Source organism: Danio aesculapii, chromosome 24 (genome assembly GCF_903798145.1).
Source record: "Danio aesculapii chromosome 24, fDanAes4.1, whole genome shotgun sequence".
In the NCBI taxonomy this organism is placed as follows: domain Eukaryota; kingdom Metazoa; phylum Chordata; class Actinopteri; order Cypriniformes; family Danionidae; genus Danio; species Danio aesculapii.
Genome location: NC_079458.1, coordinates 40,036,861 through 40,108,949, shown reverse-complemented (window position 1 = coordinate 40,108,949; position 72,089 = coordinate 40,036,861). Strand labels below are relative to the sequence as shown.

The window sequence follows — 72,089 nt, the reverse complement described above, 5'->3', positions numbered from 1 at the left end:
ATCCCTTTAAAACCACCTGATAGAGAGTAAATAGTGAATACAGTTTCATTTTTGGGTGAACTATCACTTTAAAGGTCCCGTGAAGCGCTTTGAAATGTGCATTTTTATTAAACTACCGTTTAGTTTGACGTAATCTGAATTGAAACACAGAGAGGGTGGGACATATTGTAGCCCCTCCCCCCCTTTAAAAAAAACCGCCAATCATGTTTTGTTTCATCACCGCTCTGCCAGTGAGAGAGGTAGAGCTCAAGCGCATGAAATGAAAAGCAAATGAGAAGCGTCTTGAAGGGGGCGGGGCATGTCAGACACTAGAGAGCATTTGATTGGTCAGGAGACTTGATGAGAAACTGAAATATGAGGCGCCGTGAATAAAACCGTTGATCCATTTAGGCAGAAGTGACAAACTACGAGACTTGCATGTTTATATCAGTTTTATATCTTCCAAACAGAAAATTGTCATTGTTTTAGAGCACACTAGCTTATAGATATCTCAAAAACTAATAATACTGATACTAACCTCAAAAAATAATAATAATAATAATAATAAAAATATTTGTAAAAAATTAAAATAATAATAAATTTTATATATATATATATTTAATGGGAGCTTTAACATCACTGATTTGAGGGAAAAGCGCATACTATTTAATATAGTTGTTTTAAAGTTTCATCTTAAAATGCAGGTGGGACTTTTATTTTAGGACATCACATAAGAGCTTATATTTAGAGATGGAGAGAAGGCCTGATGTCGGTGTAATGACAGTGCATTGCTACAGCTGTAGACTCTGCTCGTCTACAGTGTTGAATTTCGTAATGGAATGTGAACTGCTCATCCAGATCCGTCCTCTCCTCCCTGCCTTTAAAAGAGGCCAAAGAAACAAGAGGATACATCTTTATTCGTCGTGAGCACAAAACTACTTGGGGTCATCCAGTGTGACTGGTAAAGCAGTGCTGGGACTTTATTATCTGTACCAATCCACTCCAAAAACAGAGTTAGAAGTGTGAAACGGAGCATGGAACAGGTTTTTTTTTGATAGTCAGAGCAGCTGGAGTGCAAAATGGAAAACCTGGAGTGGAGTTTATATGATAGAATTTGAATATACAGTAGTCAACGTATGAAGTGAATCGGTATCTTTCATTTAAGCGGTCCTAAAACTTTTAAAATGACACACATTCTTGTCTTAGGACAATTTTGAACAAAAAGTATTGATCCAAATATTGACTACTGTACAACATCAATCATACAATTGGTTTTAGTTGTTTTTATGTTACTTGACTCAAAGATGCATTGGAATAAACGACTATGTTTACATTGACAAGTAATCGAATTACTTGCCTTAATCTGAATAAGACAATAATATGATTAAGGTGTTTACATGAGTTAATTTTCGAATAGTGTCAAACAGCCGCATGTGTATAGACTAGGGATGCCCAAACTCTGTCCTGGAGGACCGGTGTCCTGCATAGTTTAGCTCCAACTTCCTTCAACACACTTGCCTGGAAGTTTTTGTATACCTAGAAAGAGCTCGATTAGCTGGTTTAGGTGTGTAAATTGGTGTCGGAACTAAAATATGCAGGACACTGGCCCTCCTGGACTGAGTTTGGGCACCCCTGGTATAGACTATCCTGTTGTTAAATGCGGTGAAAACCCTATACGGCGGTAATAGTTTAGGCACTTACATGTCTGTACTGCACTTCAATAATATGACTGAAATAAGAATAGCCACATGTCTTAATTTGATTTCTGTTTAGTTCGATTATTAACTTAATCGGATTAATTAAAAATCGCTGTTTACATGCTTGACTCTTAATCAGAGTATTGTCTTAATCGCATTAATATCGGACCATTGGTGTCCATGTAAACATACTCAATGTTGTTCAACATATGCCACCTATAGGTAGATTTAAAGTAAAAGCATGTACTTTCAAATGTTTTTCCTTTTCATTTGTGTTTTGTGTACAAGTTGACAGCATAACAGCGCTTATATACGCTGTAAAAATGGCTGAAAATGCTGTATTTTGCATGCCAGGCCATTAGTTGCTCAAACATATCCGATCATTGTTTTGTTTTTTTGGGTTGTCAAGTGCTCTTGCCACCTATAGACTGCACATGACATCACACTTTTAATAGTTTATGCAGAAAACATGAGTCATTTTTTAACATTTAAACCCAAAGCTTGTATTTTCAGGTGCTGTCATAGATAAAACCTTTTTAAAACCCTGCTTAAACATCCTAAATCCAACTTTAACATTAATTCCAGTTCCAATTGACACTGAAATTCCAGTTCAGTGATAAATACTACTATTTACAGTCTTGCTCTTCATTCGTTGAATTCCATATATTGATTACAGATATGATGCCATCAATTATAAATAAGAGTTAGGCTATCTAATGTATAATGAATAATCTAACAGTTTTTTTCCTCGCCGTTGTCGCCACTGGCTTGCATAGTTCGGGACTTGTAGAGCTGCGCATCGATGGATTACTCTTCAGTGCTTGGACTCTCAGCAGTGAATATTAAACCACACTGAACTGAACTTAAACTCTGAAAACATATGACACTGTTTCAATTCACTATAATCTTCTGTGTGAAGCTGCTTTTACAATCTACATTGTAAAAGCGCTCTAGAAATTAAGATGAATTTAATATATTATAGATCATCATCATAACTCCACACATATCATCATAACAAGCGCATTATCTACTCAGAACTAATGTCCAACTCTTTTTGAATAACACACACTGCTAGAAAACAAATAAATGTACTAATCTATCAAAGAATATATGTAATTTTATAGTATTTGAGCCACATCACACACATAACATGGTGGAAGAGTCATGTCTGTGTTTACCAGACCCTAAGGCCCTGTTATTGTTTATAAAGTCTAATAATAATACTTAACGACAACCCAACAACAGCTAACAACGTGAAAAGCACGGTGGAGGATGCCGAAAATGTGGCTTGTGGATTTGCCACGTTTACCTTCGGCTGTCCTGAAGTTTCTGCCTCACCGAGGAGGGGCGGAAAAGAGACGGAACACAAAATGCCTAGCAACCATTATCTCCCCGGCGCGAGCCCTGCTGCCGTTTCCCGAGAGACCAGAGCGGACTCATCCATTCCTTCAGTTCACAAGCACAAACTTGCAATAAAACTAGCAGAAACAGTCATAAACTACATATAAAGCTGCTAAAGCGTTTGCTTTGATGATGCGAGACTCAACTAGGCTCGTTAAAACTACGCGTTCGACGCAAAGCCGAACCGACAGTTCGTTAACTTACTCAAATTACCTCAACAACTACCTGAACGCCTTCGTAGGCCATCCTTAAAGAGATAAACAAACTTTATGACGCAACAGGTTGTTGTCGAAGTAGGACAAACAAACAACAACACACAACGAAAAGTATGTGAGACGACAGAAAACACTATTTCGATGGTTGCTCGAAGCGTGGCAGAAACAGCGATCAAAGTGCACGCGAGATGTGATGCTCCGCGCGACAGCAGCGCGTTAGCTTAACGCTAGCTAACAGACGCACACTTTCAACCCCATCACCACACGCAACAAGTATTACACAGCTCTAAAAAGTTACTAAAGACGAACACAAAGTTGCGTGCACCGAAATAGCCCGATGTCTGAAGGAAACAGCGCTGTTTAAGGCAGGTTTGGGCTGTGCGCGTGAGCATCAGGTCTCGCGCAACGAGGAAGCTGAAGTTTGGGAAAAAAAGTGTCCTTTTACTCCGCATTAACTTTCCCACTGACTCCAACACAACAAACACATCAAATAAACACTTAATTACACAACATCAGGCCCGAAAGAGAGTTTAAAGCGGAGTAGAGTAACTTACGTTTGACTTTGTTGGGGTTGGGTTGCTTTCGCCGAGACATGATGATGATGATGGTGATGATGAGAGAGAAAGGAAAAAAAAGAAAAGAAAGAAGCTGCAAAAGTTGTTCCGGAGAGGAATCAAAATGGCGTTTGCAAAAGATGTGCAAAGTTCGTCAACTTTGCGTTTGAGTTGCCCACTCTCCCAGATTCCCCCACGCCGAGATGCTTTAGGGAGGAGAGAGGAAAACGCTTATTTCGTTTTCCTCCCACTGCGTCTCTCTCTCTCTCTCTCTCTTCTAAAGCTGATAAGTAAGGCGCAGGGTCACGTGTTGCTCTTCTAGTCTCCAAGGGGACGCGCGTTACTGAAGCTGCAGCCGCGCGCAAGCATCCCGAACACAACTCACAAACACCCTGAAAACTGTTAGTAAAGTGCATCTTTTCTGCACTGACTTTATGTCACGTGGCCACCGAGAGTGCTCTTTCCAAAAGTAAAGGCTGAACATGCATGCAGGCCCAATTGATGTCAAAATGAAGTTAGACATGTGCATATAAATAAATAAATAAATAAAAGTTGTTTCACTAAATTATTAATTAAATATTAATATCACATATTGAATGCAAAATTTCATGCACGCCCAATGAATGTAAAATAAAGTTAGACGTGTAAATAAATAAATAAACAAATATATAATAAATAAATATTAAACTTAATAAACGTTGACTTTAAAAGACTCACAATATTATTAATCAAATATTAACATCACATATTAAAATAAGGTTAGATGGGTATAAATAAATAAATGATGATTAATCTTAATTAATGTTGTCACACTAAATTATTAAACATTAATATCACATATTGAATGCAAAATTTTCATGCACACCTAATAAATGTAAAATGAAGTTAGACATGACTAAATAAATAATTAAATAAATAAATAAATAAATAATCTTAGGAAGGCTCGCTAAATTACTAATCAAATATTAACATTCATTCATTGATTCATTCCTTTTCTTTTTGGCTTAGTCCCTTTATTAAACCGCCAACTTGTTGAGCAGTTTTTCACGCAGCGGATGCAACCCATAACTGGGAAACATCCATACACACTCGTTCACACACATACAGTACAACATGGACAATTTAGCTTACCCATTTCACCTATAGCATATGTGTTTGGTCTGTGGGGGGAAACCGGAGTACCCAGAGGAAACCCACGCAAACATGGGGAGAACATGCAAACTCCACACAGAAATGCCAACTGACCCAGCTGAGGCTTGAACCAGCGACCTTGTTGCTGCGAGGCGAACGTGCCTCTGCGCCACCGTGTCGCCTTCAAACATTAATATCACATATTAAAAGTAAAATTTGCATACAGGTCCAATGAATGTAAAATGAAGTTAGATATGTAAATAAATAAATAAATAAATAAATAAATATTAATCTTAATTAATATTGACCTAATAACCCACACTAAATTATTAATCAAATATTAATATCACATATTAAAGGCAAAAGTTTGCATGCAGGCCCAATTAATGTAAAATAAGGTTATAATAAATAAATATTCATATTAATTAACGCTGGCACACTAAATTATTAATAAAATATTTGCATCACATATTAAAGTTTGAATAAAATATGGACAAAAGAAAAGTTGTAAGTGCCATGTGCTCTCTGTTTTTTTATTTGTTGTTGTTGTAAATAAACCAGAGATTATGAGTACATTTGATAAGAAAATACTTTTTTGGTCGTTCTGCAAAACTCCAGGTTTTGAATGCAGTTTTTATGCAAATTTGAGTAATTGTTTTTTTTTTATTCAATGTAAAGTAAACCAAATATGAGATATTTTAAAACAAACAAAAAAAAAGACTATAAAAGACTATAAAAGACTATAAAAGATTTTACTGACTTAAAAGACAAATAAATAATGCTTAAATGGTTTATTATTATGAGGATGATGATGATGAAAATTTACACAATTTAACAATGCTTACATTATCCATTAGAAACTCACAAATACAACGAATTAAATACCAACAATAATAAAATAAATAAAATATAACAATAAATATATTTGTTTTACTTTTATACTTCTTTTATACATGACAAACAATTGTATTTAAATCGCACAAATAAAATACTGCAAAACAATGCACAAAAAATAATTACTTTAAAGCATAAACATGACATTAAAGCCGCTAATACACACACAGAAATAAATGATTAATTGGATTTACTAAATTTAATGTATACCCCACATAGCAAAATCTCTCTGGCCCACATAATCAGCTTTCTCTTGGCCCACATGCCGCAGTGAATTATGGGACATAACTGGACCAAGCCTAGCTTCCAGACAAGGGACAAACATGGATCATATCTCGGCCAAGTCTCAGCCAAGTTAATAACCCGTCACTGGGTCTGAACTGGGACAAATGTGGCCAATGTTTGGCCATTGTCTGGAAACCAGACTTGGTGTGTCACAACTGCAATGAAATTGATAAACCCATGAAACATTGCACGCTAGTAATGGTTAACCGTCTTTCGGATGAGATGTTAAACTGAGATCCTGACTCTCTGTGGGCATTAAAAATCCCATGGCACTTCTTGTAAATAGTAGGGGTGTAACTCCAGTGTTCTGGCATAATTCCCTTCATCAGGCCTTACGATCATGGCCTCCCAATCATCCCCATCCACCGAATTGGCTCTATCACTGTCTCTCCACTCCCCCTATAGCAGGTGTGTGGTGAGCGCACTGGCACTGTTGTCCTGTGGCTGCTGTTGCATCATCCAAGTGGATGCTGCACACTGGTGGTGGTGTGGAGAGACCCCCCTCATGACTGAAAAGCGCTTTGGATGTATGGCCATACACAATAAATGCGCAACATAAGTACACATTCCTTACTTACTTAATAATAATATAATTTGTAAAATAATAATTTAGTTAAAATATTTGTAATGTAGGATAAATTCAGTTCTTTTGCAACATACAGGAAGCAATAGATTGATAATCCAAATAGTTAAATCTTGATTGTTTCCTGGATTAAAATGAAGTCTTTAGAAGATGCAAACAGGAAGATGGAAATAACTTTGTGTATTAAACAATTTTTTTACTCAAGAAAAAATAATTAAATGTATTTTAAATGTGGGTCGGCAGCACGGTGGCACAGTGGGTAGCACGATCGCCTCACAGCAAGAAGGTCGCTGTTTTGAGCTTCCGCCGGGTCAGTTGGCATTTCTGTGTGGAGTTTGCACGTTCTCCCTGCATTGGCGTGGGTTTCCTCCGGGTGCTCCGGTTTCCCCCACAGTCCTAACACAAGCGCTATTAGGTGACTTGAATAAGCTAAATTGGCCATAGTGTATATGTGTGTAAAAGAGTGTGTATGGGTGTTTCCCAGTGTTAGGTTGCGGCTGGAAGGGCTTCCGCTGCGTAAAACTTTCGCTGGATAAGCTGGCGGTTCATTCCGCTGTGGCGACCCCTGATTAATAAAGGGACTAAGCTGAAAAGAGAATGAATGAATGAATGAATGTGGGACAAGATAGGCCAATTATTTGGCCCACATATAAATTTTTATCATCTGGTCCAAATAATACAGGTCTTATTTGTGCCGCCTTAAAAACGATGCCACCTCTGCCAAACCCAGACCATGTTTGGCCCGTACGCTGTATGCCAGTGCCAGATGTATGCCAGCTGTGCCAGCTTCATGCCAAATCTGGGCCAGAATTCTTTGCTATCTGGGAAGTGGTTGTAAACAATTTATAAGGGCTGAATTTAAACCAACAAATTAAGTTAATCATTTTCGGCTTAGTCCTTTTTGTAACCTGTAGTTGCCACAGAGGAAGGAACCGACAACTAATCCAGCACATGTTTTACGCAGCGGATGCCCTTCCAGCTGCAACCCATCACTGGGAAACATCCACACACACATACACTACGGACAATTTAGCCTGCCCAATTCACCTATACCACGTCTTTGGACTGTGGGGGAAACCGGAGCACCCGGAGGAAACCCACGCGAACACGGGGAGAACATGCAAACTCCACACAGAAATACCAGCTGACCCATCCGAGGCTCAAACCAGCGACCTTCTTGCTGTGAAGCGATCGTGCCATCCACTGCGCCACCGCGTCGCCCCAATTTAACATATATATCTACTACATTTAACTAATTGGATTAAGTTCAGCCCATATAAATAGTTTGCAACCACTTACCTTAAAAACATTTAGTAAATCTAATGAATAATGTTTGAGTGTAATAAGTAAATGAATAAAATCTTTAAAATGAAGCAGTTTGAGAGATCATTCTCAGTCTGGCATGCTGACAAGTAAAAATATGATTCGTCTTCAGATGATGAACTTGAGTTAAATGATGAGGATTGATCAAGCGTAAGGGTTTTGTCTGTTGTCTGTGGTTAAAGCTGCAAATTCCACCTGGTGCTGATAGCAGGACATTAGAGCCTCCCTTCCTCCAGCTCAGGCTGATTAGACTGGACAAACCTGCCCCCACCGAGAGCCGCCAGCAGACGCTGTTTTCCACTGCATGCTGGGTATTAGAACTGAAACACTCACTACATTATCAGTCAGTCTGAGCAATCAGCACACAAACATCACGTATCAGCTGGCTTTATTAGTGTATGAATATATATTACAGATGAAATACATACTACTGCGTGTTTTAAAAATTGCATACTACTGCTGTATGCATTTAGTAACAAACATACAACAGCATGTATTAAAAGTCGAATACTTACAACTACATGGATTAAAATGACAATGACTGTATTTAAGTTACAAACATAAAACAAATTAAACATTACATCAATACAACTGCATGCTTTTAAAAAAATTATACATTGGATTTACTCAATTTTTAAGGGAAGTGGTTGCAAACAATTTATATGGGCTAAATTTAAACAAACCAATTCAATATGGTAATGTTCACTTCATTTGTTTGTTTAAATTCAGCCCATACAAATTGTTTGCAACCACTTACCTTAAAAAATTGAGTAAATCCAATGAATAATATTTATGTGTACATATGACTGCGTGTTACAAGTTACAAACATACAGCTGCATGTTTTAAAAATTACATGCATATCCCAGCAGGCACAGGACATCAACATGATGTCAGATTGACATTGTACCCCAACGGTACGGGAGCATTGCATTTTGTTTTGAAATGAAAATCTGGTTGACGCCAGAATCGTCAGGCCGACATCAACGTCCAACCTAAAATCAACATCTGATGATGTTACAGCTTGACGTTGTGTTGAAGTTACCACCATGAAGTCTATCAGATGTTGGATTTTGGTTGCCATATCTGACCAATAAATGTCAGTATTTGACGTCAATGGTTTAAAATATTGGCTTGACGCTGGATTTTGGCCACTTTCCAACACAACCTAAAAATCAACCAAATATCAACGTCATTTGACGTCGTTATTGGATGTCAAAATTATATTGTCCTTAGATGCTGGCTTGATATTGAATTTTGGTCACTCGACCTAAATCTAACCTAATATTAACGTCTTATGATTTTGTGCGCCAGCTGAGATGATTGCATGTGTTAAAAATGACATAAATACAACTTAATACTATATTAAGACTTAATACAACTTATTACAAATTACATACAACTGCATGTATTAAAGTTACACACATACAACTGCATGTATTGAACATTAAATACATTCGACTGTCTGTTTTAAAAGTTACATATGACTGTATGTGTTAAAGTTACAAACATACAACAGCATGTCTTAAAAATGACATACTATCGTGTTTATTAAAAATTTCAGAAATACAACTGCATGTATTAAAATTACATTAACATACAGCTGAAGTCAGAATTATTAGCCCTCCTCTTAAATTTGATTTCTTTTATATCTGCAATTGTTCAATAGAAAGCAAATTCAGCACATTTCTAAACACAATAGTTTTAATAACTCATTTCTAATAACTAATTTATTTTATCTTTGTCATGATGACAGTAAATAATATTAGACTAGATATTCATCAAGATACTAGTATTCAGCTTAAAGTGACATTTAAAAGCTTAACAAGGGTAATTAGGCAAGTTAATGTAAATAGGCATATCATTGTATAACAGTGGTTTGTTCTGTAGACAATCGAAAGAAAAATTATTTCTTAAGGCAGCTAAAAATATTGTTATTAAAATGGTGTAAACGATTAAAAAAAGCTGAAAATGTAACAAATAAGACTTTCTCTAGAAGAAAAAATATTCTCAGAAATACTGTGAAAATTTCCTTGCTCCATTAAATGTGATTTGAGATTAAATATTATTAAAAAGAATGAATATTTCACAGGAGGGTGAATAATTTTGCCCTCAACTGTACATAAGACTGCATGTTTCAAAAATTACATAAATACAACTGCATGTTTTAAAAATTACTTGAGTAAGTTGAGTTTTACTGTGATTCAGCTACACGTCTGGACATACAGTGGATTGAAATATCGTGACTTGCAGGACTACAGTGCTACACTGCAAAAAAAAAAAAAAAGCTTTTAGAGTTTTTGTCTTGCTTCTAGTCCAAATATCTAAAAACTCTTAAATCAAGAAGTATTTTATAGATGAGAAAACAATATTGTCTTGCTTTATGAAACAAAATGGCGAAGTTTTTGAGTCTTTCCTTACAACATAATAAGCCTAATTATTAAGGATTATTTATTAATTATTGATTATTTACTAATTATTAAGGATAATTATTAGCAACATAATTCCTAAGCATAATAATCTTGTTTTTCCTTTTGAAATAGCATTATTTTGCTCGCCCCATGTTTATTACAAGGTTTTTGTAGCGTAAAATACAACATCAACACAGACAATAGATCACTTTAAACTATTAAAAATATTCATAAAAGTCACTTTGTCAAACTTTTCAAAGTTAAAAAGTTGCAGGAGGAAATACCATGCTCCCATAATGCAATTCAAGGCATAAATATATGGGGAAAACTAAAAGATGAATCACAAAATACAAGAAAACTGCTAATTTACAAACATTTTGTTCAGCGTAGGAACAAAAATACTCTGGAAATCAAATGCAGTATTTCCCAAAACTCTTCGGCAAATCTTTCTTTGTGTTCAACAGAAGAAAGCAACTCAAACCGGTTTGGAGGATGTCAGAATCTTAATTTCAGTGTGTGTGAACTGTCCCTTTTAGGGGCTTTGAGGAGTTTCTATGTTCTATTCAAGTCAATGAATAACAGGTTTGAGCAGTTTATCATTTCCTCCCTAAGTTTGCTTCAAGTGTGTTCAAGCGATGCATTTTTATTACAGAGCACCACCAAAAAGAAGTCAAATAAAGTCAACTATTAAAGTATTACAGTCTGTTTCATCCACAGCTTGCTATTCCTGAAAGCTCTACAAATCTAGTGCACAAAGTAAGACAAGATGCAGTGAGACCTCCATCTCCAAACTAGCCGAAACTTGAGAGTGATGTTATTTATTGACCGTTACCTAGGCTTCCGAATGCAACCCTGTTACTAGGGAACAACCTTTCACGGCAACAAAAGGTTTCCTTTATCCTCTGTGAGCGAAGCTGAAAGAAGACCTCAGCAGCGCAGAGCAGAGCCATCCCACACTGCACTCCATCACAGCACTTTATCATCCCTACACAGTCAACATGATGGAGGAATTCATACAGTTTGATGACCAAATAAAACTCTAGGTAAATTGATTTAAAAAACTGGGTCATTTTAAATGGTGTAAATGAATGAATTCTCATGCGATGGTTCACCCGAAATATACTTAATATTTTTCTCTCCATCATGTGGTTTTAAACCTTTGTGATTTCTGTTTTCTATCAAACACTACTCATTCATTCTCCTTTCAGCTTAGTTCCTTTATTAATCTGGGGTCACCACAGTGGAATGAACTGCCAACATATCCAACATGTGTTTTGTGCAGCGGATGCTCTTCCAGCTGCAACCCAGAACTGGGAAACACCCATACACACTCATTCACACACATACACTACGGACAATTTAGTTCATGAATTCACCTATAGCGCATGTGCTTGGACTGTGGGGGAAACCGGAGCACCCGGAGGAAACCCACGCCAACACGGGGAGAACATGCAAACTCCACACAAAAATGCCAACTGACTCAAACCAGTGACCTTCTTGCTGTGAGGCAACAGTGCTAACCACTAAGCCACCGTGTTGTCTGAATAGTTAATAATTAAGGATAATTTTGCACGATTGGCCACAGTTTTACACCAGTAATCATCTGAAATCAACATTGCCCCACAGAAAAATCCATCTTAAACCAGCTTTGGCTGATTGGCTGGTTTTAGCTGGTCAACCAGCCTGGTTTTAGAGGGGTTTTGGCCATTTCCAGGCTGGTTTCCAGCTATTTCCAGCCTGGTCTTAGCTGGTCAGGCTGGGAGATGACCAGCTAAAACCAGCTTGACCAGCTTAGACAGGCTGGGAGCCCAGCCAAAACCAGCTATGTCCAGCTTAAACCAGGCTGGTCAAGCTGGTTTTAACTGGATTTAGCTGGTCATTTTCCAGTCTGACCAGCTAAGACCAGGCTGGAAATGGCTGGAAACCAGCCTGGAAATGGCCAAAACCCCTCTAAAACCAGGCTGGTCAACCAGCTAAAACCAGCCAACCAGCCTAGGCTGGTTTAAGCTGGATTTTTCAGCAGGGTGGCTATTGGTATGTCAAAATTAGGGCATTTATTTTAAAATAAGCACACGCTCGTGCACTGCATGAGTTGCTTCAGCAGGCTCCAGCATCAAAGATACGGGTGGTTGGAGAAGAAGTGAAAAAACAGGTTTTCAATGGTGATGGATGACACTTGGCCAACAGGCGTTTGTTGTGCTGCTCCTTCATGTTGCTGTATTTGGTTGCTGTGGGCCCAAATAATTAGCTCAGTTATCTGTTTATTAATAAACAACATTAGAGATGAATGGCATCGTGCACTCGAATAAACCTTTCAGGTTGCCAAAAGAACAGTTCAGCGATTTTTTAAAAATTTTTAAGCACCTTTTTTTGCAAGGGAAACTGACTGTATGTGTATTTAACAGCCACCTGAGATTTATCTTCCTTGTAAATATACATATAAAATGAATATGCTCCAATTATAACAGTATGAAGCTTTACAGAAGTAAACTGGTGTTTATATAAGTTATTAAGGTGATAATTAACCTAAAACTGAATATTTAACCACCCTTAAGTGGTTCCAAATCATTGTGAATCATTCATCCATTCATTTCCCTTCAGCTTAGTCTCTGATTTATCCACAGCAGAATGAACCACCAACTATTCCGGCATTTGTTTTACACAGCAGATGCCCTTCCAGCTGCAACCAAGAACTAGGAAACACCCATACACATTCATTCACACACATACACTACGGCCAATTTAGTTCATCAATTCATTTATAGCACATGGGTTTGGACTGTGAAACCGGAGCACCCGGAGGAAACCCACGCCAACACGAGGAGAACATGCAAACTCCACACAGAAAAGGACTGGAAGTAGCAACCTTCTTGCTGTGAGGCGACAGTGCTAACCACTGAGCCATCGTGCCACCCTTGATCGCTAATCAAAAAATGCTAATCTTCTTTTGTTGTGAGTAGAAGAAAGAAACTCAAGCAGGTTTGGAGTAAGTGAAGAGTGAATAAATGATGACAGAACTTACATTTTTGGGTGAACTATGCTTTTAATGGAGCAAACTATTGCGTTACACTGCTAATAAAACCTATTTGGGGCCTGCTAATGTTGTTTGCTAATCCTAGATTCACTGCTAGGCTACTTTAGCTTGTCTTTTGCTTTCAAAAACCGAAACATTCACTTCCTGAATCACTGAAGCACCAGAATGTGATGTATACAGGCTAACCCAGAATGATTATGCAATATTTTTTCGATGGAAGTTCTGTCATAAGCCAAAACGAGTAAAGTAAATAAAACATTTTGAGCTCATCAAACAGGAGAAGACTCAGCCTTCAACCAGATCTGCCTGTAAATTTTACATGTCTGCATTAGCACTGCATGTCCGTCCATTAGCACGCTTAGCACGTGACAAATGTATATGTTAGCATTAAAACTAGCAGATTTTGGAGCTCGTGTTGTTTGCAGTTTGACTTTCAGGCTGTTTTTATGGCATAAATGTTTGCAGCTTTCTTCAAATTATCTTCTTTAGTGCTCAATAGAAGAAATAAACTCTTTAGGGTTTATTATAACCACTCGAGGGTGAATAAATAATGAGTACATTGTCGTTTTGGGTGAACCATCCCTTTAAATAGCTAAACTTTTGACAAACGTTTCACTTTTTCGTTCAGTTTAATTGCATTAAAAGTGTTTACTGTACGTACTCGGGGCTTTATTGTGTTTAAAGCAATACAAAAATGAAACGTGGTTATTAAAGGGACACCATGAGGATGTAGTTTAGCCCTCAACAGAAGTAGAAAGATGTGACTGAACAGCGGAAATTAGATTATAAACAGCAGACAGTGAGAAGAGTTCATGGCGCCACCTATTGGAGATAGTCGGGATTGCGCGGCTCAATTTTACTGTTTTACTTTCCTCCGTTTTTGTTCCATCACACAGAAGCATAATAAAGCTAATAAATAATAAAGCATAATACATAATTATAATAAATAATCACATAAAGCAAACAGCACAGCGTTACATCTTTGAAAACTAAGGGAAGTTCTTGAGGCCATGTGATTTTATATATTTGTTATTTATTGTTATCTGGTGATCATGAGTTTAATAATCTTGTCATATTGACATAATAAAAGTAGTTTTCTGACTATTACTTTTTCTGCTTATTATTTATTTATTTATTTATTTAATTATTTAATAACTTAATTATTAATTTTTGCTATATTTTTCTTCTTCTTCTTATTATTATTAATCATATAAAAGAGGACAAAAATAAAAGAAACAAAACAAACACAAACAGGTATACTGTATAAAGGAAAATAACTTAAAATAAAATACATAAAATAATTAAGTACCAACATCAGGGAAGTTAAATAAATTATATTTCATACATCACACATCTCAAAACACCCTTAAAGGCCCTGCGTTATTACATATTCTTTTCATGCCTGTTTTCTTGTGATCATGAATTTAATATTTTTCTCATCTCGACACAACAAAACTTGTTTTCTCATGATTACTTTTTCCTGCTTATCATGTATTTAAAATGTATATCATTTATTAACTTTATTATTATTATTAAGCCTGCAAAACAGCACCAAGACAAAAGAGAAAAAGAACAAACACAGATACATAAGAGAAAGTTACAAATACAGCAAAACAGAATAAAATAAAATAATAAAGTTCCAACATGAGAGAAATTAAATAAATTATAATTTTATAATATGACATAAGTTATATAACATTAATAATTTAACATTATTTATGTTGTGATCTCATATTAGAAAGGATTTTAAAGTATATTTTAAGATCAGCAACATGTTCTGTACTGCAAAAATGTGCTGTAATTACTGTAAAACGTGACAAAAGTGAAAAGAGAATGTGAGATTAAGATAAAACTCATCTGGAAATTGAATACAAAAAAGTCCGTAACACATCCTTATGGACATCTATATCTTATTTATTTTATTTATGTGTGGTGATTTTGACTGTGTAAATAATAATAATAGCCTTCTTTATTGAAGTTTTAATATTTCGTCCTTATTTGTTTTCATAAAGCTATTTTACAGTAGAAAGATTTGCCCTTGACCCACAGGACAAAATGTAAATATTTAAAAACATATTAATAATAATAATAATAATAATGATGATAATAATAATAATATTAATAATAATGATGATAATAATAATAATAATAATAATAATAATAATAATGATAATAATAATAATGATGATGATGATGATGATGATAATAATAACAACAATAATAATAATATTAATAATAATAACAATAATACTAATAATAATAATAACAACAACAACAATAATAATAATAATAATGATGATGATGATGATGATGATGATGATGATGATGATAATAATAACAATAATAATAATAATAACAATAATAATAATAATAATAATAATAATAATAATAATAATAATAATAATAATGATAATAATAATATAAGTATATTTATTTTAAATATTAAATTTAATACATTTCATACAAAGTCAAACATTTTTTTGTAAACAAACTTCCATTCTGTTCGCAAAGACTTCAAAATTGTTATTATATTTAAAAAAATGCAAATTTTTAAATATTTTGGTTTGGCTTGTCGAACAAAAAAAAAAAAACAAACACTTTATTTTAAATAAATCCTGCACGTTTCAATAATGATCTGCACTGAAAAAGCAAAAAAAAAACTTCTAAATTAAATAAAAAAAGAAGAATTTTCATCAAATAAATATTAAAATGCCATATTTTTTTACACTATTGACCATTTTGAGGGATGTAAACAAGAACAATGGTCCTAACGTATTTTCTGTTTTACATTTTTAATTTCCAAAGACCATTTCATTGTGGTGAAATGTGGCATTTCCAGCTTGTTATCAAACTGTTCCATAACTTTAACAAGAGGCAAATCAGTCATACCTTAATGTTAAAACAGCTATCATAACACTATTTATCAATATCTGGACATTTTTAGATTCTCTGAAGCTGCAGAAAATGTGAAACAGGAAATATGTTGCGACCGTTATTTTATTTACATCCCTCAAAATTGTCGATAGCTTCTGAGAATTCTAAACACATATTGATAAATGTTGATAGATAATCCTATAGCAGGTGTTTAAACGTAAAGTTTTTATGGAATTGCCTCTTTTTATAGTTATGAAATAGTTTGATAACAAGCAGGACATTTTCATGGGCCAATGACAAGACCACATTGAAATGGTCTAAATGTTTAAATAATTAAAATCTGGGATGAAGCCAAAACAACAAAACTCTAAAGTCACCTGAAAGCAGCAAAAATCCCGAATGCATGCTGAAATTCCCTTACTTTCCTAAATGAAACAAACAACAATAGTGTTCAAACGAGGAACAACCCAATTTGAAGAACTTAGAAGATCACAATGAGAGAATAAATTAGTGCTCTGTCTAAAAGATCACCAAAAGCTAAGCGTCGCATTCACACAGATGATCTGGAAACCATCTTGATTTATTCCATGTACCATTAGATTAAAATGACCCTGTGGAAGGGAAACAAAGAGTTAAACATCAGACTAAAACCATTTGTAATAAACAAAAACCTAAATGCTGAAAATAGACCCAAACCTTTAGAGGAAGGTCTACTTTTGATTTGATTAACCTCTCCATGGTGATCATTTCTGGAGAAATTGATAACAAACATATTATTTAATTACTATAATATTGTCAAACTGCATACTTTACACAGATGAGGGCTAAATGATTAGTCCTAATATGAAATATTACACATTTTTCAAAGTGATATTTGATGGAGCAAGGAAATTTTCATACAGTATTACCTATAATATTTTTTCTTCTGGAGAAAGCCTTGTTTGTTTTATTTCGACTAGAATAAAAGCAGTTTTTAAGTTTTTAAAACCATTTTAAGGTCAATATTATTAGCCCAATTAAACAATATTTATTTCTGATTGTCTACAGAACAAACCATTGTTATACAATGACTTGCCTAATTAATCTAGCTTGCTTAACGTAATGAACCTACACTGATAGACTTTGCCGCAATTTTAGTTATTTACTGCAAAAACTCCCAGTAAAATACCACATACATACTTTACAGTTCACTACTATAATATGCACTGCATTGTGGGTCATTTCAAAGCTTTTACAGTACCTTACTGCATATTAGGAATGTGCGGTAATCTACTGTAATCAAAGTAATTAAGTACTGCTACTGTAACTGAAGACAAAAATGAGACAGTTGATAAAAAATATTAATTAGCATTAATTATTCATTCATTTTCTTTCCGGCTTAGTCCCTTTATTCATCACCACAGCGGAATGAACCGCCAACTTATCCAGCATATGTTTTTACGCAGCGGATGCCCTTCCAGTTGCAACCGATCACCGGGAAACATTCATACACACTCATACACTATGGGCAATTTTTTCCGCCAACGCGGGGAGAACATGCAAACTCCACACAGAAACGCCAACTGACCCAGCTGAGGCTCGAACCAGCGTCCTTCTTGCTGTGAGGTGATCATGCTACCCACTGCGCCACCGTGCAGCCCTTAATTAGCATCTTGTATTATAAAATGTATTTAAAATAGATTGATTGTAGCATTTGGTATACCTCTCTACACTTCTTCAACCAAGTAGACCTGACAGCAGAATAGAACCTAAATAAAACATCAAGGTTAAATAGTGAATTACTGTTGATATTGTATGTAAATAATTATACTCTATATTAACCCCCTTAATTATTGATTTATTTATCTTTTTTTTATTGTGACTGTTTTTATGTTGTGTATGTTGTATGATGTTTGGAGGTCTTGTTTTAATGCTGAGAAACATCCAATAATAATAATAATAATAATAATAATAATAATAATAATAATAATAATAATAATAATAATAATAAAATAGATTGATGAATTACTCTTGTAAATCAATTATAATGGATATAATAACAATGAATGATACAAATACTGATCTCGTCACCTGTTTGGACTTTATTAAATTCAATGATAAATACTAAAAGGGCGACATGGTGGCTCAGTGGTTAGCACAGTCACCTCACAGCAAGAAGGTCGCTGGTTCGAGTCCTGGCTGACCAGTTGGCATTTCTATGTGGAGTTTGCATGTTCCTCCCTGCGCTCGCGTGGGTTTCCTCCCAGTGCTCCGGTTTCCCCCACAGTCCAAACCTATGCACTATAGGGGAATTGAATATAGATATTGGCCGCGTATGTGTGTGTGAATGAGTGTTTATGGGTGTTTTCCAGTGCTGGGTTGCAGCTGGAAGGGCATCCACTGTGTAAAACATATGCTGGAATAGTTGGCGGTTCATTCCACTGTGGTGACCCTTGATGAATAAAGGGTCTAAGGCAAAGGAAAATTATTGAATGAATAAACAAATACTAAAACTAATGTTTTTTGAACTGCTAGTGTAAAATGTAAGTAAATTACAGTAAAAGTACTGTTAAAATTGTCATACTGTAAAATTAAAATATGGTAAACGGCATTTTACCATAAAAGAAGTTGCGGTAAGGATATTTTAATGTAAAAACATGAAATTGCATCCCTGCTACTGTAAAACACATTTACAGGTAAGTTACTGTAAAGGGGAAGTTGCGGTAACTTCAAAAATAACCACAAAAATACAATAAAATATCTAGCAGTGTAGTGAAGCCTTTAAATGTCATGTAATGGCTCTTAATTCTGACTTTATATATATATATATATATATATATATATATATATATATATATATATATATATATATATATATATATATATATATATATATATTTATATTTATATTTATATATTTATATATGACTCTCTATATTATAAAAATGACCCAATGCAAACTCTGTTTACCTCCTCTCCTGCTTCCACAAAATGTAAAGCGTGGGAACTGAGGAAGACAGAGAGGCTCATCCACACCCCAGACGTGCAATCCATTCAGAAACAGCTTAAAAGAGGAGTAAAACTCTGCGACAGACTGCCCTGGAATGAAAACACACAATGTTAATCATTTCCTGTGGAATCTACAGTAACAATTACAGCAAAAATACTGTATTTAGACATGCAGCACCATTTATATTGCTGTATATGTATTTACAGTACTGCTTATTTTTACTGTAAAATATACAGTCATTTTCACAATGCAACTTTAAAACACAGTAACATACCGCATAACTGTCCTACAGTAAAATACAGTTCATATTAAACGCAGGGGCGTAGCAACTGGGGGGACAAGGGGGATACGTCCCCCTCACTTTTAGAGACAGACCATATAGAAACAGGTGATTAATAATTATATGAATGGATGATCTCATACAGCCCCCCCCCCCCTCCCCACACTTTTAAAATGTCCGCTATGCCCCTGTGTCATTTGCTAAAATCGTTAACAGTGGAGTCACTACTTTACATGACTTGAGTAACCTGTAATATTACTGTGGCAAGATGAACACTCACTCAGAATAAAGGCTATTTTGACTGTTGTGGGATCTGTGAGTTTGTTCGGACAGGGCAGGAATGACACACCGACGTCCTGTAACGGGTCTGAAATAACCAAATGATAAAATTAAGGATAAACAGTTGAAGTCAGAATTATTAACCCCTATATTTGACCCAATTTCTGTTTAACAGAAAGATTTTTTTCAACACATTTCTAAACATAATAGTTTTAATAACCCATTTCTAATAACCGATTTATTTTATCTTTGCCATGATGACAGAGGTCATATCATTTGACTAGATATTTTTTACTAGAATTTAGCTTAAAGTGACATTTAAAGGCTTAACTCGGTTCATTAGATTAAAGTTAGGGTAATTAGGCAAGTCATTGTATTACAGTGGTTTGTTCTGTAGACAATCAATAAAAATATAGCTTAAGGGGGCTAATAATATTGACCTTAAAATTGATTTAAAAAAAATTATAGGAAATAGCGTGAAAAATGAATTGCTGTTAATCATCATTTGGGAAATATTTGAAAAAAAAATTTTTAATTCACAGGAGGGCCAATAATTGTGACTTAAACTGCAATACGTGTTAAAATAAAACAGGGTGTAAATAAGTTATTGTAATGATTGACACCTGTCAATCAATCAACTGAAAACATTCAGAATTTCTTGTTGGGTTCAGAACATTTTTTTTTATTTAAAAGGAGGTTAAAAAAGGTCAATTATGTTCATCATGGCTGTTTTGTTTGGTCAAAAATATGATCATATTCTGATAAAAATATCAAGTAATATTCTGAAATATTGTTACAATATAAAATACGTTTTTAACATATTTTAAAAGGTCAGGGCTGAATGTTCAGCATCATTTCTCCAGTCAGTGTCATGTGATTATTCAGAAATCATCATTCTAATATTGTTTTTTAACCACACTATATTTTAAACAAGAGACTGATGAAAACATTCAGAATTTTATGTTGGGGTCGGAACACTTTTATCTTATTAAAAAAGACTATTATAGTCATCAAGGCTATTTAATTTGCTCAAAAATAACTGTAACATTCTGAAATATTATTACAATATAAAATACATGTTTTCTATTTTAACATATTTTTAAAAGGTCAGGGCTGAACGTTCAGCATCATTTCTCCAGTCAGTGTCACGTGATTATTCAGAAATCATCATTCTAATATTGTTTTTTAACCACACTATATTTTAAACAAGAGACTGATGAAAACATTCAGAATTTTATGTTGGGGTCGGAACACTTTTATCTTATTAAAAAAGACTATTATAGTCATCAAGGCTATTTAATTTGCTCAAAAATAACTGTAACATTCTGAAATATTATTACAATATAAAATACATGTTTTCTATTTTAACATATTTTTAAAAGGTCAGGGCTGAATGTTCAGCATCATTTCTCCAATTAGTGTCATCATTCTGATATGTTAAATTTGCTGCTCAATAATATATATCAGAAAAACACTATACTAAACATACTATAGTAAAGTACTTGAATTAACCTAATATTGCTATGGTAAAGCAGGAACTATTCATTTTCATTTGGCTTAGTCTCTTTATTAATCACAGCGGAATGAACCACCAACTATTCCAGCATATGTTTTACACAGCGGATGTGCTTCCAGCTGCAACCCAGTACTGGGAAAGACCCATACACACTCACAGTCACACACACACTCATACACATCCAAATTACTTAATCCAATTCACCTATAGCGCATGTGTTTGGACTGTGGGGGAAACCGGAGCACCCGGAGGAAACCCACGCCAACACGGGGAGAACATGCAAACAACACACTGAAACGCCAACTGACCCAGCCGAGACTCGAACCAGCGACCTTCTTGCTGTGAGGCAACAGTGCTAACCACTGCAACACAGCAACTACAGTAATATAAACAAATGACCCAATACTGTAGTTTTCTACAACTACAGGGTATATTACACTACAATACACAGCAGTTTACTATAGTTAATATGCAGGAACATCCATTAACAGAGATGTAAATGTAATATAATACAATATGCAATATAAACTACATTATAATGTAATATAGTTCATGTAATATGACTATAATATATAATATATAATATAATGTAAACAAAAACAATGTAATATACTGTAATATACACATTAAAATACACGTTACAATGATTCTAAAGCAGTACAATCTTTACTTTAAATTACTACAGTATTTTTTCATGTGGGTTAAAAGACCTCAGAACAGGAAGTGAAGACATTAACAGCAATTAAGTGAAGCCAAATCTTTAGCGACATTACCAACTTCTTTACTTGTATCACGTGAATACAATTCAGCTGAATCAAATGTCTCTTACAGACCGCAACATTTTTACCGGTGTATTTTTCGTCACTTCTCACCGCAGCTCCTGTAGGTCACCGTGAGTTTGTTGGAGTTGCAGATTGTATGAAGCGGCCATTGGGGATCCTGAGAGTAAACCCGATCCGTCTGAAGCAAACCCAGAATCAGAAACAGCATGTAGAAATAGATCTTCATAGCTTCGCTTCTGCTGAATTTTGGGTGGGAAACGTGGAAGAGAGCAGCTCAACCTCTCATTTGGGTCATCAGATAATGTCAGCTTGTCACTGGCTTTCACTTCCCTGCAGTTTCAAACAATGCTTCATTAATACACTTCATCAAACCCACAAGAAAAAAAACATTCACTAAAACTTCCAGCTTCTCTTTTCATTTCAGTCCTGTCTATTATACATTTTAACCCTTTATAGGGCACTCACTGGAAATACTCTGGGGTGTTAAAGGGGGTTATTACAAGACTTTTGTATTTTTATGGCGTTAAAAAAGCAACACAGGCTCATTAGAAATATGTGATTCAGTCTACACACACTTAAACATACATTTGACTGCAGTTTGTAGGTAAAATGAACACTAGGGGACAGTGTGAACACTAGGGGGCAGTGTGAGTCCAACAGCTTTTAATAATTTTCACACTAATGATATTTACAGGGACATATTACTAATGAATAAAGGATTATTTTGGTGTAGTTTTTTTGCACGGCATCAAATAAATACCACAAAACTATTTAACGCTGTTTATGATTTGTAAAGAAAATCTTTCACCTATTTATCTCCATATGGTGGCTCCATACCTGCCAACACTCCCGTTTTTTCCCGGGAGTCTCTTGTATTTCAGTCCCATCTCCCGTATTGTTCTGTCTCCCGGAAATTCACCCACACACCACCCCCCCTTCTTCTCAGCTTTTTGGTACAGTCCCCATGCGCACCGAACCCAACGCGCAGCCATCTTCATACCTGCTCCCCGATCTTCAGTCCGCACGCACTCCCCCCCACCCTCTCCCTCGCTCTTCACTTAGCACGCACCCCTGGATAAAATCTCCCGGATGTTAGCATCTGAATGTTGGCAGGTATGGGTGGCTCAGTGGTTAGCACTGTTGTCACACAGCAAGAAGGTCACTGGTTCGAGTCCCAGTTGGTATTTCTGTGTGGAGTTTGCATGTTCTCCCCATGTTGGCATGGTTTTTTTTGGGTGCTCTGGTTAGCGGTTCATTCCACTGTGGTGACCCTTGATAAATAAGGGATTAAGCCGAAGGAACATGAATGAAGGAATCTCCATATGGACACTTTTCTGGTGTGGTCAGTTTGCTTGTCACCTTGTACAGTGTTGTACTTGTGCTGAAGAGTGCTCGGGTTCGAGTCTGGTGAGGCAAAGTTACAAAAAAAGAGGCAAAATGTAAGGCAAGGCAAGGCAAGTTTATCTATATAGCACATTTCATACACAGTGGCAATTCAAAGTGCTTTACATAAACAGGAATAAAAGAAACAAGCATAGGAGAAATAAAAACAAATAATAAAAATGCTAAAAAAAAATAAAATGTACAACAAAAAGTACTTTAAGTAATTTATTTCTGATTCAAAAAAATATAGACAGTGCCCCCTAGTGGATTTGTCATCTGAAACGTGAAGCAAAACCAATGCTATTAGAATTATTAGCCTCCCTGAATTATTAGCCCCCCTGAATTATTAGCCCTCTTGTTTATTTTTTCCCCAGTTTCTGTTTAATGGAGAGAAGATTTTTTTTCAACACATTTCTAATCATAATAGTTTTAATAACTCATCTCTAATAACTGATTTATTTCATCTTTGCCATGATGACAGTAAGTAATATTTTATTAGATATTCTTCAAGACACTTCTATACAGCTTAAAGTGACATTTAAAGGCTTAACTAGGTTAATTAGGTTAACTAGGCAAGTTAGAGTAATTAGGCAAGTTATTGTATATTGATGGTTTGTTCTGTAGACTATCAAAAAAAAAAAAAATAGCTTAAAGGGGCTCATAATATTGACCCTAAAATGGATTTAAAAAAATTTAAAAACTGCTTTTATTCTAGCCGAAATAAAACAAAAAAAACTTTCTCCGGAAGAAAAAATATTATCAGACATACTGTGAAAATTTCCTTGCTCTGTTAAACATCATTTTTGGGGAAAAAATAAAATAAAATTCAAAGGGGGGCAAATAATTATGACTTCAACTGTGTGTGTCTCTCTCTCTCTATATATATTTATATATGGGGGAAATACATATCAAAATATAAAATATGCCTGCTTTTGTTAAAACTCCAAGTTTTAACTGGTAACGTTAATAATTTTGGCCAACAGTTGTCTGATACATGAATTACATATGAAGCATCACAAGGTCATATATAATTTTTTTTCTTATATAACATAATAATTGAAACCAAATTTGATCTAAAAATGCATTGAGCATAAATCTCATCATTGCTGGGACTGTTCAATTCACTTCATATCTTTTCCTAATTAGGGGTTGTTATCAGATATGAATGTTATACACACATCTATCAATGGGCTGTGGTCATCAGGAATCAGAGGGTCACAGATCTGTATGTCAGAATGACCTGATCTCGGGATGCTCTTGGTTCACGAAGGTCTTTGTTTTTCCAGTAAAAGAGGAAGTCCTGAGCCTTTATTAATCAGCATGAAGCTCCTGATGAGCACATCTGCCTGGAGCTTCCTCAGCAGACCATCTACTCTGACACACAGACCGTGAGTTCAGCACTTTTAATGACTCCTTAAAGCTTTCAAATGCATTTCTGAAGAGTTTAATGGTGTTTTTTCCCACAATTCCTGACCTATAACTTGTGTTCTTTTCTCCTACCGTGCCTCAGCTTTTCTAAAAACATTTATTAAATGAAAGTCTGTAGAATTCGGCTGTACAGGGATGCACAATATTTAATTTGAACATCAATATTGCCATGTTCAATTGTCACATCGTAGAATCTAAGATGGCAAGTTGGGATTAGAAGGAACTGTATTTCAGATCACACATGATTTGTAGAATCATTGCTAAGTTTAACAGAGTAAAATACTTTCATTTAGATATATTTCGAAGGCCTGTGACTGTACAATTTCAAGTGGATTTAAACCGTTTGGGCACAAGAAGTTATAAAGTAGTCTGTGTAGTATTTTTAAAAATTGCATTATTACACAATAAAGATTTTGCAGTGTTATTTTATCTTTGATTATTGAACTTCTGTTCCTAAATCCTGCTAGATCAGGCATGGGCAAACTCGATCCTCGAGGGCCGGTGTCCCTGCAGAGTTTTGCTCCAACACTAATCAAACACACCTGAACACCCTAATTAGTGTCTTCAAGATCACTAGAAAGCTACAAGCAGGTGTGTTTGATTAGGGTTGGTGCAAAACTATGCAGGGACACCGGCCCTCCAGGATCGAGTTTGCCCAACCCTGTGCTAGACTCTCCAGAAAGCACTGTTTATTTCATTAGTATCTTTGCTCTATTGTAGTGTTTCCCAACCCTGTTCCTGAAGGCACACCAACAGTACACATTTTCAACCTCTTCCTAATCAAACACACCAGAAATCAACTCATTAGAATGGTAGAAGATACTTCAAAGCCTGAAATGAATGGGTTAGATAAGGGAGACATCCAAAATATGTACTGTTGGTGTGCCTGCAGGAACAGGGTTGGAAACACTGCTCTATTGTACGCATCTGTGCTTGTCATTCGTTCATAATATTTTATGCACATGCACTGCCCTATACATTCAACCCAGTTGATGTAACTATTATTTCCAAATAGAGAATGAAATTATATTCATGTCACAATATATACAATAGTCAACATTTGAAATGGATCAAAACCTTTCATTATAATAGTCCTGAAGCTATTGAAGAACGCCAATTCTTGTCTTAGGACGAAGTTTTCGATCCATTTTAAGTGTTGACTACTACAGTGGTTTTAAAGTTGGGGTTGGGAAGGGAGTCGCTTGGTGATTTCCAAAAGTCAAATAAATGTTATTAAATTAAAAGAATTACCATATTGTATCTTTATAACTTACAGAAGATAAAAATAGTAGTTTTTAATAGTAAAAAACAACATTTAAATGAAAAGCCATCAGCATTTTCAATTATTTTTTTCATAGGATTGGTGTATTTACGTTGGATTAACAGCCCAGCAATAGCGTCAGCTTCAGCAGATTGATTTTACAGCACCAGGTTAAACTTTCTGACACCTTTAAGGCAATCAAATACATTAAAAATAAATACAGGCCACAACTGAACACTGAGAATGATCTTTGAGCGTCGGCCTCCAAATTAAATCAAGAATAGACTTGTGCTGAAAACACTGTGTCCACCAGCCTCATTAGGTGAGGTTAATATTAAATTAAACACATTATTAAATGACTATAAAAATGATATGGTTGTTAGACTGTAGCACTTTTTTGGTGTTGTCAATATGCTCGTGTTTATATAGGGCTACTGTTTGTATATTTATAACCCCCTCTGAGAATTTTGGTGGTCACGAGTCACTGGCATTGTTATTTTAGGAGTCGCGGGCTGAAAAGTTTGGGAACTCCTGGACTACTACATTGCAGAAATCTAAATATTAAAATCTCAGTTTATATGATATCATGCGGTCCTATATGGCTGTAGTTTTCTAACATGATCTGTCCTTCAGGTTTTCGTGAAGATCTTGTGAACATCATGTCACTTTCAACCCAACCTGCTTGGCGCTGGGGAGCCCGTGCTTTCATTGACAAGTCAAACTCACTTGAGTCCAACCCACCGCCGCATGAAACTTTCACAACTGTTTTGCCAAGGGGACCCAATGATGAAGGTAAAGTCTTCCCTGGGTTGTTTGTTTGCATTTGCATGTAGAAAGCGAGAGGTCTGGATGCAGAGTTGGTGCAGTTGCAAGATGAGCTGCATGCAATGCTTTTTAATCCACACACCTAACCCCACCCCTCACAGTGATGTCACCAGCTCCATTGAGTGCACTACGTCTGACGCTGCAAGTCTGATATATGCAGTTTCAGCTCGCAAATTCAAGTCTGCATCCACACTGTAAAACTTATATAATCAGTTAGTCCTGACAGCATATTTTTTAGTTCATTCTAACTTATTAAACTAAGTTAATCATCTTCTAACTTAATGTTATGAGTTACACAAGCTGTTTTAAGTCCGATTAACATAATATAAGTTCAGTGGACTCATAAGGTTAATTTGATTCAGCTTAAACAAATTAAGGCAAGCATGATTTTTAGTGCAGATACTATTGTGTAGAACAGTGTTTCCCAACCCTGTTCCTGGAGACACACCAACAGTTCATGTTTTGGATGTCTCCCTCATCTGACCCATTAACTTCAGATTTTGGAGTCTCTTCTAATGCAGAGTTTCCCAACCCTGTTCCTGAAGGCACGCCAACAGTACACATTTTCATCCTCTCCCTAATCAAACACACCAGAAACAACTCATCAGAACATTAGAAGAGACTCCAAAATGAGTTAATGGGTCAGATGAGGCAGACATCCAAAACATGAACTGTTGGTGTGCCTCCAGGAACAGGGTTGGGAAACACTGGTGTAGAAAGGCCAAAAAACCAACAGTCTGTTTTCTTTTTTAGCAATAAGAGCCGCACGTCTCTCAGTATTGAGCATCGACATGCGTGTGACCGAGAACAAAAACATCCACCACACGGACACATACAAGGGCTCAAACCTCATTGTACGCAGAAATACAGAGTTCACCATTATCCTCAAACTGGACCGGGCCTTCAATGAACAGCAGCACCAAGTGGAGTTGGAGTTCCTGATTGGTGAGCTTCTGGGTCAAATAATAAGATTAAGAAAACATCATAAAATGTCTGTAATAAATGCGTTTCTTACTTAAAACTTTTGCCTCATTTCCAGGACAAATATCTAATTTTTTTTTTTAAATCAAGAAGCATTTATAATGTATAATGTACAAGTATAATGGCAACGCAGTGGCGCAGTAGGTAGTGCTGTCGCCTCACAGCAAGAAGGTCGCTAGTTCGAGCCTAGGCTGGGTCAGTTGACTTTTCTGTGTGGAGTTTGCATGTTCTCCCTGCATTCGCGTTGGTTTCCCCCGGGTGCTCCGGTTTCCCCCACAGTCCAAAGACATGCGGTACAGGTGAACTGGGAAGGCTAAATTGTCCGTAGTGTATGAGTGTGAACGAGTGTGTATGGATGTTTCCCAGAGATGGGTTGTGGCTGGAAGGGTATCCGGTGCGTAAAACATATGCTGGATAAGTTGGCGGTTCATTTCACTGTGGGGACCCCTGATTAATAAAGGGACTAAGCCGAAAAGAAAATGAATGAATGAATATCAAAATGAATGGGGGCAGCCATGGCTGAATGGTTAGAAGATAAACGTGTAATTCAAAGGTGGCAGGTTCGAGTCTCAGTACCAGCAGGGATTGCTGGTGGGAATATCCACCTCAATAGTAAAGCTGAGGTGATTCCTTCGAGCAAGGCACAGAACCCTGACTGCTTTACGGGTGTTTGGTAACGGGTATAAGTCACTTTGGATAAAAGCATCTACTAAATGCATGAATGTAATGTGATTTTTTTCCTTAAAACAACTAAACAAGTCTGCCGATGGGGTGAGCAAAATGATCTTATTTTCGCTTTGACGTAAGATTACTTTGCTTAGCTTGTCGGAAGATTAATTTCCTTGTTTTTGCTTATACATTACTGGATATGAGATATTGCCATAATCTAGAAGAGGTCAAATAGGCTGTTTTGTAAGGGTGACAGTCCCCACGATACGTTATTATAATGATACTTGTGCCATGATACAATATTATATATGATAATCCTGCTATTTATTACCCTTTTCAACTTGAACCCAAATGAAAACTTTAGCATCATGTATTTTAACTAAACAGATGCATTTCTCCATTTGTTTATATCACTTCTGTTTTATTGCTGAAGTGCAAAAGTGGGATAGCCAAGCTGAAAAACTGACCAACACTTTCATGGAAACTTGTCATGAATGTTGTATGCACTGCCATCTTTATTTTACTAACTTACTGCATATTGAATGCTCAGCAGAAAAAAAGCTCAAGTTCAACAGCACCTCCTAGTGGACTGTAAAGACATTGCCACCCCTACTATTTTTTTTATGCTACAGGGAGTTCACCCGACGAAAACAAGGGCACCTACATCATAGTGTCCATCGGAAAAGAGAAACTAGACAGTAGCTGGAAGAGTCGCGTGGTGGCAATACATGGCAATAATGTTATGGTGGGCATAACACCAGATGCCAAATGCATCATTGGCCGCTTCCGCACTTTTGCGGTAGTTGTGAGCGCTTTGGGGAAAGAGCGCACTCAGAGGAACCCTGACACAGATTTCTATGTGCTGTTCAATCCTTGGAACTCTGGTAAGTACACACTACACAACAAAGTTTAAAGGAGTAGTTCACCCAAAAAAGGAAATTAATTGCTCAAATAATGTCATTTCAATGCCCCATTCATCTTCAGAACACAAATTAAGATATTTTAGAGGAAATCTGAGAGCTTCCTCAACTCCCTCAAGGGTCCCGACTCATTCAAAGAGTATAAAAGGAACAAAAAACATTGTCAAAACTTTCCATGGGACTTTAGGGGTTCAACTGTAATCATATGAAGCTTTTTTGTGCACTACGAAACAAATACAATCAACTTCAGCTTGCATCCATACACCACTGCAATGACTCAAATCACCTATTAATAAAGTCATCTGGAATGGCAAAGAAAGCGTTCTTGCAGGACTCCCAGAGTTCATCAAGATCCTTTGGATTCATCTTCAATGCCTCCTCCATCTTACCCCAGACATGCTCAATAAGATTTATATCTGGTGACTGGGCTGGCCGATCCTGGAGCACCTTCTTTGCTTTCAGGAGCTTTGATGTGGTGGCTGAATTTGAAGAATTTGCCCTCTCCTGTGGTTTGTAATGTAATGGGCAGCACGAATGTCTTGATACCTCAGGCTGTTGATGTTGCCATCCACTCTGCAGATCTCTCGCACGCCCCCATACTGAATGTAACCCCAAACCATGATTTTTCCTTCACCAAATTTGACTGATTTCTGTGAGAATCTTGAGTTCATGCGGGTTCCAGTAGGTCTTCTGCAGTATTTGTGATGATTGGGATGCAGTTCAACAGATGATTCATCAGAGAAAATCCACCTTCTGCCACCTTTCCAAATGATCAACTAGAAGTCAACTTATTATTTGTTGCTCTTACAACTGCGATCAACGACAAGACTTTTGTCAGGAAGTGAAAAGGTTGAGAGAGCTCTCGGATTTAATCTAAAATATCTTCATTTGTAATCTGAAGATGAGCAAAGGATTGGTACTACTGTACATGCGGGTGATAATTTAATAACAGAAGCTTCATTTTTGGTTGAACTAACCCACTAATATTATATATAAGTCACCTTTATCTTACTATATATGATGACAAATGTGTCTACCCAGAGGATGAAGTGTACATGGATAAAGAGGATGACAGACAGGAGTATGTGATGAATGAAGTGGGGACCATCTACAATGGAGTACACAACAACATCACCACTCGTTCATGGAACTTTGGCCAGGTTGGCATTGTTTTGCAGATTTTTCTTCATCTCTAGTACATTTTCTTCCATAGTATACCTTAAACCAGGGATGTCCAGATCTGTTCATGGAGGGCCAATATTTTTGCAGAGTGAACGTTTCTTGGGGGGTTTCACAATAGGCAGACTGACAATGGCTTTCAAGTCATCAAGCTCCATTGAAGGCATCATGCAATATGGCAATATGAAACATCCTTGAACGGCAGATTTTGTTTTGTGTCCTCTGATTGTATTTTGAAAGAAAACTCCAAAGAATTCACTGTTGGTCCAGAATGGTTAATGCCGTTAAAGTCAGCATAGTCACATTGTTTTCTTGCAAAACAGTAGGAGTTGCTGTCACACCAGTTTATATTGTATTTAATTATGGAGGTATATTATGTCACATTTCAAACACATTTCAAAAGGTAGAGAGAAATGAAGGGGTGGGATGTGAGGATCAGGATTGAGACACACTGTAATAGGCACACTTGAAACTTGCAAGTTGGGGCTAAACTCTCCAGGATGGAGTTTGGACACTGTAGGGGTACAAACCTAAGACCTTGACTTTCAGTTACCGGGGTTAACACTTAAGACCTTGATTTGTGGTTACTGATGTTTTGAAGCTAAGCCATAGGTCTCAAACCTAATTTCTGGGGGGCTGCAGCTCTGCATAGTTTTGCTCCAACTATGATTAAAACACATCTGAACCAACTAAACTAGGTGTTTAATGGCCAATTTCCACTGACTGGTACAGTACGGGTTGGTAAGGGTCACCAGGCTTGTGTTTCAACTGCCTAAAGGGTACCAAGGGCGTGGTGTACAACAGAAAGTTTCAGTCAACGTCATTCTTGCTCAAGGAAATGTCAAAGTAAAGCTGTACGGGTCGCTCGCATATAATATGAGAAGCACTTCTCACAAAACAGATGCTTCATACACATAAATACTTGTGTTTAAATGTTCATTACTAACCTTTCTGTGAACAGGATTTGATCATTCGCTCCTTCGTTTCTACGTGTTTCTCCTTTGTTGCTTCTGAAAGGATCTGATGTCAGAGTCACTTCAATAATCACACGCATGTTATTATCATCAGCTCCAGAAGTTAGTTTTTTCAAATATAGACGCTCACACGAGCATTTGCGAGCTTCTTGAAAAAAGTAAAACCGCTCGTACTTTTAGACGGCCTCATAAAACAAAAACAGGACACGGCAGATTTTGTTCTTCTTGGCTTTGTGGCTGTTCATCATGACGATGACAAGGTTTGTCTGAGCTCGGGTCAACCATGGCTTGTTATTATATGCATATAGTATTACGATGTAATGTCTCGGCTGTGTATTTAAAAATGGCGGTTTCTTTGTTTTCATTCTCCTGCTTGTGTATGTGCGAGTGACGCTTCTCTGTAAACTAATAGCGTTCAGCTGCGCATCTAGCTCCACCGTTTGGTACCTTTTGTCGTGCTAGGCACCTTTGGCAAAAGGTGGCCAAAAAGTGGTACGGTACAGTTTGCTTTTAGTTACCTTTTGACAGTCAAAATGACCATAAAAGCGTCCCGAACCGAACTGTACCATACCGTACCACTCAGTGGAAACGGGCCATAGGACTACTAGGAACTATTAAGCAGCTGGTTGGAGCTAAACTTGAGGAAACTTGAGGAACTGAGTTTGAGACCACTGAGATAAGTCATCTAATATCATAATTACAGCAAGTTTCATCCCCCACTGTATTAAACATTTTGTGTGGCTTCCTGTAGTTTGAAGAGGGGGTTCTGGATGCCTGTCTTACAGTAATGGATGCTGGGAAAGTGCCGCTGTTGTTCCGTGGAAATGCCACTGAAGTAGTTCGGCAAGCATCAGCTCTGGTATGATTTGATAATAGCAATCACATTATGGATAATTATTGTTTATTTACTACTTTTGGTGGTTTATTTTCAGATAAATTCCCAAGGGGATGATGGCGTCCTGGTTGGTAGCTGGAGTGGTGATTACTCCAGTGGCACAGCACCCACCGCCTGGACTGGAAGTCCTGAAATTCTGCTCAAATATGCCAGTGAAGGCTGTGTGCCTGTGTGCTTTGCTCAGTGCTGGGTGTTTGCAGGCACGCTCAATACTTGTGAGTATAGCAAACCTGCATTCTTTAGGCCATCCATTTGAGAACTTTTTCTTAGTGCTAATATAAAGCATTAAGAAACAAACACTTCTAGTCTGAAGCAATAGGGTATATAAACAGCTAGTGTTTTCAGCCAACAACAAACTTCCGGTGAAAGCCTAATGTGACTATTTTCAATTTCATGAGGATCCTTTTACAGCATTGATGTTCTAATGTAAATAAAAATACAATCAGTTAAATAGACTTAAGCATTCATTTAGTTGTTCAAATGTAGAACTAGATGAATGAGCGTCTAAATCAAGCGGCAACCTGCCGCTCTCCCTCGGGAAGCCAATACGGAAGTAACTAAAACTACAATTCATCGACTCGCCTTGGGGGGCTGGCTCCAAGAAGTCCAGGTCATTTCTGACTGCAATGGGAAATTGGCCATTTTTACAGCTGATAAAAACATGCTTACAGCCTGGTACAAAAGATGCCTTTGGTGCAAATAGCCATGATTAACCTTCATGACAACTGTGAGGGGGTGAATTTTTTTTATAACTCATCCGTTTCGTTTTTATTAAGTTATAATAAGTTTGCATAATTAAGGGCGTGGCCACTTGAGTGACAGCTAGGTCTCGCTGCTAGCTGTCTTGTCACCTCAGCTGATTACGGCTAATTAGCCGATGAATTCGGCATATACATCGCATTTTTGTGTTGGTTAATGCTTCTTTACACAGTCAGCTGCCTTTTGGGATTATTTCCTACAATTATCAGATGATATGGGATGCTGTGTGCACTTAATTGTGCTCACAAACCATTCACGTGGCCTCAGTTTCCCTGGTGAGTGAAGTTATATACTTATATACCATCTCTATAAATGTATTTGTTTTTATTTAAGATCATTTATCATTAATATTTTTCTTTAGAGCTGTAATGCCCTCTAGAATCTGACAGATTGATTAGCTGTAGGCTCTAGAACAGTCATCTGAAGCGTTATCATAGCGTTATGCCTGGAGTTCATCAATAGTCTTGCATTTACTAACACAGACTATATTTGAAGTGTTTGGACGTATTTCGGGTTTTCCTCCTGTTGAAAAACGTCATAAGAACAATGGTTAGTGGCTCAATGTATTACTACAGTGTTTTTAAAAGTCTAAAGACTTTATTGATATAGTGTACAACCAAGCACAAGTGGTCAGAACACAAACGAGTCGCAGGTAATAGAGTATTAAGTGTTTCTCAAAAAGTAAAGTCTGTCTGCCAGGTCCAAGCAAAATGCCTGCAGGTGTCTGTAGCTCCGCTCACTCTCCGCCTCTTTGCCCTTGTTTGGTATCCCGCCGTCGGTGCGATGACGCACGAACAAAATGGCAACAGTTGGCCGCGCCTACTTGTAGCTTCATTTGCGCTCTTCAGAAACCTATGGGTGACGTCACGGATACTACGTCCATATATTTAACAGTCTATGGTCTAAATGCAAGCATTGTCAGTAGCAGCAGGCTATTGCAGAAACTCTATTGAAAATGCTGTAGTAAAATACATTTCCAAAATAAAAAGACATGGCACAAAAAATGGAATTGAATTCAGTCCTTTCCGAGACCCACGTTATATCGTATATCAATCAGGCAGTGAAGATCACTGATATTTAAAATTTAGATCTTAAACCTCGTTGACTTTGTAATAGCGCGACAGTTCGCTGGAAGTGCTTGGTTTGGCTGACTGACAATTAAAAGTCTGTGTGCAATATACCCCATTTAACACCACATTTGACCTTATTTCTTCCAATGTCCCTTCCAGTTGTGCGCTGCCTTGGGATCCCTGGACGGGTCGTCACCAACTACTGCTCTGCTCATGACAACACAGGCAACCTGAAGACAGACATTGTGCTCGATGAGGACGGGAGAATGGACAAAACCCGAACAAGAGATTCAGTCTGGTAAGATTCTCCAAACAAGGCGGTCTGAAAATAAAAAATAAATGCATTACTTAATATAACACTTCTATCTAAAGATGTTTCAGGTGTTGCGGCAATTGACTTGATTTACTCTAACGCTGATGAGAGTTAACTGAAATGCTGGTTGGCAACACAGTTTAGTTGCAATGCTTTGTTTTTATAGGAACTACCATTGCTGGAATGAGGTGTTCATGAAGAGGCTTGATCTGCCTGATCAATACTCCGGCTGGCAGGTGGTCGACTGCACTCCTCAGGAGACCAGTGATGGTATCATCCCTACCATGACATTTGCCATTTATTGTGTGGTTTATTTATAAACTAATTTCGAGAGGATGACGTGCTTATGATCAACACGGCTGGCACCTCATTAGCTCCGTAATCTGCCCTATAAGATGATTACGGAAGTTTTTCACTCCAGTTATCTTCGTCTTGAAGCTTCCACCCCTACTTCCCACCCTTTTTTCCAATAGGGCGACACGGTGGCCCAGTGGCTGTTGCCTCACAGCAAGAACACCGCTGGTCCAACCTCCTATCGGGCCAGTTGGCGTTTCTGTGCAGAGTTTCTATGTACTCCCCGTGTACGCGTGGGTTTCCCCCGGGTTCCTCGGTTTCCTCCCACCGTCCAAAAACATACACCATAGCCAATCGACTAAACCAAATTATCACCCAAGACAACCTTAGTTCACACTTCAGGGTGACAGCAGGGGAGTTCTCGAGACCTACCTGAGCTCGAACTCCCCTCTCGCCCTTCTAACAGGAGGGAGCCCCGGGCTCGAGGATATTACGAGCTCAGGGCTCTCTCCCGGGACAGCATGCCAATTACGCTTTATTGATTATCAGCTAAGTGTGAACTCCTGAAACGTATCTTAAGGTGCATCTAAAATGTTCTCCTTCTGTGATTCAGGTCTTTTCAGATGTGGCCCAACTTCCGTCAATGCAATCAAAGAGGGAGAGCTCAGCTATCCATTTGATGCAAGGTTCGTCTTTGCAGAGGTAAGAAGAAACATGTTTAATGCCTTGACCTTAATATACAAGATATTGAAATCATATCTACATGCATGGACATAAATCTTTCTCTCCTCAGCTGAACAGTGATGTGATTTACCATAAGTCTAATAAGTATGGAAAAACAAAGATTATCCATGTGGACACTTCGTATGTGGGAAAGCAGCTTGTGACCAAAAAGCATGACAGTAACGACTATATAGACATCACTTCCAGCTATAAATACTCAGAAGGTAAACTTCGTACAGTCTACAGAATTAAAAAAGCAATGTGACATTAGATTAAGAGAGCAGATATTAATGTAGCATTGTGTTTTAAAAGATCTGCCTTCTCTACATCAGTGTTTCTCAACCTTGTTCCTGGAGGACCCCTAAAACTGCATGTTTTGGATGTCTCCTTTGTCTGTTACACCCATTACACTGGTGACCCGGATGTTAGTATACCTGCCTCCCATAAAAAGCTATAAAAGTTGATTTGAATCCCACCTAGAGCAGAGCTAGGAAACTGAAGTGGTTACAACATGTACATTGAACAACAATGGTTTGATTGATGCTACTGAAAATCTTTAACACTCCAACTCTCCTGACTCTAGCAAGCCTCAAGGAACGTCAGGTCATGCAGATGGCAGAGCGTCGTGGCGTTCCTAGCAGGGAATATCTGACAATCCCTGAAGCAGGAGTGGAAATCGAGATCCAGACTAACACCATCAAAATAGGTGACGACTTCAGACTAACGATGAACATTAAGAACAAGACCAGCAAAGCCTGCACCGTCATTGCCACTGTTACCGGCTGTGTGGTGTTCTACACGGGCATTACCAGCTCAGATTTTAAGCTTGAGAGCAAAAAGGCATCTGTGCAAGCCTCAAAAAGTAAGTCAGACACAACTAGTTCAGAAATACTGCACAAACCTTAACATTAGAAACTAATGGATCATCGTATCTTTACAGCTGAAGCTGTAACAATAGATATCAAAGCTGTGGATTATGCACCTCACCTGGTGGAACAGGCCAACCTTCTGTTTGTTGTGTATGGTATCGTTGAGGAAACTGAAACATCCCTTACTACTATGAGAGTTATTAATCTCCAACTTCCTGAACTCACAATAAAGGTAAATATAACATTCTTAACCCTTTATAGGGCTCTCATTGAAATGCTGATTGTAAAAAAGCCCCACAGAATTACTGGGGGTTATTGCAAGACTTCATTCATTTTCTTTTCAGCTTAGTCCCTTTAATAATCAGGGTTCGCCACAGCGGAATGAACCGCCAACTTATCCAGTATATCTTTTATGCAGAGGATGCCCTTCCAGCTGCAACCCATCACTGGGAAACATCCATACACACCCATTCACACACTTACACTACGGACAATTTAGCCAACCCAATTCACCTGCACCGCATGTCTTTGTGGGGGAAACCGGAGCACCCGGAGGAAACCCACACCATCACGGGGAGAACATGCAAACTCCACATATAAATGCCAACTGACCCAGCCGAGGCTTGAACCAGCGACCTTCTTGCTGTGAGGCAATCGTGCTATCCACTGCGCCACCATGATGCCCCTAGTATATAAATAAATTATATTATAATTAATGTTAGTGAAGTTACCACAATAAATAATAACTTAAACATTAGAAAAAAGAAACTTTTGTGTACTGCTTAAAGGGATAGCTCCCCCAAAATGGTCAATTATGTCATCATTTACTTGTTTCCCAACCTGCTGAATTTCTTTCTTCCTTTTAACACACACAAAGATAATTTGAAGAACGTTGGAAACCTGTAATTCTGACTACTGAAATCAATAATTTCCAGCTTTCTACAAAGTATCTTCTTTGGTGTTCAACAGAATAAAGAAACATATAATGGTTTGCAACCACTTGAGTGAGAGTAAATAGTGAGTAACTTTTGACTTTACCATCTCTTTATTGACACAAATTTCACAGAACCCCAAAATAACTTAGCAAAATAAATGTGAAATAGTCAGGGGCATTGAAGTTTCTCGGCTGGATATTGTTAAATGCAGATTTAATTATTCAGTTTATGACAAAGCTGTAAATGTACTGTAATTATTATACAGTTGAGGTCAGAAATATTAGCCCCCCTGAATTATTAGCCCCCCTGTTTATTTTTTCCCCCAATTTCTGTTTAACGGAGATTGTTTCAACACATTTCTAAACATAATAGTTTTAATAACTCATTTCTACTAACTGATTTATGACGGTAAATAACATTAGACTAGATATTCTTCAAGACACTTCTATACAGCTTAAAGTGGCATTTAAAGGCTTAACTAGGTTAATTGGGTTAACTAGGCAGGTTAGGGTAATTAGGCAAGTTATTGTATAACGATGGTTTGTTCTGTAGACTATTGAAAAAAAAAATAGCTTAAAGGGGCTAATAATTTTGACCCTAAAATGGTTTTAAAAAAATAAATACTGATTTTATTCTAGCCGAAATAAAACAAATAAGACTTTCTCCAGAAGAAAAAATATTATCAGACATACTGTGAAAATTTCCTGGCTCTGTTAAACATCATTTGGGAACAATTTAAACAAGAAAAAAATAAATAAATCAAAGGGGGGCTAATAATTCTGACTTCAACTGTATATTATAATGCATTTACACAATACTACCAGATGTTGCACATGCGACTTAGTTTTATTGTAAATGAACTGTCAAACTGTCAACACCCATGCTGCATTTATTGTATCCCACATGCTTTGTCATCAAAAAACTCATTGAGATTTAAGGTTCATTAAAAAAAATCTGTGCCTAAATTTTGGCTAATATAATAGAGGGTACATATTGATTATTAGTTCTTATTTTAGTAAAGATTTTCCAGTCTTACCCATTCAACTATACAAAGTGCTATGTGAATGCATTAACATGTGTTGGTGTTCTACATTCTAATTAATCTACAGATGTCTGGAACTCCCCGGGTTGGCAATGATCTCTTGGTCAGTGTGGAATTCACCAATCCCTATAATTTCCCCCTGCTAAAGGTTGAGCTTCGCCTTGATGGACCTGGTCTGATACAGACCAAAGTGAAACAATACAGGTGAACGTCATATTTATCACATTTGTAGTAAAAGCCAGTTAATTGTCATTAATTATTCCACCACACACCTATAAGCATGCTCAGAAATATAAAGTATTTGACATGTTTTGTTTAAGGGATAATGTACATCCAGAATAGATAGAATACAGTCAAACAGGTTAATCAGCAGCTGTTGTATAAGACTGAAAGGCTTTATGTAAGGGATAAAGTACATCCAGGCGGTAGTTGTCTAAGATACTTGATTCTGGTCAGTCACAACAGAAACGAATGTTATGTTTTTCCCAGAAAACAACCCCTAAATAACACAGGCTCATCCGGGAATTTCGAATGACCTTGACCATCAGTGAATACATTCATATATATACTTACATTACATACACATTGATGTATATCCGTTTCGTTTCTTTCAACTTTGTGTTTTTGACTGTTTGGCGCCATCTTCTGACTGAATATTGCACAAGTGCACAGGTTATTGTAAGCTCCATCCGCTCCACTCAGCTAGTTTAATTTCTGTCAAAGAATTAATAAACTATTAAGGCTCAGAACAACGCTTTGTGTCTAATTTACATTTTTTTTGTGACAAGTAGCCGTGTAATAAGCAGGATAAAGTACATCCAGGATGTTTTGTTATTCTTTGCACCTGGAAAAGCCTGTCTTATTAGATTCAGTTGTTGTTATCTCAGAATAACATACCTTGAAATGTCCTGATTGACTGATAAAAATCAGTATTTTAGACAGTGATGTAATAATTAAATTAAATTAAATTAATCTCTATGGTACTTTTACAATGTAGATTGTGTCAAAGCAGCTTAACATAGAAGTTCTGCTAAATTGAAACCGTTCAACAGTTTTCAGAGTTGAATTTCAGATAAGCAATAGTAATAATCTCACATAACAACCGGCTGGATGTACATTATCCCGCTTATTACACAGCTACCTGCCACAAAACATTGATCCGAGCTATAATTGACAAGCTCTTAAATTAAACAAAGCTTGCAGGATTCATCATAGACTAAATTAATTATTATTATTTTATTATTTAATCACCTGATGCTACCAGCTGGCGCAGTGGGTAGCACGTACGCCTCACAGCAAGAAGGTGGCTGGCTCGAGCCTCGGCTGGGTCAGTTGGCATTTCTGTGTGGAGTTTGCATGTTCTCCTCATGTTCGCGTGGGTTTCCTCCGAGTGCTCTGGCTTCCCCGATTGTGAGTAAACACAAGGCTAAATTGTGAATGAGTGTGTATGGATGTTTCCCAGTGATGGGTTGCAGCTGGAAGGGCATCCGCTGTGTAGAACATATGCTGGATAAGTTGGTGAATATTCCGTTATGGCGACCCCAAATTAATAAAGGGACTAAGATGATAAGAAAATGAATGAATGATGGGACCGAACAGTTAAATACCAGATAAGCATTACGTCATGCAAGCTTTGTATTTAATTAAACAGCTAACAATTACAGCTCAGAACAGTGTTTTGTGTCTAATTGTTTAGTTTTGTGGCAAGTAGTCATGGGATAAGCAGGATAATGTACATCCAGTTAGTTGCTTTCACAGAATAATTCAATATACACAGCAGCTGCACTGTAAAACTGTTTTTAGTTGAATCAAACTAACTTTTCTAGTCATCCCTACTTACGCCAATCAAACTCTGCATAACTTTGTATACAAATTAAACTTTGTATAACTCAAAACATGTAGTTGAAACCAGATTAACTTATTAAAATAAGTTAAAGCAACATAAAAATATTTGTTGTTTTGACTTTTTGTCAATACATTTTTACAGTGTGATAAATCTATCTGGCTTTATTCTGTGAGAACAGCTGGCTGGATGTACATTATACCATACATATCTTTATGCAATGTACCTCATTTTATGCTTGACATTATAACATTTATCTAAATTCATCAAATATGTTGTGCTTTTTGTTACTGAACTTGCAGCCAGATTTTACCTGGAGCGTCAGTGAACTACACAGTGTCGATGGTCCCTCGAGCTCATGGGAAGAAGGTGCTGATGGCCTGTCTGGACTGCTCTGCGTTGAGACAGGTCACCAATCAGCTGGAGATTGAAGTACTGAAAAAAGAGTTGGTGACACAGGGAATGGTTAGATTCAGGTCATGAAAACTGAAAGTACAACTGCAGAGTTCACCGTACGATTACCTTGCTTCGCTTGCATGCATTATTGCAAAATCAAATGTTTAAATCTACAAATTCCTACTGAGCACCCTAAAGAAATAATCAATAATTTACTGAAGTGAAATTGACTCTTATGGCGCTTAAAGCCAATTTGACTGACTTACTTCTGTGATCTGGGTTGCCAGGTTTGAGGAAACAAATAAATCTATCACAATAACAACTCAAAAGCTGCCCCAGCTGGAGTTTGTAGTACTGAAAAAAGAGTTAGTGACAGAGGAAACAATTAAATTCAGTTCATCAAAAATTGAGTTTGCAGTACAATTACTTTGCATCACTCGTATATGCATTAATTAATAATAATAATAATATTTATAATAATAAAAATAATAATAGTAATAATAATAATAATAATAAAAATCTATCAAATGTTTAAATCTTAAATTTAATTCATTAGAAATTCCTCCTGAGCACCCTAAAGAAACACAAGCAACAATTTACTGAAATGATGTTGACTCTTACGCTGCTTAAAACCTATTTGACTGACTTCTTTCTGTGATTAGGGTTGCCAGGTCCAAGAAAAAAAATCTAACCCAAAGACAACTGAAAACATGCCCCTAAAAATGTTTTGTTTTTCGTTTAATTTATTATAACCAGTTAAACATCCAACTTGCATTTTATTATTATAATAAAAATATTATAATATTGACTTAACAAAGCCAAGATACTGAAATCCTGTTTAATTATTATATCTACTAGTCACAAAGCCAATTTGTTTCTTGTCCACTCAGAGTCAATTTCTGGATTCCCACAAAGGGAAATATTTTCCATATCTAGATAGTGTACATGTTAAAGTACTTAGACTAAACAATACTTCTAAGTACCTTATTCAGATGTGGGCGCAACTGATGATCTGCTTGTTTATGCGCCATCAGATTACTTAGCAGTTTTTGGGTTGCCAGGTATCCATTAGAAACAACTCGTATTGTTAATATAAATATCCAACCTGCAACTTCAAATTATTTCCCATAACTGCGATTTCAACTGCAACACTGTCTGTGATCAAACACAAAAGATGAAACATTATTTAGAAAAATATATGTTTTAGAGGTTTTTATTTTGTTGATCCATGAAAGAAAGCCCAAGAATTTTACGGCTGAGAAATGGCTCTTATTGCTGAGAAATCCCCTTTAATCAGCCTGAAAGTGTGATAAGTAATAAACAATGACATGTATAATGAAATGTGTAGTGATCTCTAGTGACATGATTGGTGTTTTCTATGGAGGACTGGATTTTCTTATTGAGAGTAACCTTTACTAATATACTGTATTCATTACACTCTGTTGTTGACTTTCTCTGCTATGATGACTGCATGTACTAATGAAAGATAATAATAAAGTTTAGCATTGCAGCTTTTCTGATGACTGGAGTTTATTTATATCGCACATTTCCATTTGAACATCACCACCTCATATTGATTATATTTAGTAATATTAATAATATTAAAAAGCAAACATTGCTTATAACTAAATGTACATCTGTGAAAAAGTTACCTCCTCAATTTTATTAGGTAATAGCAGGAGTGCTTAACCCTGTTCCTGGAGATCGACCTTCATGCAGATTTCAGTTGCAACCCATCAAACACACCTGCCTGTAATTATCAAGTGCAGTTCAGGTCCTAGTTAATTAGTTCAGGTGTGTTTGATCAGAGTTGGAGCTGAACTCTACAGGAAGGTAGATCTCCGGGAACAGGATTGAGCACGTACACATGCACACACATTTGTACAGCCTTTTGTGGAGGTTGTTTGCAGATTTCTTTAGCCTATTTTTATATTAATATTTCCTATCCACTAAATGATAATAAATATGAACAAAAATTACATTCATTAGAACTAGCTGGGCATTTTCTTGTCAGATATAAAGTTCCACTGACTATGTGCGCCCTCTTGTGGGCTTATCCAACATCACACTCAATTTAGCTTATAAGTTATTGTAGAGATAGTCATTCATTAATTTTCCTTCAGCTTCAGCGGGATGAACCGCCAACTTACCCAGCATATGTTTTACACCGCGGATGCCCTTCCAGGTGCAACCCAGTACTGGGAAACACCCATACACACTCATTCACACACACAGACTCATACACTACAGCCAATTTAGTTTATTAAATTCACCTATAGCGTATGTGTTTGTACTGTGGGGGAAACCGGAGCACCCAGAGGAAACCCACGCCAACATGTCCCAGTTGGGACTCGAATCAGCGACAGTTTTGCTGTGAGGCAACAGTGCTAACCACTGAGCTACCATGTCGCCATGATAGAGATAGATCAACAACAACCAACAGGAAGGGAGTGGAGAGAGAGAGAGAGAGATAGAGAGAGAGAGAGAGAGAGAGAGAGAGAGAGAGAGAGAGACAGTTGAAGTCAGAATTATTTGCCCTCCTTTGAATTCCTTTTTTTCCCTTTTAAAATATTTCCCAAATGATTTTAACAGAGCAAGGAAATTTTCACAGGATGTCTGATAAAGCAAAATGTTTTTCCACTGCCTACAGAACAAACCATTGTTATAGAATAACTTGCCTAATTACCCTAACCTGCCTAATTAACCTAATTAACCTAGTTAAGCCTTTAAATGTCACTTTAAGCTGTATAGAAGTGTCTTGAAGAATATCTAGTCTAATATTATTTACTGTCATCATGACAAAGATAAAATAAATCAGTTATTAGAAATGAGTTATTAAAACTATTATGATTTGAAATGTGCTGAAAAAAAAACTTCTCTCCATTAAACAGAAATTGGGGGAAAAAATAAACAGGGGGGCTAATAATTCTTACTTCAACTGTATATATATATATATATATATATATATATATATATATATATATATATATATATATATATATATATATATATATATATATATATATATATATATATATACTGAATACGTATATTGAATTCAATAGCTAAATGACTGATATACATATTTATATACACATATATACATATATATATATACACATATATACATATATACACACATATATACATATATACACACATATATACATATATCGGTCATTTAGCTATTGAATTCAATAGTATTTTTTTCCCTTACTAAGCAAGTTAATGGATACTGGTATTCAAAAAATCTTCTTTTGTGTTCAAAGTGGATAATATAGTCATAAATAAATGATTGGAACCACACGAGGGAGAGGAAATTGTATATTTTTGGGTCAAGTATATCACTTTACTTAAGAGCTTTTAAATGATCTGCACAAATAAAATTGTGGAAAATAGTGAAAGTGAAGTGAGCCTCATCGATTATGGTTTTACCCATACTTTGACCTAAATACAGTAGGCCGGCTCCATTCAGAACAAACCAATAAAAAATAAAATTAGTCAATACATCTCACCAACACTGCACATTTTATATATCTCCCCAATCAAACACCACACCATTAGTAGAGAATCCAAAGTCTGAACTGTATTATTGAGAACCTCTGCTCATTCATTCCTTTAGTCTCTTATTTATATGGGGTCACCACAGCGGAATGAACCACCAACTATCCCAACATATGTTTTACACAGCGGATGCCCTTCCAGCTGTAACCCAGTACTGGAAAGCACCCATACACTCTCACATTCACACACACACTACAGCTTATTCAATTCACCTATAGCGCATGTGTTTGGACTGTGGGGTGACATGGAAACTCCCCACAGAAATGCCAACTGGCCCAGCTGGGACTCGAACCAGTGACCATCTGGCAGTGAGGCGACAGTGCTAACTGAATAATAATCCTAATCAATATTAAAAAGATTTCTGTGGGTCAAGCAGGGATGGGAACAGTTATTGGCTCCATCTTTTGGTGAAAATAAAGATTGCAACCTTCAGAAAATTAGTGATGGTTGAACCTAACACCCCCAATAGCATCTGGATGCAGCCTTAATGATGCAGGCTGAGATTGCATATCTCTGAGATGCAATGTCAGTCACAATGCACTCAGTGGAGCTAGTGACATCACTGTTAGGTGTGCGCATTAACAACCATGGCATGCAGCTCAGATTGCAGCTGCACTACGTCTGCATCCAGACCTCTCAAAACCCCTGGAGTTTTTTTTAATTTAGTTTTCTGTTTCACTCAGTGTAACCAGTTAAACATCCAACTTGCATTTTAATATTATCACAGCCAATATACTGAAATCCTTCTCAATTATTAAATCTATTGGACGCAAAGCCAAGCAACTACTGTAGCTAAAGGCATGCTAACATCAACATAACGTCAACATGCTACTTAAACAGATGTAGGACAAAAATAACGCATTAAAACATGTTAGAAATCACTAGTAACCTGCTAACAAAAGGCTAACATGCGAATACAAAATCAGTGCTGACATACTGAAGCACGTGCTAAAATGTGCTAATTCATGTTTGCGAAATGTTAAACATGATTAAAACTGATGGCTGTGTTAATATAGGCTACTGTAGGCACATGTTAGCATGATATTAAAACATAAACATGTTAGCAATATGTTAATCCATGTTGGTACACACAGTAAACATGCTAACAATGTATTACCTAGAAACGCAAGCAACTTGTTTAACTAGGTTTAACTATGTTAGCAACATGATCATTTTTGCTAGCATAGTGATAAATATGCTATTAGCACAGTAAAATGTTAGTTAGATATTAAATTGGTGTTCTCTGACTTCTAAATTCAATCCCCAAAGCAAATGTTTTAAACGTTTTAGACCAGCTTCTCATTGGAGGTCATCATCAAACTCAAGTTTATCAGTATTACTTTAATTTAATTTCTCAAATCTGTTTAGAGTTTCAGTTCCTCATATTTTGTCTTTTAAACGGCAACTAATAAACTAGGAACAAGGCAAGCTGACTTTTTGGGTCAAACTGAAAATGTCAAGTTTAATTTCCCTGTATTTTGCAGTGATGCTTTATTGACGTGACCGCAGAGGCACTTCCTGATATTCAACATAACAAGCTGCATTTATGTAATATAACCCTATTACAATGAGTTATAATTGATACTGTAAAGTAGTGCTCACTGAAATGCATTTCAAGTTTAACTCAATTTTACACATTTGACTGAAATTCTATCAGAAGTTCCCTTTCTTTTATTACTTCATGTTTTTTAGATGCTGATGTATGAATTGCTGCTCTTGGTGATCATCACTATAGTTTTATTGAATATATAGTTATTAGTTATATAATCAACTTCAAAACAAACCAAAGAAAAGAAATGGCATGCCACACAATTAATTACATGAGTTGTATTGTAAAACCTACTGCACGGATCTGTCTATCTTGCATATTTGAAAACAAATACAGTACCCTGAAAAAAAGACATCATCAACAGCTTTCTCTCTGATGTATGACATTTCATTGAATATTGATTATGCATCAAGGTTATGAACTGCATTTATTGTTCTGCTTGTAAACAACTTCCCCATTTAATTCAGAAAACATAACAAAAGATATACTGTTTATTGACACTTCATCACCTTCGATTAACCTTCACATAAGAATTTACTGATGGAAACACATAACACATTTGAGGAATTATAGGACTTAATATTACAGCTTTTATTTTAAGCCCTCAAAATAAATTCACAACTTTAATTGACTGATGAGGCACTAATTGAAAAAAGAAAAAGTACCTCATTCAATCGAATAAAGTTGTAAATTTGATACATTTCATTATTTTAAACCTACAAATACTATTAAACATGTTTCTATACCAAACCAAAACATAAACCTACAGCATGAACTGTGCTTTTAAATTTAACCAACACTTTACCCAAACCAAACCACTAAACATGTATCTAAACTTAATCAAACTTCACTGTAAGTTAACCGAAGTGTTTTTACAAATTTAAGTGGACTGTACATAAAACAATTAAGTTGTCCCCCCAAAACACCAATTCATTTAAAATAAGTAGTTTTAACAAGCAACAAAAGACATTTTTCAGTGTTACACATACCAGTATCTAACCTTAATCAGCATATAAAATATACCAATTCCATCAAACATTTCTCTAACTGCAGCCAACTCCTAAACCTACCCAAACCTGTGCCTAACCACCCCAATCTCATTTCTCTAACCGTAACCAACTCTTAAACCTACCCTTACCTCTAAACCTGAGTTTAACCAGGCCAATCTCGTTTCTCTAACTGTAGCCAACTCCTAAACCTACCCAAACCTGTGCCTAACCACCCCAATCTCATTTCTCTAACTGTATTCAACTCTTAAACCTACCCTTACCACTAAACCTGTGCCTAACCTGCCCAATCTCATTTCTCTAACTGTAACCAACTCTTAAACCTACCCAAACCTGTGCCTATAACCACCCCAATCTCATTTCTCTAACTGTAACCAACTCTTAAACCTACCCTTATTTCTAAACCTGAGTCTAACCAGCCCAATCTCATTTCTTTAACTGTAGCCAACTCCTAGACCTACCCAAACCTGTGCCTATAACCACCCCAATCTCATTTCTCTAACTGTGACCAACTCTTAAACCTATCCTTACCTCTAAACCTGTGCCTATAACCACCCCAATCTCATTTCTCTAACTGTGACCAACTCTTAAACCTACCCAAACCTGTGCCTATAACCACCCCAATCTCATTTCTCTAACTGTAGCCAACTCCTAAACCTACCCTTACTACTAAACCTGAGTCTAACCAACCCAATCTCATTTCTCTAACTGTAACCAACTCTTAAACCTACCCAAACCTGTGCCTATAACCACCCCAATCTCATTTCTCTAACTGTAGCCAACTCTTAAACCTACCCTTACCTCTAAACCTGTGCCTATAACCACCCCAATCTCATTTCTCTAACTGTGACCAACTCTTAAACCTACCCTTACCTCTAAACCTGTGCCTATAACCACCCCAATCTCATTTCTCTAACTGTAACCAACTCTTAAACCTACCCAAACCTGTGCCTATAACCAGCCCAATCTCATTTCTCTAACTGTAACCAACTCTTAAACCTACCCTTACCTCTAAATCTGTGCCTATAACCACCCCAATCTCATTTCTCTAACTGTAACCAACTCTTAAACCTACCCTTACCTCTAAACCTGTGCCTATAACCACCCCAATCTCATTTCTCTAACTGTAACCAACTCTTAAACCTACCCTTACCTCTAAACCTGTGCCTATAACCAGCCCAATCTCATTTCTCTAACTGTAACCAACTCTTAAACCTACCCAAACCTGTGCCTATAACCAGCCCAATCTCATTTCTCTAACTGTAACCAACTCTTAAACCTACCCTTACCTCTAAACCTGTGCCTATAACCAGCCCAATCTCATTTCTCTAACTGTAACCAACTCTTAAACCTATCCTTACCTCTATACCTGTGCCTATAACCAGCCCAATCTCATTTCTCTAACTGTAACCAACTCTTAAACCTATCCTTACCTCTAAACCTGTGCCTACCGCAAATTTCTGTAATTCCACCCCAGCGGAAATAAACAGAAAAATTACAGATCTTTTTTTCAGTGCAGGATTAGGAAACATGTTGCAGAAATATATTTGTAAAGCTTTTCATATGTAGGGAATTATGCCCAGCGGAAATATTTACATAATAATACTTACAATTTTATATAATGCAAAGTCTTTGCAGTCTTAAATTTGTGGAAACTACACAATTTATCGGTCAAAATTATGGGGGAAAAAATTATTTTACACCACAAAATCCTCAAAGAATAAAGATCCAGGAATTCCAGGAGGTAATTTAGTAAATTTTCTCATGCAAATATATCAAATTATAATGTTTAAGTAGTAATGTGCATTTGTAAAGAGCTTAATTAGAATTTTTTTTACTTAAAAACTTTTAAAAGGGAAATTTGAAAGGGAAATATACTAAATATACAGCTTCAAGCTTTTAAACTGGTTATCATTTGGATCATTTTGTTGTCTGACGCATGGTCATATTAATTTTTATTCTTTAATATAATAATTTAAAGCACATTTTTATGCCTCATTTGATCTTAAATGCATTGAGCATATATCTCGTCATTGCTGGGACTGTTCAATTCACTTCATATCTTTTCCTAATTAGGGGTTGTTATCAGATATGAATGTTATACACACATCTATCAATGGGCTGTGGTCATCAGGAATCAGAGGGTCACAGATCTGTATGTCAGAATGACCTGATCTCGGGATGCTCTTGGTTCACGAAGGTCTTTGTTTTTCCAGTAAAAGAGGAAGTCCTGAGCCTTTATTAATCAGCATGAAGCTCCTGATGAGCACATCTGCCTGGAGCTTCCTCAGCAGACCATCTACTCTAACACACAGACCGTGAGTTCAGCACTTTTAATGACTCTTTCTTCAACTTAAACTTTCTCCGCTTGTCTTTCAGATGTTAATACTTTAATACTTTTCTCTGATATTCCATGCAGTGAAGTGTAAGAGTTACACTTATTTTGATGGTCCTCTTTATGTTTTCTTGAATACAAAAAAGCAATTACTTTACTTACATTATTAATAAACAATATATAATAAACTCCTAATTTGCTGTTTATTAATCGTTAATAAGGTTTAGGAATTGGGTATGATTAGGGATGTAGAATGAGCTGAATATGCACTTTATGAGTACTAATAAACAGCCAATTTCTTAATTATAAGCAGGTAATAAGCGACAAGTTGCTTTTGAGAATTGGTACTTAATCTAATGTGCTATCAACACTTAATGCTTGTTCAAATTACTTATTTAAAATCAACTCAATTGTTTTATGTTCAATCCATTTAGATTGGTAAAAACAATGAAGTTAACTTAGTTGATTTGTGTTGGGAAACATAAATGAATTGTGTGGAACCCAGCATTTTTCTACAGTGAAAAAATGCAAAAACATAAGCACTGTAAAAATATGTATTAATTAACAGAGTTAAGGTCACAAATATTAGCCCCCCTGAATTATAAGCCCCCTGTTTATTATTTTCCCCCAATTTCTGTTTAATGAAGAGATTTTTTTCAACACATTTCTAATCATAATAGCTTTAATAACTCATCTCTAATAACTGATTTATTTGATCTTTGTCATGATGACAGTAAATAATATTAGACTAGATATTCTTCAAGACACTTCTATACAGCTTAAAATGACATTTAAAGGCTTAACTAGGGTAATTAAGTTAACTAGGCAAGTTTGGGTAATTAGGCAAGTATAGTATATAGTATAATTTGGGTAATTATTGTATAGCGATGGTTTGTTCTGTAGACTATCAAAAAATATATAGCTTAAAGGGGCTAACAATTTTGACCTTAAAATGGATTTAAAGAAATTAAATTCTGATTTTATTCTAGCCGATATAAAACAAATAAGACTTTCTCCAGAAGAAAAAATATTATCAGACGTACTGTGAAAATTTCCTTTATCTGTTAAATTTGGGAAATATTTAAAAAAGAAAATAAATTTCAAAGGGGGGCTAATTATTCTTCTTATATACTGCATATATATATATATATATATATATATATATATATATATATATATATATATATATATATATATATATATATATATATATGAATTGCATAGAAAAATAAGTCTGTATAACAGAAAATGTGCTGGCAGTTTATTACAAGGTTTATATAGAATAATATACAACATCAACGAAGACAATATAGCACTTTAAACCATTAAAAATGTCAACATAGGCTCATTCTGAAAACGTAGCCCTGTATACATTTCTGGAGATCGTGAATTATGTAGCCGGAAGTACGTATGGCTGCATTTTGTCTTTAAAATGAACGCTACGATGCTGTTCCCTTTTGCGCTTACCAGCTGACCGCTTCCCTCCATGAGGACGGCTTTCCCGCTGTTACCAGTTTGTCCAATTAGTTCTCAACAAACAAAAACTGAAGCCAAAAAATAACATAAACAAGTAAATAACAGGGCGAGAATGTGGTAATGTAATGTGGTAATATGAAAACGTGGTAAAAATCAGGCAAGGGTTTTTTTCTGGACTGTTTTTTTAAACTGTCGGTTGGGTTTAGGGAAGTGGGTGATCGGGTCAATCGATGCTTTTGAAAACACTATTGGTTGGGTTTAGGGAAGGAGGAGGTTGGGTCAGTCGATCGGTCGGTCAGTCAGTTGACAGCGGCCTCTGGTGGATTTACATGATTTGCATGAATGACATTCGCGAGATCAATTTGAGATCTGAAAAAGCATACACAGCGCCCTCTGGTGGATTAGCGAAAACAAACACTGCAAAAGAAATGTACCTCCTGGGACGTATTTGGTGCTCTCCAGAAATGTATATAGGGGCACGTTTTCAGAATGGATTGGAAAATATTCTTAAAAGTCACTTCTTCGAACTTTTCAAGGTTAAAAATTGTTGGAGAAAAGATCAAGATCTCTTAATGCAATTCAAAAGCATAAGTAAATGGGGGTAAATGATCAAATAATAACATTAATCACAAAATACAGAAAACTGCTCATTTATTTATTTATATTTTATATATGTATATTTTTTACGGTGTGTACAAGTTACATGTTCTGTACTGGCATATTGGTGTGTTTTTTAATCAGTCTTTAACATTTTTATTCAACAAAGTGATCTTCAAATTCAGAACGGCTCTTTAGATCATTTAAATGTTCTACGTACATGCTGAGGAAAAAAAAACACTGAGAGGTTCTTCAGAGAAATGAAAACAGTTCTTCTAATCTCTGCAAACCCTTGTTTTAAAAGAGCGTGCCGGCCCTAAACTTACCAACGTCAGATAATGTTTAGGACAGGATCTGTTTTTGAGGGTTTGTGTCAGGAAGGTCTCGCTCCTGCTGCATTGCTCGGTTGAGAATGATATTTCATCAGTGCGTTATGATTCTCAGAGTTGCACCGAGAGTTTGCCGTTTCTAAAATAGTCTAACACCGTATTGCATCAGTATCGTCCCACGGGGGAAGACAAAAAGAAATAAAGTCTTGTTCATTCAACACATACGTAGACGCATGTACACAGCTGCTGTCTGTGCTTTCCTGCTGGAATTAGACATGTACACTATAAAAATATCTGTTAATTAATGGCTTTATGTGATTAATGTTTTTATTTGATATTTTCCCCCATTTATTTATGCTTTTGAATTGCATTAAGAGATCTTGATCTTTTTTCCAACAATTTTTAACCTTGAAAAGTTCGAAGAAGTGACTTTTAAGAATATTTTCCAATCCATTCTGAAAACGCACCCCTATATACATTTCTGGAGAGCACCAAATACGTCCCAGGAGGTACATTTCTTTTGCAGTGTTTTCGCTAATCCACCAGAGGGCGCTGTGTATGCTTTTTCAGATCTCAAATTTATCTCGCGAATGTCATTCACGCAATTCATGTAAATCCACCAGAGGCCACTGTCTACTGACTGACCGACCGATCGACTGACCCACCCTCCTCCTTCCCTAAACCCAACCAATAGTGTTTTCAAAAGCATCGATTGACCCGATCACCCACTTCTCTAAACCCAACCGACAGTTTAAAAAAGCTGTCCAGAAAAAAACCCTCACCTGATTTTTTACCACGTTTTCAGATATTACCACATTCTCGCCCTGTTATTTACTTGTTTATGTTATTTTTTGGCTTTTCTGAACATTTTTAATAGTTTAAAGTGATATATCATCTGGGTTGGTGTTGTATATTACACTACAAAAACCTTGTATTAAAATGCCAGTCCATTTTCTGTTATTTTACAGACTCATTTCTCTGTGTGTTCTGTCTTTTATATATAATTATATATTTCAAACTACTAAAATGTCAATAAAAGTCACATTTTCAACATCAAAAGTTGACAGAGCAGAGATTAAAGTCCCATATTCATAGCTATAAATATATATATATATATATATATATATATATATATATATATATATATATATATATATATATATATATATATATATATATATATATATAAATACAGTGTAGGATTAGGGATGTAGAGTAAGATCATGCAGAATATTTGCTTTTAAGCACTAATAAACATTCAATATCTTAATGATAAGCAGGTAATAAGCGACTAGTTAATAGTGTGAATTGATACTTAAACTTATGTGTTTCTAATACTATTACAGTGTATGTAAAGTGTTTTTAAGTCTAACATTAATATGTTCTGTCCTCAAGGTTTTCGTGAAGATCTTGTGAACATCATGGCTCTTCCATCCCACCTGCCCTGGCCCTGGGGATCCCAGCGTGCCCGTATTGCTTTTGCCTTCTCAAACGCACTGGAGGTTTCCCCACCCGAGTGTGAACCTTTACCTGGTGTGACGCCAAGAGGACAGAGTAAAGTTCTATTTCTATTCCTTTTAACTCATAAAATAAAATGTGTGCTGGATGCTAACATTTAGTCAAGGTTTTTTTTCCATATTGTGATGCAGTTCCTAGAGAAACGAAATACTAAATGACAAAACAAAGAGCGTGGCTTGTTTTTCTACTGCGAGCTGATTGGATATAGTAAAGTAGCATTTCATTTAGAAAGATGGGGAAAAGGGTTTGGAGAGAGTTAACAGACTCCTCCTCCTCACCATTTCTGTTTGTTGTCAAAACTGACAGCTGGAGGGGCGTGGTTAAGTATGTAAGCCACACCCAATACCTCACACAGACCTAATCTGAGCATTAAACTGAAAACAAACCTTCATAGTCGATGGCTCCAGATTTAAGCTGACTTTACAGTCGATGGCTACTTTTAAATATCTTCTTTTATGTTCAACAAAAAAGAAAGGAAATATCTGAAACCGTTTGAGGTAGAGTAAATAGTGTGCATATCTTCATTTTTTGGGGTGACCTGTGCCTTTAAATCACTGTCAAATCCCAAAACTGTCCAACAGTCCAACTCGGATAAGATGTTTTAAAAATTGGTGAGCCACTGATTATTTTAGGCATGTCTGCTCCTGATTCAAAATGGTGGACAAAGCTAAAATAAATGCCCAAATGCTCATTGGAAATACATGTTTGAGCCTACAATATTGTGAAATCACAAATATATACTTCAACACATTATTCTAAAGGAGGAAAACACGAATTACTTCCAAATACTTCAAATATAGCCTACGTTAGTAAATGCAAGGCTATTAATGAAATCCAGGCATAACACTGTATGACAAGGTTTCAGATGACTGTTTTATAGCCTACAGCTAATCAATCTGTCAGGTTCTGGAGTGCTAAATAACATTATAAATGATAAATAAATGATCGTAAAACAAATACACTTATTGAGATGGTATATAACTATATAATTTCACTCACCTGGGAAATAAAGGCCACTTGAATGGTTTGTGATCCCAATTAAGTGCACACAGCATGCCATTTTATCTGATAACTGTAGGAAATTGTTCCAAAATGGAACTGACTGTGTAAAGCCACAGAAAACAAAACAAAAGTTCGATGTACATGCCAGGCTCAGCGGCTAATCAGCCAGAGCTGAGGTGACATGACAGTGACTGGTGAGACTTAGCTGTCACTCAAGTGGCCACGCCCTTAATTATGCAGACTTAATATAACTTAATATAAACGAAATGGATGAGTTATAAAAAATTCACCCCCTCACAGTTGCCATGAAGTGTAATATTAGCTATATACATCAAAATCGTGTTTGTTCCAGGTTGTAAACACTTTTTTTCAACCATTTTAATGTTGGAGTCAATAGAAATTTGCTCTATTATAGAGCCATGCCTAGGGGAATTTCGATGAATTGCAGTTTCAGTTACTTCTGCATTAGCTTCACGAGGAAGTGTGGGATGTTGCCGCTTGGTTTGACAGCAGTTTCTAGGTAAACGAACACTAGACGTCAGTATGATGCCAAAAACTTTGTTTTTTAATCACATAATGATACTTACAATAAAATGAAATTAATCTTCATTTTAACAGTGCTTTTACAATGTAGATTGTGTCAAAGCAGCTTAACATAAAAGGTCTAGTAAATTGAAACTGCATCCATTTTTTTTACAGTGATATATGATCTAATAATAAAGGATTATTTTCATGCATCATGCTCTGTGTATGTGTGTTCGTGTCTGTAAAAGTGGCGCGTCATTAATATTCATAACACAAACCATATATGGTCAATCATGGATTCTTCTTCTCCTCCTTCTGATTATAGGAGTATTTTATGAAGCAATAACTGAGCTTATTAAACCATTTCTGGAGATTTTATGAACTTACCAAAGCCAAAAACCTACTGTACTATGTGGACATCAGAGAACAATTTAACTTATTAAACTAATGCAGTACATGGCACCTTTAATGGTGTCTATGATATGTAATAAATATGTTTGTGACACCTATGTATCTCCATCCAAGCTATATCAAACTTTATGGGGTGACTCATCAAATGGTAATAATAAATGTTTACGAAGCGCTGTAATACTTTCGAAAATCACAATCGCAATATATATATATATATATCCATGCCTAATATCCAATGGCCAGAAAGTGATTAATTATTTGTAAATTGTTACAATTTTGGTATTTGTGATGCAGCAGGTCCAGAGACTGTTGTGTACACTATGATTTTATAAAAAAAAAGGTGTAAATGTGTGATAGGACTGAAAAGTGGCCATAAACAAATATTTTCTCAATTCAAATAAGTAGCGGTTTGGACCCGGAAACAATATTCTGTACGTCACGACTTAACAAGCGGATATGAAAAACTTTACTATCACGGTCAGTTTGCTTGGTAGCTCACCTTGTGCGGTGTTGTACTTGTGCTGCAGAGTGCTCGGATTCAAGTCTGGTAAAGTGCAGATGCACAAAAGAGGTAAAAGCAATGTAAAATCAAGGTAAAACTGTGTGGCTGCAGTGCACTTTTCTCCTTCGCCTGCTTTTTAAAACACAGTTGATTGGGTTTAGGTCAGTGGTTCGATGATCAAGGTGAGCTGTACAACAAGCTCCACCTTCTCTTTGAAGTGTACAAGTGGAACAAGTATTTAAAACATATCATAAGCACCATAAGTAACGTATTTCAGATTCTCAAAAATGTACAGCGCCCTCTAGTGGATTTGCCATCTGAAATGTGAAATGAAATGAACACGGAGCAACGTATTTTATGTTCCACAAAAAATGTGGTCCGAGGTACGCATTTCCAATAAGACTGGACTAGTTTTAGTATATACAATTGAAGTCAGAATTATTAGCCCCCCTGTATAATTTTCCCCCAATTTCTGTTTAACGGAAAAAAGACTTTACTTCAACACATTTCTAATCATACTAGTTTTAATGACTCATTTCTAATAACTGATTTATTTTATCTTTGCCATGATGACAGTAAATAATATTTGATGATGTTTTTCAACATACTAGCATTCAGCTAGTGACATATAAAGACTAGAACTGGGTTAATTAGGTTAATTAGGGTAAAATTAAGGTAATTAGGCAAGTCTTTGTATAACAGTGGTTTCTTCTGTAGACAATCCAAAACAAATATTGCTTAGGGTATAACATAAAATAGCTTTTAAAAAATTACGAACTGCTTTTATTCTAGCCAAAATAAAACAAATAAGACTTTCTCTAGAAGAAAAAATATCATAGGAAATACTGTAAAAAATTCCTGAATCTGTTAAGCATCATTTGGGAAATAATTGACAAGAAAAAAAAAACTCACAGGCGGGCGAATCATTTTGATTTCAACTGTATTGTTCTGAATTGTTAGTTCTGACAAATTCAAAGTGTGGTATTCGTTTGTCTATTTTTCCAGTGCCACAAACTCTCTCGGTACAGAGTCTTGATATGCACATAACAGACAACAAGCGTGCCCACAACACCAGCATGTACAAGAACTCCAGCCTAATTGTGCGCAGGAATAAAGAATTCCTCATCGACATCGTGTTTGACCGACCCTTCAATGAGACGCAGGACACCGTGCAACTGGAGTTCATGATTGGTGAGCAGGTCTTTCATCATTTAAATACACAGCTTTGCACAAGGATGCCCTCAAGAACCTGTTTTGGCATCACATTTTGGCAATCATAAGTCTACATATGACTATTTCCATGTACTGAATTCTTATTATGCAGCTATGCCAAGGTGTGTCCATATGTCATGATAATTTCATGAAATTTTGATTTAGCACATATCATTTAGAGATTTTGATCTTTATCCTAGACCACTTGCTCAAGGAAGATGCTAGTTTTCCCACACTATGGTACTATAATAGGAAAGACTACACTGTAAAACCCAATAAGTTAAGGTAACTCAAACCATTTGAGGAAACCGATCGCAACAAACTATATAAGATCAAAATTTGATCCTAATGAGTACTGTGAACTTAATCCATTTGAGTAAACGAAGCAATTTGAGCAAAGTTAAACCCAATAAATAAAGAGAATTCAAACCAACAGAGTACTGTAAAACCCAATGAGTTAAGGCAACTCCAACCATTTGAGGAAACCGATTGCAACAAACCATTTAAGTTCAAAAACTAATCCTAATGAGTACTGTGAACTTAATCAATTGAGTAAACAAAGCAATTTGAGCACAGTAAAACCCAATAAATAAAGAGAACTCAAACCAACTGAGTACTGTAAACCCCAATAAGTCAAGGCAACTCAAATCATCTGAGGAAACCGATTGAGACAAACCATTTGAGTTAAAAAACTAATCTACATGAGTACTGTGAACTTACTCCATTTAAGTTGAAGTAATGAGGTATTAAATTAACTCTTCAACACTAAGTTCAAAACTCTTTTCAAATAAGTAGAATTAACCTTCAGTCAATTTTGAGTTAACAACACTCAATTCATTTTATAACGTTGAGTGTTTTACAGTGTAGAGCGATATCAAAGAGTGCTTCCTACAGAGATTGTTCATTAACTGACATTTTGTCATTGTTAATTTGTATGTTGTTTCAATCCTATGCCTAAATGTCTTCTTCGGAGAATAGAAATATATTTGAAGACTAAAAATAAACTGCTGACTGTTGGGTATTGTTCATATAGGACAAAATCACTAAGTATAATACGAGTTTGGAAAATGATGACAGAATGTTTGTTTTTGGGGTAACTTTCCTTTTAAATAAAGCGAGTGTGGTGACCTGTTGTTATGTGTCTAGTTAGTACTAAACCTGACAAAAGCTGTGGAGGTGTAGCACAGGAGGAGGAAAATAATGACAACAACAGCAAGAAATGCATAACCTGAATGACTTAGCTAGAAATCGTGAGGCAGAAATAGCCACGCAAAGATGGAATTACATCTGTGATGTTATTAATGCTTGAGAGTAACATGAACTTACTGAGAACAGAGCCACTAATGGACTGGAAATAACTCTCAGACAAACAATGAGAACTGAGAAAACATCTGCCCGTCTTCATTAGAGCAGATGAATATCAAGCGCGGTGCCATTCTGCTGTTAGGTCAGCTGAATAAAGTGATGTTCCCTCGGCTGTCAAAGCACTGTTTAATTCAGTCTCAGTGTCAGCTTCGTGTTAATTATTGCTGCTGCTGTCCAGTGGTAAGAAATTCTCTTGAGGTGTGGGTTCTTGTTAGTGGAGACGATCTGAAAAGAACCGTTTGTTTCTGATGTTGTTGACCTAAACTATTTTTGAACTCAGCTCCCTTAAAGGTGCTGTATGTACGTTTTTGACTCTTTTAAAGCATAATAATACCATAATATGGATATGTCAGATGTGCTTTCCGTGCCGAAACGCTGTCTTTGTTTTGGTCATTTAACCCGCCCACTTCCAGTTTAGCCAATTATATTTAAGCAACCCATTTTAGATTGTTTTAAACTTTTATTTGTTGGGGGGGGGGGGGACACTTGAAGTGATTATTTATTTATTCCTCATAAGTGTCTATATGTCCATTTGTTGCTGTTACTATGTTACTATATTACTTTTTTTGTGTTGCCCTGTTATGAGATGGGAACTCTTGCCTGCAAACCAAATTTACCTTTGAGTATAAATAACCTAACCTAACCTTATCCTGCAGTCAAATCACTTTTGACCACATGCAGTGTAAACTCAGCATTAGAGTTTTACAACTTGTCATTTCTAGGAGGGAAACAATCCTTTTAAAACAATATATATCTGTCCACACAGGCAGTGTACCTGATGAAAACAAGGGCACCTACATCACTGTGTCCTTCGGAAGTATGATGAGTGACGGGAGCTGGAAGGGTCGCCTGTTGGAAACACAAGGCAATACTATCAAAGTGGGAATAACACCCGATGCCCAATGCATCATTGGCCGCTTCTCCACGTTTGCGGTAGTTGTGAGTGAATTAGGAAAAAGGCGCACTGAGAGGAACCCTGCCACAGATTTCTATGTGCTGTTCAATCCTTGGGACCCTTGTGAGTACAAAACTGTGCATCCACTATAGGTGGCAACATTTCATGTTTGTGTATGTTGATAAAGCATTCATCTTGAATTTGTTGCTGTGAAGCGGATCAGGTGTACCTGCCCGATGAAGCTGAAAGACAGGAGTATGTGATGAACGATGTGGGCACCATTTACAATGGAGAATTAAGTGACATGACCTCCCGTTCATGGAACTTTGGCCAGGTTAGCGCTTTCTCAAACAACTGCTCTTCTATATTCAACCTGATACCTTCACTGAAAGGGATAGCTCACCCTAAAGTGAAGGTTTCCTCACCATTTCCTCTCCCTTAGGAGTTTCCTCTATTGTTTTGTTGAACATAAAAGAAGATGTTTTAAAGAATGTTGGAAACCTGTAACCACTGACTTCCAAAACAAATACTATAAGTCATCAATGGTTACCGGTTTTCAACATTTTTCAAAATAACTTCGGTAGCACTTTATTTTGATGGTCCATTTGAGTATTAGTAGACTGTCTGCTTAATATCTGCTGATACCGCTCCTTCAACAGACATTTAACTGACTATAATAAACTTTGTAAGTACAACTTACACCAACGCAAACCCCAACCTAACATTCGACTTATAATCTAATGAGAATTAGTTGGCATGTAGGTGCAATGTAACTTAAACTCGACAAACGGACCACCAAAATAAAGTGACCAAAGAATTATTACTTTCGCTTCTTCTCTGCAGTTTGAAGAGGGGGTTCTGGATGCCTGTCTTTTCGTAATGGATGCTGGGAAAGTGCCACTAATGTATCGTGGGAATGCCACTGAAGTAGCTCGGCAAGCATCAGCTCTGGTATGATTTGAAAGCAGCCCTTGATAGCAGTCTTAAAGTCTTATAAGTGTCTTAAAGTACAGTTGAAGTCAGAATTATTAGCATTTCTAAACATAATAGTTTTAATAACTCATCTCTAATAACTGATTTATTTTCTCTTTGCCATGATGACAGTAAATAATATTAGACTAGATATTCTTCAAGACACTTCTATACAGCTTAAAGTGACATTTAAAGGCTTAACTAGGGTAATTAGGTTAACTAGACAGATTAGGGTAAGAAGGCAAGTTATTGTATAGCGATGGTTTGTTCTGTATCGAAAAAAAATTGCTTAAAGGGACTAATAATATTAACCTTAAAATGGTTCATAAAAAAATAAAAACTGCTTTTATTCTAGCCAAAATAAAACAAATAAGACTTTCTCCAGAAGAAAAAATATTATCAGACATACTGTGAAAATTTCCTTGCTCTGTTAAACATAATTTGGGAAATATTTACAACAATTCAAAGGGGGGCTAATAATTCTGACTTCAACTGTATATAAATACACATGGCATGTACATTCAGACATTTTGGGGGTGTAATTTCAGATGAATTCCATAGATGACGATGGTGTCCTGGCTGGAAACTGGAGTGGTGATTACTCCAGTGGCACAGCACCCACCGCCTGGACTGGAAGTCCTGAAATCCTGCTCAAATATGCCAGTCAGGGGGGTACGCCTGTGTGTTTTGCTCAGTGCTGGGTGTTTGCAGGCACGCTCAACACTTGTGAGTATGAAAACAGTGCATTCTTTGAATGCTTATCTTATTTGGACCCTTTCAAAATGATTTACCCATGACCTTGTGATGGTCACATCTAGTTTTCCGCGCCCTCGGGATGCCTTCACGGGTCATCACCAACTACTGCTCTGCTCACGACAATGGAGGGAACATAAAGGCAAACATTATGCTGAATCCAGATGGGAGTGTGAACAGAAAAAAGACAAGAGATTCAATCTGGTGAGACATGCAATGCATATATAATCTGATACAGTAGGCCATGATGGTTAAAGGTTCAGTAGGTGATCTGCCTAAATGCTAACCGGATAGCATTACATGTTTGAAGCACAATCCCTGCCGTCCAAAGCCACGCCTCCTAAAATCGCGAACATGTACATTAAAGATGCCAGAGACCCACTAAATCATGTCATTTGCCACTTAGAAAACTTTATAATGCTACAATTCTGAACAGAAAACTGTATTATATCAGCACGTTTTCAGTTGTGTAGCAGCAGAGCTTGTCATGATGTCCAATATTTCATGCATGCAATGATCGTTGGTCTCACTCTCTCATGCACCTAAAGTGACCACTGTAAGCTTGGTGGCGTGCAGGAATTACACTTATTACTAAACCATACTTGCATGCTATTTCAGAGTGAATATTCAGAGTAGTGGTAAACAATATAGTGAGCGCAGCACAGGCTGTGATTGTTCAATAATGACCCAATGTGAATATAAAAGCAACTTCAGCTCAGTAACGCAGGCAAGGTGGAATAGCAGCTATTTACTGATGTTTTGTTGTTGAACTAATTATAAATCTACATTATCGATGCTGTAAAGGCCCTTATGAAACTGAAAATTGTCACATCAATCTTTCACCAGGAGATTTCAGTGGCGATTTCAGTTATTAGAAATGAGTTATTAAAACTATTATGTTTAGAAATGAACAGAAATTTGGGACAAAAGGCATGACATCTGAGACTTAGACTAGACAGGATGTAAAAATGATCATTGGATTGACATTTTCATTGTTGTTATCATGCAGAGGCAGCATTTCAACTTTCCAACACAGCCAATGATATCCTACTATCTTTCACAGGAACTACCACTGCTGGAATGAGGTGTTCATAAAGAGGTTTGATCTGTCTGACCAATACTCTGGCTGGCAGGTGGCTGACAGCACCCCTCAGGAGACCAGTGATGGTAGGATCCTAGACATTCTCTCTATAGCTGAATATACAAATTTAATAATCATTCACTCTACACTCTCAGGAATAAAGGTACGCGAGCTGTCACTGGGGCAGTACCTTTTCAAAAGATACATATTTGTACCCAAAGGGTCCACAGTGGTACCTCGAAGGTGCATATCAGTGTCCAAATGTACCTAAAAAGTACCTTTGAGGTAGCATTATGGACCCTTTAGGTACAAATATGTACCTTTTAAAAAGGTACTGCCCCAGTGACAGCTCCTGTGCCTTTATTTCTGAGAGTGTAGCTTTTCAAAAGGTCAAATTTGTACATATTGGTACCTCGATAACCTTGGATAAATATATCACGGTTTGACGGTATTGTGATTACTGCTCTAAATTATATTCTTTTTAAATGTCTGGGTAAAAAACAAACAAAAAAAATCCCTTTTGAGCACAATATATTTTATTCTGAGAAACATTTCAAATATTTTGGAGCAGGGGTTTCCAAACTTAGGTGTCCTGCATAGTTTAGCTCAGCTTCTTTCAACACACCTGCTTGGAAGTTTCTAGTATACCCAGAAAGAGCTTGGTTAGCTGGTTCATGTGTGTTTAATTGGGGTTGGAACTAATATATGCAGGACACCGGCCCTCCAGGACTGAGTTTGGGCACCCCCTGAGCTAAACAATTCAAATGAATCATTGACTTCTGCTGTCTTCATTAGCTTCAAAACCACAGAATTCTTTAGAAATTAAAATGACATCTTTGGATATCTTTTCTGCTGGAGATACTGTTGTCCTAAAAAAAATCAAATAAACTATCTTACATATACCTTAGGAATGGTTTAGCAGAAGATTGTGGCGGTTTTAAAACCTTGACTTTTCCAAACCACGATATACCTTGTAAACAGTTTTCGTCCCATGCCTAATATTAGTACCTAACAACTTTAAGAGGAACACTTTTGTACTTTTCATGTACTAATATGCACCCTTGAGGTCCAATATGTACCCTTTTAAGTACAAATTTGTACCTTTTGAAAAGGTAGCACCCCAGTGACAGCTCGCATACCTTTATTTCTGAGAGTGTATGAAGTCTACACACTATGCATGCTCAGGCTGATGGGTCCAACCCTACCACATCATCTACATGGCACAGGTGATTGGTTGCTGTCACATATGCAGCAACATTTAAATAGCGTTGTGCACTTTCGAGAAACTCTGCCGCAGTCTTGGACCATGTTTTCACTAATGAGCGATAAGGTTCTATGATGTTGCATTGTATTGTTTTTCGCGCTAAGCTCTGTTAATGCCTTGGTCTTTGGAAGCATATTTTGCACACACTCATTCTATTCATTCATGCAGAATGTTTTATCCTCCATTCAATGAAGTGGTACAGTTCTGTAATGTTTCTGTATAAATTCTCACGTTAGTTGATTACATGCCATCCCTACGCATCCCTACGCCTTATGTCATCAAGTAGATGCCATACTTGAATTGCCATCTACTTGAGCGGCACTCAAAACACAGCATAGGTCTGTGAAGAGCCACATTTCTCAATAACCCTCAAAAGTCTTAAGGGGACACACACAGTCTTGGTACAGCAGGGTCCCCGGACAAATCTGACTCCCCTTTACGTGCACAAGTATCACGCAGCGCCTGCAGTTAAACTCAGCGGGCTACCGAAACACTTTTAGCGATCATTTTTTTGCATTTGACAGCAAGAACAAATAATGAAGTGTTGTCTGATTGACAAGCAGCACCTGATTATGTTCAAAAGACTTTAAAATGCCAAATGGGGTGAATTTATACCCCGTTCGGAAAGTAAAACAAACTCTAATAGGTAGTTATAGGTTTCGACGTGATCTGGTTTTTGTTGTGGTTCTGTGACTGCTGTTGTTGGTTGCTGTATGGTTAAACATTATGACAGTAAAAGTAACTGGCTTAATTTCAATTTAAATTAATTAAAGGTATATAAAATATAAATCTAATATTTTGGGTATTATTTGCGGGTTTGGCTGGGTTTTGGACAGCTTTTGGGCTGGAAAAAGTCAACTATATCTGGCAACATTGTGACTGGGGCCCTTAGAATCGTCGTAATATTTCCACCGTTAACCCCTGCTATTCACATGAGCTCCGACTTCATGCATTTGCATCACAGTGTGACCTAAAAACGAATCTTTGATAACATTCCTTATAAAAAATGCACCAGTGATACTAAAATACAGCGAGAAATTAAACAAGAAACAAAATATTTTCCTTCTTTCTTTCAGGTCTCTATCGATGTGGCCCGACTTCTGTCACTTCCATCAAAGAGGGAGATCTCAGCTACTCGTTTGATTCAAGATTTGTCTTCGCAGAGGTCAGAAACATGTCAATTCTCAGATTATTTCTCCCTCAAAACTTCGTTAGTTTCAAAGATCTCGAAAACTCAGTCGAAAATTATATTTGAAATGCTCTCCTTTCTCCAGGTGAACAGTGATGTGGTTTTCCATCAGTTTGATAAGTATGGAAACTCAAAGATTGTCCACGTGGACACCACATATGTGGGACAGCTCATTGTCACCAAAAGCGCCAACACTGACGGCTATGATGACATCACTTTAAACTATAAATATCCAAAAGGTAAGATTCATGTCTGAGGCCTCATTTATAGATTTCTGTGTAGAGGCGTCCAACAATACAGCCTTCTTATGATTCAAGATAAAATTCTTATACCACACATATGCAATAACCATGTATGCCCAGGGCCTAATAAAAAAATAATTAAGTGAATAGGAAGCGTTGACTCTGACGCCACGTGTAAATGGGGCATAAGATCAAATCTGTGTGTACATAGTTTGTAAACACAGATGATCCACCCCAATCTCATGAGGAAACTTTATTACAAATTGTCTGAATAATTCATACAACTTAATTCGTATGAAAACGGAGCATCTTTAAAAGGTGGTATGACCCCTAAAGGCTGATTTATAACTCAAGTGCACACTTATGGTCTGGATCAGCCTTTACGTGGTCGCATAGCCCTCACTGACGCGCACCTCTCAAAAAATATAACTACAAATCTCAACGAATTGTAGCGCAAGCTCTGTGATTGGTCGGCTTGGTAGCAATGACAAGCGTGGGCGGTGCTGAGAGTTGCAAGTCCGATGAAGCGAGTGTTTACAAGTGTGGAGTCTGTAAAGGAGCTCCAGATGAAAAGTTTTGTGTTTACCTCATGATTAAAGTTGTTGCATGTCCGCCGGTTCCTGCTTCTGAATGAGCGAGTTTTAGCTACTTGTACATTAATGTAGCGTTCAGAAAAAACAAAACACCCGTGAAGAAACTCGACACAGATCCTACTCAAATGAAGGAATGAGAATACAAATTAGCCACTAAATCAAAGTTATGAATTGCTGTGATATAGCGTTGGATGATTACACACTCCTCATCCATCTTTCAACACTCTTTCCGACTGCAGGCAGTGCTGATGACAAACGTGCCATGCACATGGCCGAGCGGCGGGGCATTCCTAAGAGGAAATACTCGCCTCTCCCTGAAGCAGGAGTGCAAATCGAGATCAAGGCTGAAACTATCAAAATTGGGGACAACTTCACGCTGACGATGAACATAAAGAACCAGACCAGCCAAACCTGCACCGTCAGTCTCACTGTCACTGGCTGCGCGGTGTACTACACAGGTCTCACCAGCTCAACTTTCAAGCTTGAGAACTACAGTCCAACTGTGGACCCCTGGAAAAGTGAGTCCGGCTTTATGTTTATTGGCTGTTTTGCCCCATTGACTTTTATTATAATGCCTTTTTTGATAGCAACCCATGACAGCATTGCTGGTTTTCCCTGTTGAGAAGAGGTACAATTTGCAATGTTTACTGTTGATCATCAGTTTTTTTGCACTGTAACTAATAAATTGACAGTACAAATTACAAGTTTTACCTCTTCCCAACAGGGTAAACCACCAACAATCAAGAATGCATGATTATATGCTGTCATGAGTTGCTATCAATGAAATTGCATTATAATGTAAGTCAATGGGGCAAAAACAGCCCCCAACATAACGAAAGGGTAGTCAATTTGCGCAGAGTGTTTTTATTGTTGAGTTTTTTAAAAATTCCAAAGAATTTTCCCAAAATATGTGTCAAAATAAGATTTGTCAGCAAAAATCCTCCCTATTGCTGAAACACAGAGAAAGTTGTGGTCAAAATAATGATCAAAATCACCCCAGAGTGGATGAAAACATCCCCAAGAGCACATACTGTAAGAGTTAATATTTCTGAATTATTTCCCAGCTACAAGCGTGACGATGCAAGTCCAAGCTGCAGACTACATGTCCTTCCTTGTGGAACAATCCAACCTGCTTTTTGTGGTGCATGGGCATGTTAACGAAACTGGCAAGTCCCTTTCAGCAATGAGAGTTATCAATCTCCGTCCTCCTGAACTCAAGATGCAGGTACTGTGTATATGCTCACATAAACGATCACAGAACGCATGCGATAGATGTGATATTTCATGTTAGTCGTTGTAATGTTTGACCCACAGGTGACTGGAGTGCCCCAGGTTGGCAGGGATCTCATGGTCACCGTGTCATTCCAAAATCCCTATAACATCACGCTGAAAAATGTTCAGCTTCGTCTTGATGGAGCTGGTCTTACAACAACCAAAGTCAAATCATATGAGTAAGTTTGAATGAACTGCAATGCATTTTTTTAAGCAAACAAGTTTAATAGACAGGGGACACGGTGGCTCAGTGGTTAGCGCTGTCACCTCACAGCAAGAAGGTCGCTGGTTCGAGCCCCGGCTGGGTCAGTTGGCATTTCTGTGTGGAGTTTGCATGTTCTCCCCGTGTTAGTGTGGGTTCCCTCCGGGTGCTCCGGTTTCCCCCACAGTCCAAACTCATGTGCTATAGGAAAAGTGAATAAAGTAAATTGGCCGTGGTGTGTGTGTGTGTGTGTGTAAATGAGTGTGTATGGGTGTTTCCAAGTACTGGGTTGCAGCTGGAAGGGCATCCGCTGTGTAAAACATATGCTAGATAAGTTATCGGTTCATGCCACGGTGAATACAGGGACTAAACCAAAAAAAAATTAATGAATGAAGTTCAATAGGTAACTAAACAAAACAAAACACAGTATTATAATGAACAAACAGCGCTGATGTTCACCGAGTCATTTGTAAAAATAAATAGTGCATATTTCTGACACTGGACCACAAAAGATTCACAGTTTTTTTTTTGGGAAAAGCCAACAATAATTGGATAATTGGATTGGGTCAACATTTATTTTATGCCCTAAATCGTTAGAAGTAAAGATCATGTTCCTCAAAGACATTCCTATGATAGTAAATATATCAAAACTTAATAATAATAATAATAATAAATTTTATTTATAATGCACTTTTCTAAAAACAACAGAGAAATCAAACATGTAATAAAATACAAGTATCCACAGAAAATTCTAAAATATGACTTACTTACTTAAACTTATTGTCTGATTATTAATATGCATTGCTAAAAACTTAATTTGGACAACGTTAAAGGCATTTTCCCCTCAATATTGAGATTTTTTGAATCCTCAGATTCCAGACTATTGTGCAATCCAAACAAACCATACATCAGTGTATTTATTCAGCTATTTTCAGCTTTCAAATACAGCACACACACACACACACACACACACACACACACACACACACACACACACATATATATATATATATATATATATATATATATATATATATATATATATATATATATATATACATATATATACATATATATATATATACATATATATACATATATATACATATATATATATATATATATATATATATATATATATATATATATATATATATATATATATATATCAATTATAATTGACATTTATGACATGTTTTGTGGTCCAGGCTCAGATTTAGCATGTTTCTTAAAGGATCTTATTTCTTTTGGTTTCACAGCTTTATATCAGCACTGGTGGGAGGAGTGCCTTAGTGTCCAATCAGTGACAATATACAGCCATATCGAACTGCTACGAGTGTGATATTGCGCTTATACCACAGTTTGACCACATAATCATGTGCATAAAAAAGAAAATCAAAGACGGAGAGTCTCAAAATCCTTTTGTATGAGGAGCTACTTTCTTCCACTGTTCATTCACATCTGCAGCTGACGTCAGAACAGCAGAAACCATTGCTACTTCACCAACATCACTTTAGAGCTAGTATTTGAATGATTCTCCTGCGTAATGTCTAAAATGATGACAAAACAGCTGATTTTGCTCACATTTTAAGATTATAAGGCTGAACAGCATGAAATGCCATCAGTCTACAGAGATTTCCCAGTATTTTCTGTTGCAATCGGGAGATCACAATAATTAACCCTGAAAAAGCCAAAGCAGCACAATCCCTACCAGATTACTGTAGTGCTAAACACATGAGGGCATTTTTTCTTTCCTTCTTTCTTTTTACTGAAATAGTCTGCAGTAACGAAAACAGGAGACTCATTAGAAACAAACAGATGACCAACAATAAAGTAACTCAGGCTTATACGAAGAGTGGCCAACACGAAATACAAACATTCCTGATATGCGAGTGCCATCTGACACTCAATACACTACAATTACTATGGTATAAATACAGAACTACAACACACAAAAGAGAGAGATCAACTTAGAAAGTCACCTGTTTTATAATAATGTGATCAGCTGTAGTTTAAAATATCCAGATCTTTTCTCCTCTAAGGGCTTATTATGCAGTCTCTGCCGCCATCTTGTGGATGGACAACGTCAACCATTTTTGCTCTGCTCAGTGACATGCTGATAGATGCCAATGCGCTGAAATCTATCTATCTATCTATCTATCTATCTATCTATCTATCTATCTATCTATCTATCTATCTATCTATCTATCTATCTATCTATCTATCTATCTATCTATCTATCTATCTATCTATCTATCTATCTATCTGTCTGTCTGTCTGTCTGTCTGTCTGTCTGTCTGTCTATCTATCTATCTATCTATATTCATACTATATCCATTTTCTACTTACAGCACTGTTGCACCTGGTGGCTCAGTGAAATATAAAGACACCATCACCCCTTCTTCTCCAGGGAAGAAGGTGCTGATAGGCTGTCTGGACTGCATCCCACTGAGTCAGATCACCAATCAGCTGGAAATCAACGTGCTTAACTGATTCCCACAAGAGAACCGGAGAGAAAAGATAGAGCAGAAAGAGAGGAAGGACCGAAAGGGCTTTCAGTACCATTTATTGTGTTGCTTTGCTTTCTTAACCAATTCTGTTGAAGCCAATGTTCATGTTTTTACTTGAATAACTATACCTGCTAACTCTGGACTGTTAAAAATAGATTGTTTCAAAATTTCCATTGGACCTGTTCAATTTAAAGACTTAAACATGTCTGAAACATTTAGTCAAGAGTATTAAAGGGCACCTATTATACAAAAATCACTTTTTTAAGGGGTTTAAACGCAGTAGTGTGGCAACAGTTGATGAATATAACCAGCTTCTAATGATAAATATGTATCAATTGTATTTTTTATAATCAGATTGATGAAAGCAGATACACTTTGATAGACATTTTACATTGTACGTGTCATCAGAGAAGGAAAGCCCCGCCCATTATCTTCCACATTAGCTTAGTAAGTCAGTGTTGTTTTTGAATCTGCCAATATGCTGACACACAGGCATTTGTAGCTCCGCCCTCTTTTGAAAAGAGCACAATCTTATTTGAATTTAAAGCGACAGTCACCAAAAAGCCACAATTAGGATCAAAGTCTAAAAGGTCAGTTTCAAAGAGTTATAAAATATTATCTGTGTGATATTTTGAGCTCAAACTTCATATATATATATATATATATATATATATATATATATATATATATATATATATATATATATATATATATATACTCTGGGGACATCAGAGACTCATTTTACATCTTGTGAAAAGTGGCATAATACGTCCCCTTTAAGAAATTAGAATAAGTAAATTCTAGGTCTCATTATATGTGTATGCCTATAATGTTCAAACAGGTTTCTTATCTTGTCATATTATTTTTGGAAGCTGCTTAAATCATGAAATGAAGCAAAGAAGCGCAAGTTTAAGAATTTGAGGGGTCCAATTTGGTCATTTCTAATTTTGGGGGTGGGATGGTATCACTATAGCATACAAACAAACAACCAACCAACCAACCAAACAAACAAACAAACAAACAAACAAACACAATTCAAACACATAAATTGGTTCTTATGAGGATGATATGGTCTATAAATACTTTCATGTGATTAACATTTATATCCATTTTCATCCCAACTTACCTGAAGGTCTAAAAATTCTTTAGCAAAGTGTGGAGAAATAAATCATTACTCCTGGTAAAAAAAATTAAAAAAAGAAAGTTGAAAAAAAAGGGAGAGAAGTGTTAGCAGGTATGCCTTTGACATTACTATTTCCATGTGTGTCCAAAACTGCTGTGTGCTCATATGAAAACATAGTCTATCAACAAAAACCGGAAACAGTAATGTGTTAGGAAATGTTTTTTCACACACTCTGGTTTTTAAATGCACAAGCCTAATTTTTCCACTTAAACTAAATGTTAATCAACATTATATGAATTTTTCATTGCATATAATTATATAGTTATTGGATAACTGTACTAACTACTATATGCTGATTTTATCTGCTTTAATGCCATGGAGTGATTTACTAATATACACTAATAATAAACGTTTAGCATGAAACCATTGTCTTTGTTATTTGTTCATCAAATCTCTGTTCAGATTTCAACACCTTACACTCTTGTCATTAATACTTTCAGGTTAAGCTTTAGGCCATGGTAATGAATAGCCAATAATAACATACCCAAAAAGATTGAAGCTTGAAGCGCTGTGAAACATGCAGGGTTCCACACAGTCGATTTGTGTTCAGACAACATGAAGAAATTAATCTAACTTTCCGGTTTTTACAAACTTAAGTGGATTGAATATAAAAAAAATTAAGTAGTCCTTAAAACCCCCCTCAAGAATTGTGTTGTTTTAGCTGTGCCGGGTGTATGATAGAGCCCATTATAATTAAACAGAAAAGTCCATTTTGGACCCAAGTGTTATAGCAAACTGTAGTTTATAAAGGCAAGCATTTATCTTAGAGATAACATGTACAAAGAAATTACCTATTTAAAGTCTAAGGAATACAATGAAATCTATGATTGTCCTTTTTTTCCCATATGTGACGTACATACAATTGGAACGGTGCCGAAATGAGTAATAAAGTAGTGCATTGCATGATTTTATTCTTGGGGAACCGATTGGATTGTTGGAAGATGGCTATTGCTATCAAAATAGAGGAAAATTAATGAATGTGGTTATTACCATAACTTTCTTAGTTACTAATAACTAACTAATTAACAAGTAAGGTGACACGGTGGCTCAGTGGTTACCTGCCACCTTAGAGCAGGTACAAACCCAACAGTCCAAACACATGCGGTGAATTGGGTAAACTAAATTGGCCGTACTGAGTGTGTGTGTGTGTGTGTGTGTGTGTGTGTGTGTGTGTGTGTGTGTGTGTGTGTGAATGTGAGAGTGTATGGGTGTTTCCCAGTGTGCTGGAAGGGCATCCGCTACGTAAAACATATGCTGGATAAGTTGTTGGTTCATTTCGCTGTGGCGACCCCTGATGAATAAAGGGACTAAGCCAAAGGAAAATGAATGAATGAATGAATGAACTAGTGACTAATAGATCAATTAGTAACTAATAAAACTAATTCATCAATGCACTGTTTAGGAATTATTTGTCCCTCTATTTCACTGCTCAAAGCAATCCCATTTTTACGAAAGAAAGAAAGAAAGAAACTCTGCTGATGCAATCGGCGCCTTACCTCATTCACTCCACTGCCTCCATATTAATGAAACATGGGCTGTGCTGCATCAATGCTGCTG

At 36.6% G+C, this 72,089-nt stretch overlaps 4 protein-coding genes across 7 annotated transcripts in view; 2 read left to right on the top strand and 2 right to left on the bottom strand.

Moving 5' to 3' along the window:
- Nucleotides 1-4,095, bottom strand: part of rreb1a (ras responsive element binding protein 1a) — a 112,336-nt gene extending 108,241 nt beyond the window's left edge. For both annotated transcript variants that reach the window (XM_056450213.1, XM_056450212.1), the window contains exon 1: nucleotides 3,847-4,095. Coding sequence is in view for 1 of the 2 variants with exons in the window: in XM_056450212.1 (XP_056306187.1) it covers nucleotides 3,847-3,886 (40 nt within the window). In the remaining variant the exon portion in view is untranslated. The remainder of the gene's footprint in view (nucleotides 1-3,846) is intronic.
- A 12,013-nt stretch (nucleotides 4,096-16,108) lies between these two features.
- Nucleotides 16,109-22,586, bottom strand: ly86 (lymphocyte antigen 86). Of its 2 annotated transcripts, XM_056450867.1 has the most exons (5): nucleotides 22,316-22,579; nucleotides 19,929-20,015; nucleotides 19,329-19,457; nucleotides 17,076-17,128; nucleotides 16,109-16,990 (listed from the first exon to the last, which is right to left on the bottom strand). In XM_056450867.1, exons 1-5 carry the CDS (start codon nucleotides 22,449-22,451, stop codon nucleotides 16,907-16,909), a joined length of 489 nt encoding a protein of 162 aa, XP_056306842.1. In that variant the 5' UTR covers nucleotides 22,452-22,579; the 3' UTR covers nucleotides 16,109-16,906. The 2 variants fall into 2 exon arrangements, with proteins under 2 accessions (XP_056306842.1, XP_056306843.1); XM_056450868.1 differs by lacking the exon at nucleotides 19,929-20,015 and having other exon boundaries at nucleotides 22,316-22,586.
- Nucleotides 22,587-24,946: 2,360 nt separating this feature from the next.
- On the top strand, nucleotides 24,947-41,454 carry LOC130218563 (coagulation factor XIII A chain). The gene is made up of 15 exons (XM_056450779.1): nucleotides 24,947-24,996; nucleotides 26,931-27,089; nucleotides 27,876-28,067; nucleotides 29,405-29,656; nucleotides 30,734-30,852; nucleotides 32,597-32,704; nucleotides 32,778-32,955; nucleotides 34,729-34,867; nucleotides 35,049-35,152; nucleotides 35,790-35,878; nucleotides 35,970-36,123; nucleotides 36,483-36,761; nucleotides 36,840-37,000; nucleotides 38,813-38,949; nucleotides 40,891-41,454. The coding sequence occupies exons 2-15, from the start codon at nucleotides 26,957-26,959 to the stop codon at nucleotides 41,069-41,071; spliced, it is 2,226 nt and encodes a 741-aa protein (XP_056306754.1). The 5' UTR covers nucleotides 24,947-24,996; nucleotides 26,931-26,956; the 3' UTR covers nucleotides 41,072-41,454.
- Nucleotides 24,957-70,380, top strand: f13a1a.1 (coagulation factor XIII, A1 polypeptide a, tandem duplicate 1). Of its 2 annotated transcripts, none has more exons than XM_056450782.1 (15): nucleotides 24,957-24,996; nucleotides 53,237-53,395; nucleotides 56,805-56,990; nucleotides 59,143-59,394; nucleotides 59,487-59,605; nucleotides 60,115-60,222; nucleotides 60,792-60,969; nucleotides 61,062-61,200; nucleotides 62,060-62,163; nucleotides 64,418-64,506; nucleotides 64,616-64,769; nucleotides 65,605-65,883; nucleotides 66,430-66,590; nucleotides 66,680-66,816; nucleotides 69,191-70,380. In XM_056450782.1, the coding sequence occupies exons 2-15, from the start codon at nucleotides 53,263-53,265 to the stop codon at nucleotides 69,330-69,332; spliced, it is 2,181 nt and encodes a 726-aa protein (XP_056306757.1). In that variant the 5' UTR covers nucleotides 24,957-24,996; nucleotides 53,237-53,262; the 3' UTR covers nucleotides 69,333-70,380. The 2 variants fall into 2 exon arrangements, with proteins under 2 accessions (XP_056306757.1, XP_056306755.1); XM_056450780.1 differs by lacking the exon at nucleotides 24,957-24,996 and adding an exon at nucleotides 49,367-49,422.
- Nucleotides 70,381-72,089: the final 1,709 nt, after the last annotated feature.

Excerpts from the sequence above, each read along its gene's own strand:
- LOC130218563 (XM_056450779.1), top strand. The coding sequence starts at position 26,957 with ATGTCACTTTCAACCCAACCTGCTTGGCGCTGGGGAGCCCGTGCTTTC. Across the intron at positions 36,762-36,839 it reads ATCTGTGCAAGCCTCAAAAA|CTGAAGCTGTAACAATAGAT; the intron begins GTAAGTCAGACA and ends GTATCTTTACAG. Across the intron at positions 38,950-40,890 it reads ACCAAAGTGAAACAATACAG|CCAGATTTTACCTGGAGCGT; the intron begins GTGAACGTCATA and ends CTGAACTTGCAG.
- ly86 (XM_056450867.1), bottom strand. The coding sequence starts at position 22,451 with ATGAAGATCTATTTCTACATGCTGTTTCTGATTCTGGGTTTGCTTCAG. Across the intron at positions 17,129-19,328 it reads TTGTGGAAGCAGGAGAGGAG|AAATGATCACCATGGAGAGG; the intron begins GTAAACAGAGTT and ends CAATTTCTCCAG. Across the intron at positions 16,991-17,075 it reads AAGTAGACCTTCCTCTAAAG|GGTCATTTTAATCTAATGGT; the intron begins GTTTGGGTCTAT and ends TCCCTTCCACAG.
- f13a1a.1 (XM_056450782.1), top strand. The coding sequence starts at position 53,263 with ATGGCTCTTCCATCCCACCTGCCCTGGCCCTGGGGATCCCAGCGTGCC. Across the intron at positions 56,991-59,142 it reads GCAACTGGAGTTCATGATTG|GCAGTGTACCTGATGAAAAC; the intron begins GTGAGCAGGTCT and ends CTGTCCACACAG. Across the intron at positions 59,395-59,486 it reads GTTCAATCCTTGGGACCCTT|CGGATCAGGTGTACCTGCCC; the intron begins GTGAGTACAAAA and ends GTTGCTGTGAAG.